The sequence below is a fragment of the Saccostrea cucullata genome, unplaced genomic scaffold, assembly GCF_032062105.1.
Source record: "Saccostrea cucullata isolate Sc308-1 unplaced genomic scaffold, CSIRO_AGI_Scuc_v1 ctg1387, whole genome shotgun sequence".
Classification (NCBI taxonomy): domain Eukaryota; kingdom Metazoa; phylum Mollusca; class Bivalvia; order Ostreida; family Ostreidae; genus Saccostrea; species Saccostrea cuccullata.
In genome coordinates, this window is record NW_026929355.1 from 138,160 (window position 1) to 210,248 (window position 72,089).

General features: G+C 33.0%; 1 protein-coding gene across 1 annotated transcript; it reads left to right on the plus strand.

Annotated features, from left to right (window-relative positions):
* Positions 1-7,462: 7,462 nt before the first annotated feature.
* Positions 7,463-34,340, plus strand: LOC134280588 (uncharacterized). Its single transcript, XM_062763037.1, has 4 exons — positions 7,463-7,673; positions 31,146-31,190; positions 31,476-32,306; positions 34,024-34,340. The coding sequence occupies exons 1-4, from the start codon at positions 7,463-7,465 to the stop codon at positions 34,338-34,340; spliced, it is 1,404 nt and encodes a 467-aa protein (XP_062619021.1).
* The last annotated feature ends 37,749 nt before the right edge of the window (positions 34,341-72,089 follow it).

A 72,089-nucleotide genomic window follows, 5' to 3' on the forward strand; every position in this document is an offset into this window, starting at 1 on the left:
ACTTATAAATCTCTTTTAATTACAACACATGTCCGTAACCTTTTTTATCCAATTTCTGATTGATTTTAGAACTCATTTTTGGGTATGACCCTTGGTATACTGGAAAATGGCAGATCCAATGATTTCCTGGACTTGTTTCTTCCTTATCAAAGGTGTTTTTTTTTTCAAGTTTGGAAATAGAAATAAGTCAAAAGGTCAATGATCTGGCGAATATTGTTAATGTGAAAAAATATCAACTATCTGTGTATCCCGAAAACCCCTTTACTCTTCAGGGCGTGCGGGTTTGGACGCTGTCATGAAGAAATTTAATGTAGTGGATTCCTGATTCTGGGTCCTTCCTCTAATAAACCTTTCGATTTTTTTGCAAAAAAATTGTTTTCTAGCCTCATCCAGAAATTAAACTGTCTCCCCGAATACGAATTTGAACAACAATACCACAATATTTAAGAACATTACATATAAATCTGTCTTTGTGCTCTTACAATTCTTTGCTCTCGCAAGACCTTCCCTGATTTTGTCAAGTACATCTTATGGTAAATTTTGTTCTGAGGATTTTAAGCAATATATTCAAGTTCCATTATCTGTTTGAATATAAAAAAAACGTGGATAACTCCAATTACTGATATTTTAAAATAATTGTTAAGACATTCATAAACGCTGTCCTTTTCACTCATTTTTCAAAATATAGGATGACCTTTGAGTACTAAGCTTTTTTACCGTCGAACGTTTCTTAAAAACAGTGTAAACTACTCCCGATGTGATGTCTCTCAAATTTGCTATTTGTCTTAAAATCAATCCTACATCATCAAGTATTTTTGTTGAAATTTGGCAAACAGTACATAAGTGTTATAATTTTTTGTTGGCAAGGACGGTACCCATTTTTGATGCCGATTATCTAATTTTTTATCATTGAGATCCACCTGCTCATTTGTCTGTAAAACAGGTATTGGTTGCTGTAAATGTCACATATTTCAGTGAATATGTCTTCGGGATTTTAACAAGTTTTACAGCAGCTTTGTTTAAGCTTTTATTTTCACTCTAGTTTACCGATTCTTGACCATTCATTTATAATGCAGTGTCTCGAAAAGCCCTTGTTTCCCAACTTCTCACAATGAAACTATGTGATGAAAAGTGGTCACATGAACTGTTATAAATTCATTAAAGATTCAATTATGAGAGAAAGCCAAATTTAATGATATGATATCTGTATTGTATGTCATACAGTTCAGGACATTTTTTATTGAAAAGCCCTCGTATTTCAGGTTTCTCATGGCAAAACATTGACACTACTTTTTAAAAATAATATTTAAGGGTACCCATCTCTTATCTGCAACTCCTCCTATATAAAGAATAAAACCTTAATGATACTTTTGTAACGTTTTCCGGTTAAAGGACTCGGTTGTTCTGCCTGAGCAATTAAAGGAATAAATCAAATATCTATTAAACTTCTCAATCAGGGATGTTAATAAGCAATATTAACAGTGTTCGATTCTGTTATTAAGCTGTTGTGACAGAAGAAGATACACTGTAATTGATTTTGATTCTGACCTTACACTTTACAAATTCTTTATTACATAATGCCATGGTGTATTTCCTATCTTACTCTTTGATCTGAACACCTATTTCAGGTTTCTTCTCTTTCCAGAATAATTATAAATACCCTCTATATTTTCTTTACATTTTTTTATTGTGGTATTCGATCTTTTTCTTAGAAATTAATTAACTCTCTCAATATAAAAATTACAAAAGATTAAAACATCATATTGCAAATATTATGCGTAACATTAACAGTGACGGGGTGTACGGAGGAATAGTTCTGGGGTTATTGTTACAGCGAGGGAAGATTTTGTGTTTGCTTCCAAAGACTCTGGTACTCCAGCAGCGTCCCCGAACTCGGATACAACACCTTTTTTCTTTCAACAACATTTGTCATTGTGGAAATACAGGCAGGTTCATATTTCTAGTCTCTGTTTAAAGGCAAACTCAATTTTTAAAGGAAATTCACCATGAGATGACTTGTTCATTATCAAGCTCATGAACTCCCATTTATAATAATATTTTAAAAAAAACATAAATTATGCAAATTAATGAGAGAGAGAGAGAGAGAGAGAGAGAGATTCCGCTTAGGAATCTGTATGGGTTCATTCGTTCAAATTAATTATATCAGTTACAAAATTACAATGTTTCCAAGATTAAAGCACTAATCAAGAACCCTTATTGACTTACAGTGGAAACCATGAAATGCATCAACACAACTATGTATAACTGTGAGTAGTTTTCTTATTTTCTTCAGAAGTAATTATGTAACTAAATTGAATACTTAACAGATAAAACTTTCTCCAATTAATAAAGGACATACCGTATATCCGTTTTTTTTTTTGCGTGTTGGAAACATTACTTGTATTTGTAGTCTTTATTTTGCGTAAGTAAATTTTACTTAGTACTGAAGTTTTTTTTTTTGTAATGGTTATGTTTTTCTGTCATATTATAGCTGGCATAATTTCTGCGTGTTTTATATTTTGCGAATTAAAAATGATCGCAGAAAAAGCAAAAAATAGATCATCGCGAAAAAAACGGATATACGGTACATAAAGTACCTTACATGTACTTATTGATAATTTTTTAAGATATTCTCAGTTTCGAGAATTACCTCCCTTGGTGCGCTCTTTTGTTGAGGAGGGGTGTTTCATTGCCGCGTAAACAGACAGATATTTATATATTGGATACATTGCATCACATCATCGATATACTAGTTTATCATAACTACATGATTGTCAGGATGCACTCTACGACTCAAGAATAATTCGTGTAAAGGCGTCATTTTAAAGCATATAAATCGTAACAAAAAAGAAAATTTCAATGGTTGTAAACTTTTCAGACGACGAATGAGATATATGGACCTCTCTTAAATACGGTACACATGCATTTCAGCATTGCACGTCGGCAATCTAAATGACACATTGATTCTTTTCCTTGATAAAACTTCAAAAAACCTAATATCTTTTAGAAAATGTTTGTATGATCAAGAAAATCGATTACTTTTTTAATATAAAGAATAAAATGTTTCTTTTGTTTTCAAGTACCAGTACTTCTGTCTAGCTGTTTGTTCCGCCCCGCACGTGATTTTTTTTTGGAACCGCGCCAATACATTGATGAGGAAATAAATTACATTTACATTTTGTTATTTTATCCCTGACAAAGACATTGGAAATGTAAATATAGTGCCATCAAGTTCGTAGACAAAAAGTCAGCATGCATTACCAGGGGAAGATATTAGTTGATGAAAATTCTTGGATGATTCAAAGAAAATTATATGAAAATTACAGCGGTTGAGACTGTATAGACCGAGGTCCCGTGTCCCAGTAGGTGCTAGCACGAAAAAGATCCCTCATTGCTCAATGGCCCTCAGTGCCGAGTATAGGACAAAATTATCAGCTCTCCACCGGCAAGTGGTGGCGTCTCCATATGAGTGAACAATTCTCGAGAGAGATGTTATAATTAAATAACATGCAATCAATCAATCTCTCCAAACTTGTTTTAAAAGTGTACAACACGATATAAAGGCATTAAAATATAGCACACGGTTCCAGGAAGTATTGAATTTTTCGAACTCCATGGGAAAATACAAAAAGAGATCAAACTACTCTGCGTATTTCCTAAATTTTTATTCCTGGGTAAGGTAAATGTGTTTGATAAATTGCTGGTTTTCCAAAGTTATTCTTTCTACGTAGGTCGAGTTACTCGGTACAATCGTGTCATCTTGCATATTCCAAACATGTACATAGTTATTTAAATGTTGAATATTCATGATTTAGGAACGAAATTAAAAAATGATCGACACACAAATCATGTCGTTCCTACTTCGTTCTCAAACACCTCTCTGTATGAAGCGCCGTTTTGGTATTTACTGCCAAAAAGTGATATCACCTATTCAAATTGAAATGGTGATATCACCCATTCGAACAGGTGATATCACTCATTCGAATACGGTAAACCAACTTTTATTCACGTGCGAGGAATTTTTGCGAGGTTTTCGAGAGTCCCGTCATCGCGAATATTTCTCGCCGCGAACCGGTGTTCTAAGTCTATGTTCCTATGAACAACAGATCCAAAATAGGCTTGGTCGCGAAATTTAATCGTTGCAAACTAGTTTTTCCCCGGTAAATCGCGAAATAAATCGCCGCGAATAAAAGTTGGTTTACAGTAGTTGATATCACAATTCAAAACTGTATCTCAATAATTACAGCTGTCTTCTGTGCTCGATAAATGGTATTGATCAAGATACATTTATCCAAGAATTGTTTAAGTCCATTTTTGGGTAAATGTATATATGTACCCACAATGTTCTAATCATGTATTTTTTTTTTCAATGACAGATATAATAGATCATGTACCGAACAGTGGGTTACACCAGGCAGGTAAATATCTCCTATCATTTCTTTCAAATTTAACGAGACCCGATCTAGTTGATCTGCGCATACGTTTTAACGCAGCGTCGACTCAGGCACGTCACAGTACCCTGGACTGCCGTCACAATTGAATACAATAACGTCACAATTAAAATGACGTCAAATTTCGCTAAAATATTTCGCGGATCTTGCTCTATAGACTGCTTGTTGAAAGCTGGCTCATTCTGGCTTTTTATTACTTTTAAATTAATAACAACTTTGAAATATAATTTATTTTGAGGTATCAATTTCTTGGAACAGATTCATTAATTTTATCTTGTTTTATTTCAATTTGTGAGTTAGAAAAAATTCCAACTGCAACCAAAAGTAAACGATTTTAGTCTTTCTCCTCGAACATTGAAGTGTTTATACTCACCATTTTTATTGAGCATAAAGGAAAAATTATGCCATAATGTAAGAATGATTTAATTTTTAGAAACTTATGCAGTATTACAATCGTTTGTTGATGTTATATAAAGTTGGCCTATTGCAACTTATAAAAAACTAGCTATAGTTGGATAAAATAAGTCCTATTTTTGTGTTTTGATATGCCCCCTTTTCACTGCAATAAAGGCTACCTCCGATTTTCTTTTCATTTTTTAAAAGAGGGATGTGAATTGCATAATATATATGAAAATTAAAACATTTCATCATTTATTTTTTTTTTATTTGTCAATTCCGTTGTTTATTGAGTAGTATGTAATTGTGTATAAAAACACGAAAATGGTCCATATCTTGAGAGTGCCCCCATTTGACTACAATAAAGGCAAGGTAACAAAATTTCATTCTAATTTTTCTTAGCATAATACATACAAATTTATTTCCAAGAATCAAATTTTTTTATCATTCCGTTTTCGTAATTTCCAACTAGATTGGGCCTCGTTAAATGAACAAAACAAAGAAATCTGTAAATAAATAAGCAGAAGAATTTGCTTGAAACAAATTTTGCTAGATATGTCAGTCAGCAGTTGTATCTGCAAAGAAGCATTTGATATAGATTAAAAAAAAGTAATTAAAAAGAAGAGAAGAACAAACATTGGACTTAAACCTTTCTCACTCTAATTGGTTAAGAGGGTTTGTATTAAAGTCATAGTAATTAGCTGAGGCGTAATATGTATACTCAAATTTAATTTGAAATAGTTTAAGAATATTGAATGCTCTAGAGTCGCGAAGTAAGTTGATCCTTACATGTACGTCGCGTGATCGAATCCCACATTGGGAAGTGGGCACATGTCCTTCGGATGATACCGTATATACCGAGGTCCCGTGTCGCAGTAGATGCTGTGTTACAAGGCACTTTGAAAAATTACGCACTTTGACAAAATTTTTTAAAGTGCGTTAAATTTGGGACCAAATCAACGCACTTTGAAAAAATAAAATTTCTTTTCAAAGTGCGTTAAATTTGGGACCAAATCAACGCACTTTGAAAAAAAAATGTGTATGGTCGATATTCTTCAAATCTTAGGAATGATAAATAATTGAACATGTTGGATAAATTTTGGGTGATAATTTTAAGGTCGCTTCATGATGTGAAAGTGAGCGATTTTGTTTTTCTTAATTTGAAAATTCTTCCTCTCGTAAATGTTTTACTGTACATAATTTTTTCCAGTTTGCATGCATTTTATGTAAGCTAAAATTTATTGAAAGTTTTCAACCAGTTATGCAAATACATATATTTGGGTGTGGCATATATAGGCATCGGTACCTGGAGTGGGGCTTAAACAAACAAATGTTTTGCAAAGATATACATAATATAGGCACTGAAAATTGGGCTTGCCTTGGGATGGAGAGGCGTTCAATTTGCTACCGATGGCTATATGTACCTGAAAAAAAAATAGTTGGGCTTAGAGATATTTTACTCGTCTTCTCCTTGTTCTCAATGAGGTTAAATCAATACACGTATATTAAAAAGTTATTCGAAAAAATGATTAATTACAAATTGATTCTCTCAATTACTAAATCTAAGTGAAGAATTTTTGTTGTATACATATTTTTTTTCAAAGTGCATTAATTTTCTCCATGGCAAAAATGTTAATGTACACTCTTAACGCACTTTGAAAAATTTTTACAAAGTGCGTTGAGTGTGTCCCAAATTTAACGCACTTTGAAAAATTTTTTCAAAATGCGTTAATTGATTTTGTCCCAATTTCAACGCACTTTGAAAATTTTTTTCAAAGTGCGTAATTTTTTCAAAGTGCGTTGCCACAGTGTTGGCACAAAAAAAGATCCCTCACTATTCAAAGGCCCTGAAAAAATTTGCAGATCTTTACCGGCAAGTGGTATCATCTAGTCTATTCTATATGAGTGAGCTTTCAGTTGAGAGACGTTAGAATAACAATAATGCACAAAGGACATACTGCGGTTTCATCAATTTTCGTTGGCATCAGTTTTCGTGTATTTTTAAAATAGACGTTTTCGAGGATACGTAATTTCGTGAACAAAAGCATTGCCTATGCAAATGAATATCATATTTCTTAATTCAATAAACATTTGAATTTGCGGATCTGCTCAACAACGAAATCGTCGAAAATTAATGCTCAACGAATATTTATAAAACCACAGTACTTTATAATTGTATGAATTATATGAAATTGTGATGCATTATAGCAAGCACTGTTAACAAGTCTTTATTTATTTATTTAAGGAGAGTCCCTCTGCCAGGAAATACTTCTTGAAGATTTAGGATCGAGTAAGTAAATGTAACTAGCAGGTTTACCAAAAGAAAGTTAATTTTGTATTTAACATATAGACATAAAATGCATGAACATTTATATGTGATTTTGTCTTGGATGAAAACTATTACATATAACTTTATTTTATGACGACTGTGACTGAAAAATTTTAAAATGTGTAGATATGATTACAAGTTAACATTTTTAAAGAATAGTTTTGAATACAGTACATCTATTTTCGTATAAATTGCTGTCTCAGTCAGTTCATTACAATCAACAAGTACACCTGGAGTCTCTGCAATCACAGAAATAACATCAGCAGGAATATCAAATGACACAACTATGCAAGCAGCAGACACATCAGAGGCCACAACTATAAAAGTAACAGAATTGCCCAATGGCACAGTCATAGAAACAACAAAAACACCCAATGCTACAGTCATAGAAACAACAGAAGCACCCAATGGTAAAACCATAGAAACAACAGGAACATTCAATGGTAGTCATAGAAACAACAAAAACAACCAATGGTACTACCTTAGAAACAACCAAGGTGACATCAACAGTTTCAACAGAAACACCAAAAGCTATAAGTACATTGGTATCATCAGATGCTTCAACAACTGGAACCTTTTTGAACAGCGGTATGGATACTTTCTTTAAAAAGCCTTAAAAATAGAAATAGATGTTGTTTATATTTTGATCTTTATCCTTGAAAGACGTATCCCTTGATTGGTTTTAGATTATTAACGTTGATCCATTATAGGTGTTGGAGATGTGGGGTGTTTGGGATTGCTCGATGTAAGCAAGCTATCATGCAATTATTTTAAAGCTACTTGAATGACTTATTTTTATCCCGTTGTTAAGATATATCCGTACGAACAAGAAACAAGAATGTCAGGAGTCTCATCATTTAAAATTATAATTTTGTAAGTTGTATGGTCGATGCAATAATCTTGTAAGGAAATACACTTTATCGTCATGTCAAATGCTACCTAAATTCTTTTATACTAATTCTTAGGCCATGTTTACAATTAATCAACGATTTTTTTCGTTATTTACCAATAAAGACATGGCGCACACAACGAGTGTGACCGTTAGGCAAAGGATACTCACTCCTACATGGCACCTGATTCGACCTCTGATATTTTAGAGCTTTGCTCTGTTCTCGATTAGTTTGTTGGTGAATGTAACTATAAGAATTGCCTACTGTATTACTGTCGGCCTCATTAGTAATGCCTTGACGATTACAGAGGTGGCATGAAGGAAAAGCCTGTCTCCATGTAATGTTATTACGCGCAAACATCACTGTCAGTGTTGGTTGGAAATTTTTCACGCTACTCTCTGAGAACTGAAAAATGTTCTTTGCTGGAATAGGAAGTGCACGTGACTTTTTACCACTTTCTTACATGACGTCATATATTTCACGTTTTGGTAGTTTTGAAAACCTATTTTCGTGCAGATTAACAAAGATTCACCCTTGCTTGATCAGTGTCATAATTTTTGGCCACGCTGTCAAAAATGTTTCCCTTATTATGTTTCCATGTGTTTCATTTTCCTTTCAGTATATTTCATTGTGGAACGATTCCTCATATCACGCCCCCTTATCCAACAGCTTTTATAACTGGTCACAATTTTACTTACTGCCATTGTTTATATGTTTAAATAATTCATTTTTTAACATAAACCCCATAATATAAGAGAAACAATAAAACTAAATTTCTTTGAAATTTTTTAGGAGAATCCTGTCTTTGTTCCTGCGATTACTTCGACAAGGTGAAATTTTGGAGTAATGAAAGCAACCTTCTGAAACAGTTCAAAGGTCTGGGGATAAAGCTCACAGAAATGAGAAACCAGTTGGTTTTAAACGTCAGAAATTTATCTTCCAGTGTCAGGCTTCGCGTTAGTGCCCCGGATGAGCGGCAATCCTCTGCGGTCATGGGAACTCTTGGAATCATTTTTATGTCCCTTGTGTTTGGAGTAATTATAATATCTGACTTTCCAATTTTCTTTCAGCACATCAGAACAATTTTACGCAAGTTAAAAAAAACATGAACGCTTTCCTGGATCTAAAAATTAACAAGTTTTGGGGTATATATAGTTTAATGATATTTAATTGCATTGTTTAGATCAGAGTATGCCTTTTTTTTAACAAAATATTGAAAAATATCTTAAAATTGGCCATTTTTGCAGAATTTTCAAAATGATGCCAATCATGACGTCATAATGTATTGACTTGCAAGAAAATTACGTCATTTTATCTATATAGAGGAAATAAAAACAATAAATATATTTTTAAACATTTATTGTTTGGCGTTGTTGGTCGTGGCATAATATATAAACAGCAAAGGGTCGCCAAGCAGGGCAGACCCAACATTCAAGCAACAACACAATACAAAGCAAATCAATAATTTGGCTGTTCCAGGTTTATCACAAACAGTCATTTACCTTTAAGCTTATTAAAGTTTTTACTTATAAAAAGTTTGAATTAATTCAAATATTGCAACAAGCACAAAATGAGCAGCACAAATTCAAGCAGCATTTGTTTGTTCCGGGTTGACCGCGAACAAATGAATAAAATGTTAATGTATTTACATTATAAAATATCAAGCCAATGTTCACAGTTCAATGTCTTCAAAATATCATACAGTCAAATGCACAAACTTGACACATCAGTTGAACGGATGGGCGCAAATGCCTCCGTGTGCGATACTCTAGACCATTTCTTCCATCATAGATGCCACGACAATATCATAATTGTGGATAGCCAGTTGTTCTGAAACACACAAACAAAAAACCAAGAGCAGTACCTACTTGCCTACCAATTGAGCATTGTATGATTGGGGAGGGAGGGAGGGGTTTTTGAAGAAAAGAAATCAGGACAGTGATTATTTTTAAAATTTTTTAAGAGCTAAAAATGTCTGCTACCTTTCTCTTTGAAGCGCATGTAAAGAAGGACGAGTATACCGAACCCGACTGTGTACGCCGATCTCGAGCACAATATTTCCTCATAAAATAAAGGCATCTATATAATATTTATATAGATGCTGTTGTATATTGTCAGTAAGAGGCTTAAGCTTTTAAAACAATATAATCTCATTCCTTGTTAATTAACTAGTTCTAAAACTAGGCGCACAAGGCCAAAAAAGCCAAAAATGAACCATGTTCTCTAAATGGTTTAATCTTTATCGACTTTGAATTTAAAAACTTCATAAAGGTGTCTACTTAACAGTATGATTCTGTATTTAAATACAAAGCAACTACACAAAAGAATTTCTGAAAGATTTATTCCTAAAAATAAACTTGAAAAAAAAAATGTTAAAATACGACAATTTTGAAAGTTTTTGCCAGGAAATCGATGTTACACTACCAAATTATTACATGTTGAGATAGGGTACCCCTTTTTTATATAGATTTTTTTTTATAAATGAAATTAATTAACCTTTGTCAGTTTCTTCTTCTGCCATTTATATATGGAGGTCTAATATCTTGTCTTTTTAATCTGAACACATGTATCTTTTTTTCTTATTTCATAGTCTTTGTAGTTTATCACATATTATAAATAAAGTTCATGTAAACCTGCTATAGTCCACGCCAATTTTCTTCGAGACTTCTCGCTTGGAATCCACCCGCAGCTGCTATTTTATTTTAGCAACTGAAGCATCATTTTCCAAGAATGCCAGAGAGCCCAAATGTAGGTGAAAAAATTGTTCGCAGCGAAATAAAAATGCGAGTCAAAAAAGTTTGTGAAACTCGCTAACTTTTTTTGTCACTGCAAATGAAAGTTGCAGAATTTAACATTAGACCATTATAATATTTATATAAATCCAGGGCACGGTTGAATTATGAAAATTAACGCGGTTTTAAAAAGTTCTATATGAGTATTACAATGCGACTTATCATCAAAAATATAATGACATTCAACACTATTTCATACTTATCTATTTAAAAGGTAGCATAAAGCATCACTGTATTCTGTTAGGCTTCCCTTGAGGTCTTCTTCATCTTTAATGTACTGAGTTTAGGGCCTCTATCTCGCACCGTTTAAGCGCTATCGCCCGGAAAAAGAACTTAGCGTGGAACGCAATTTTACCTCGTCTCCGAGCATAACCGTCTTTTGGGACACTTGAGCAGCTTCTGCTGAGACCTCCTCGGCAACGTGCAGGTTGTCGAGACCTGACCACTTTAACTTGTCCAATCCCTGTTTCAAAGTTTTTAAGACTTTTGAACATTTTCCGCATGTTTACTCATTTATATCTTCAGAGGTAGACCGCAGTTTTTCCAACTCTTTGCAGGTACAAAGAGTCCCTTTTGTCGTGTCTCACTGACATAAGTGGGGTGAGTCAATTGCAGGCCATTCTCGAGATCTGGGAGGTTGAAAATGGTCAATAATTCTCAAATTGTCAATTTCTAAGCACAATCTGCTGTTTAAAAAAGAAGCCATTTTTCTCCCGTTTCCTGACACCTAGGTTTTATGACTCTGACTTAATCGTGTTGCTCGTTTTCTAAGCTTTCCAACGACACCAAACTCGTCTCCATTCGATAATAAATAAGAAAGTTATGAGCTTTGGAAAATTTCAGTTTTTCCTTTACTTTTGCATGTATCCGTGACTTTCACTTTCCACTTTCATTTCATTTGACCTAGATTGGGCATGACCTAGATTGGGCATCTTCGTTTTTAGCCCTATTCCTACTCCAAACCCTAACCCTAACCCTAACCCTAACCCCTAACCCAAACCCTAACCCAAACCCTAACCCCAAACCCTAACCCAAACCCTAACCCCCATTAACCCTAACCCCCACTAACTCTAACCCTGACCCTAACCCTGACCTTGACCCTAACCCTAACCCTAACCCTAACCCTGACCCTGACCCTGACCCTAACACTGACCCTGACCCTAACCCTGACCCTAACCCTAACCCTAACCCTGACCCTAACCCTGATCCTAACCCTAACCCTAACCCCCATTAACCCTAACCCCCACTAACCCTAACCCCCGTTAACCCTGACTTTAACCCCTGCAAACACTTACTTTTCTTTTTTTGCTCATATCTTCTGACTGACTGCTCTGATGTCAACGTTCTTGGTGTCGTTGGAAAGGTCTTGAAGAGTTCTTTACGCTGGCGTCATGGTATTGTCGTTTCAGTGAGCAGAAAGTCGAATAACAAGCAAAATGCTCAAAAGGCATGCAAACGGCAGAAAATCCTTATTTCTGGACCGATTTTCAATGAACGATTAATTTAACTATCAATACCGAAGAAATAAAAGCAATACGCTGTTTTCTGATTGTCGAACTCAGCACATCTCCAGTATTCCACCATTGATGTAAGGGAAACCTTTTGAATGTGTTAATCAAGGTTTAAAAATAATGACAAAGAAGTGAATGTTGCTTTCACATTTGATGAAGTTATAAGAAATGTTTTCAATATATTGATCTCTGGCATATTATATTAGTTTTCCATTACGATATATCCAGGAGAGCTTGAGATTAAAGACACGACAGAGTCTGACACATCTGTTTCATTCTTGGATATTTTACTTGAAAAAGACGTTAATGGTAACCTAACAACCAAGCTGTATGATAAACGTGACGACTTTAACTTTTCTATCGTCAACTTCCAGCATGCAGCAATATATACCTTCATCACCTGCATACGGTGTATGCATCTCAGTTGATTCGATGCACAAAAGCATGCCCTACGTATGAAAAATTTCTAAAACGAGGTAAATTATTGACAAGCAAGTTGATGAAACAAGAATATCAACAGTCTCGTTTAAAGTCATCATTTCGTAAGTTCTATTGACCTTGTCAGCAAATACAATTTATCATTGGGTCAAATGCTGACTGACGTTTTCCATGGCACCTGATTCCACCTCTACTGATGTTTCGGAGTTCCGTGTTTGCTCTGCTCTTACTTTGTATTGTTTTATGGACTTTGAGATTGAATACTGTTCGTTATCTCCATATCCTTCTTTGTTTAATTCCAAAGATGGATTTCTTACTATATTGAATAAATGTATGAAATATTTTGCATGTAATTAATAATTTATATTAAGACATATTCTTTTTTACTCTGTTATGGGAAGAAATTTGAAAAATGACTCCGTTGCGAAGGATTGTTGTTACCTTGCAAAGGTAACAAATACAATTAAGAATATTAACGAAATTTGAAAAGAAATAAAAGGTCATTGTGTGACAACTTTGCAATACAATTTGTTGTTAAATGAAATGCTGACTGACGACTTTCATTCCCATTCTGAAGCCATCCTTTACACATGCAGTTGTCTCATTTGGAAATGTGCATCGAATCACCATCTTTTTTTCATGTTGAATGAAATAAAGTTTTAAATTTTTTAAAATGAAACTTGTGCATTCATAAGTAATGAACTTCCCAAACAAATACAAGCTATCACTAAGTAAAATGTTGACTGGTGTTTTTCATACATATACTGTTACTATTGCTCACACACTGCTATGTTTACGGATTTTCTCTTTTATCTATATAGCGAGGATCACACGACGGGTGTGCCCAGTTGACATGGGATGTTTACTCTTCCATGGCACTTGATCCCACCTGACGCTGCAAAGGCTCCGCATTTCTTCTGCTCCAGATTTGAATGTTTAAATAGATATTTGAGCTTGATTGCTATTAATTATACTTATATTTCATTTGATTAACGCTAGAGAAACGAAACATTCATTACAAAGATCTCCTCATTTTTTTTTTAAAAATACAATGCGTAACTGACGCAGTTTAAGTAGTTTGTAGCACGGTGTAATTGACACAGTTTTAGTAGTTTGTAGCACAGTGTAACAGACACAGTTTTAGTAGTTTGTAGCACAGTGTAACTGACACAGTTTTGATAGTCTGTAGCACAGTGTAATTGACACAGTTTTAGTAGTTTGTAGCACAGTGTAACTGACACAGTATATATAGTCTGTAGCACAGTGTAACTGACTCAGTTTTAGTAGTTTGTAGCGCGGTGTAATTGACACAGTTTTAATAGTCTGTAGCACGGTGTAACTGACGCAGTTTTAGTAATCTGTAGCACGGTGTAACTGACACAGTTTTCGTAATCTGTAGCACGGTGTAACTGACACAGTTTTAGTAGTCTGTAGCACAGTGTAACTGACACAGTTTTAGTAGTCTGTAGCACAGTGTAATTGACACAGTTTTAGTAGTTTGTAGCGCGGTGTAATTGACACAGTTTTAGTAGTTTGTAGCAGTGTAATTGACACAGTTTTAGTAGTTTGTAGCACAGTGTAATTGACACAGTTTTAGTAGTCTGTAGCACAGTGTAACTGACACAGGTTTAGTAGTCTGTAGCACAGTGTAATTGACACAGTTTTAGTAGTTTGTTGCACGGTGTAATTGACACAGTTTTAATAGTCTGTAGCACGGTGTAATTGACACAGTTTTAGTAGTTTGTAGCAGTGTAATTGACACAGTTTTAGTAGTTTGTAGCACAGTGTAACTGACACAGTTTTAGTAGTCTGTAGCACAGTGTAACTGACACAGTTTTAGTAGTCTGTAGCACAGTGTAATTGACACAGTTTTAGTAGTTTGTTGCACGGTGTAATTGACACAGTTTTAATAGTCTGTAGCACGGTGTAATTGACACAGTCTTAGTAGTTTGTAGCAGTGTAATTGACACAGTTTTAGTAGTTTGTAGCACACTGTAACTGACACAGTTTTGATAGTTTGTAGCACAGTGTAACTGACACAGTTTTAACAGTCTGTAGCACGGTATAATTGACACAGTTTTAATAGTTTGTAGCACAGTGTAACTGACACAGTTTTGATAGTTTGTAGCACAGTGTAACTGACACAGTTTTAACAGTCTGTAGCACGGTATAATTGACACAGTTTTAGTAGTTTGTAGCACAGTGTAATTGACACAGTTTTAATAGTCTGTAGCACGGTGTAATTGACACAGTTTTAGTAGTTTGTAGCAGTGTAACTGACACAGTTTTAGTAGTCTGTAGCACAGTGTAACTGACACAGTTTTAGTAGTCTGTAGCACAGTGTTATTGACACAGTTTTAGTAGTTTGTTGCACGGTGTAATTGACACAGTTTTAATAGTCTGTAGCACGGTGTAATTGACACAGTTTTAGTAGTTTGTAGCAGTGTAATTGACACAGTTTTAGTAGTTTGTAGCACAGTGTAACTGACACAGTTTTAGTAGTCTGTAGCACAGTGTAACTGACACAGTTTTAACAGTCTGTAGCACGGTATAATTGACACAGTTTTAGTAGTTTGTAGCACGGTGTAATTGACACAATTTTAATAGTCTGTAGCACGGTGTAATTGACGCAGTTTTAGTAGTTTGTAGCAGTGTAATTGACACAGTTTTTGTAGTTTGTAGCACAGTGTAACTGACACAGTTTTGATAGTTTGTAGCACAGGGTGAAATTCCACCATAAAAATGACTGTAAGTTCATTGAGAGGTGACTGAATGATCGATCTCTGACGCCCTATGACATTGAAGATCTTTATTGACCATTCTGTTTACTAAAAGGTCAGGTTCATCCTGTGTTGCCTCAAATCAAAAACTAAACGTTTGTGGAACATGTACATAATAAATAAGCTAGAAAACATGTATAGGTGATAAGTTTAAATCCTGACTGATGAGCTTCACAAGGAGCATACGGTAGTTTTGACCGATCGACAAGGGATGCTTACTCCTCTTTAGCGCCCGATCCCGATCCCGTTTCTAATGTTTTGGAGGTCCGCGTTTGCTCTGTTCCAGATTTGTATTGTTTAAATGGACTTAAATCTTAAAAAGTCTGAGAGTTCCAAGTTAAGTATAAACGATACATCCTCGTTTAACCTTTATATTTTGGATGAAGTAAAGAAAGGACACGTGTTTTCATGTTAAATATAGATTTTTGCTAATTTTCTTATTTTATTTTTTCCATAAATTACTTTGAAATTTTTTAGGAACCTACTTCATAATTTTATCATTTCTGGAAAGTACTGTAGCACAGGTTGAATCGAAAAAGCTTTTTTGACACAAATGATGTATGATGGGCTTGTGATGGGCATTTTTCATAATTAATATTTAAACTTGCATTTTTACCTTAGATCTGATATCAAACTTGCGATCTTGCGTTTTTGAAAGCAAGGATAATATTTTCAAGTTGTTGTAAATCAAGTAGATTTATGTTAGTATATGAAACACTTGAATACTTTTTTTTAATTACTTGATGGATTTTTGTTATTTTTACATACATAATTCAAAACGTAGAAGGTTGTTATTGCCAGCTTGATGAATTTTTACAGACTGTACGTTTTATGTGAAGTAGTCCGATATAATCAAAAGAATTAAGAATAAGGAAGACACAGTGTAATTGATTATTATTTTTTTTTTAAAAAGAGCCATTACACCTTTGCATGTTATTTTTCTGTCTGTATGATCAAAGATATATCGTAAAAAATTGCTGTTCAAAACCATGAATAAGAAATGCTTTACATTAACAGTATCGACCTGAATCAAAAGGTTTGCTTCAAAGAAGGATAAATGAACAGAAAAATGTACTTAGGATGGATTTATTTATGATGTAGTGGGGCAGTTTGAGAAGGAATCGCGGTTAAAGATGAGGATAGATTCATCTTTATTTCTAATTTTCAGTCTCTTGTTTAATTTACCTTCAATATGCTTTTCGTTTTTCCCTGGTAAGTATAACTATGTTTAAAACGAATTTCTTGAAAAAAAAATTAACGCCTGTTTGCTTTTATAATGCGTTAATATTTATTTAATGGATTTATAAACTTTAATAGCTTTATTTATTTCTGCTTCTTTTTATTTTGATTTTGCCTTTTGTTTTTAAATCTTTTAGATAGAAGAGGTTGGTTCTTTGGCATTTGTTTTAATTTTTTAATTGACGACGTCCTATTGTTTATTGTACATGTATAATAATGGCTCTTATTTTTTTATTTTCCCTTTTGAAACATGAGAGGGTATTTAGTGACTGGGAAGTCCGTTCGTCTGTTACGCTTTGGGGTACCCACCTCTTATCCGCAACTCTTCTTATACCACTGAGTGAAACATATGGCAAGATAAAAACTCCATTAAAGAATACAAAACAGGAGCATAGCAAACACAGACTTCCGAAACATCAGAGGTGGGATCAGGTTCCGTGGAGGAAGCATCCCCTGCCGACTGGTCATACCCACCGTGTGCTCCTTGTCATGATAGGGAAAAAACGGAAAAATCCGTCGTCAATTCATCTAAATAAGTTCTATAATGGACTAACAGTTAGTATGAGAAACGTCATTCAGCATATTGAATGAAATTAAATGAGAATTTCACGGATTCTTTGTAACAAATATAGTGCTATTGTCCGCCTCCTATTTAACTTAATGATCGGAAACATAGTAAGGTTTCCCACGGCAAAACATTGACACTACTTTTTAATAATGATATTGAAGGGTACCCATCTCGTATCTGCAACTCCTTAGTGATACTTTTGTAATGTTTATGGGTTCGAGGACTCGGTTGCTCTGCCTGAGCAATTAAAGGAATAAATCAAATAACTATTAAACTTCTCAATCATGGATATTAATAAGCAATATTAACAATGTCCGATTCTGTTATTAAGCTGTTGTGACAGAAGAGGATATACTGTAATTGATTTTGATTCTGAATTTCGTTTCATTTTTAAAAATTATTTCTTACATAATGCCATGGTGTATTTCCTATCTTACGTTTTGGTCTGACACCTATTTCCGTTTTTTTCTCTTTCCAGAACAAAGTGTGTAAATACCCTCTATATTTTCTTTACATTTTCTCATTGTGACATTAGGTTTCTTTCTTAGATATTGATTAATTCTCTCAATATACAAAATTACTTTAAAACCTTAAATGATATGGAGATAACGAACGGTATTCAATATCAAAGTCAATAAAACAATACAAAATAGGAGCACAGCAAACACAGACCTCCGAAACAACAGAGGTGGGATCAGGTGCCATGGAGGAGGAGTTGGCATCCCCTGCTGACCGGTCACACCCACCGTGTTCTCCTTGTCATGATCGGGAAAAACAGGAAAATCCGTCGTCAATTCAGTGTATAAATAATGGACTAACAATTAATATGAAAAACGTCAGTCAGTATTTGTCTCAATGATAAATTTTATTTGCTGACAAGGTCTTGTATCGACCATAGAATTTAGGATTGATGACTGTTGAATAAGGTATATATAATGATGCTTTATCATAGTATGCGTAACATTAACAGGTACCGTGACGGAATGTACGGATGCAGAGTTCTGGGGTAATTGCTATAGTGAGGGGAACTTTTGTCTTTGCCACCAAGGACTCTGGTACTCCAGCAGCGTCCCCGAACTCGGATACAACACCAATTTTTCTTTCAACAACATCTGTCATTGTGGAAATACAGGCAGGTTCATATTTCCATTCTCTGTTTAAAGGCAAACTCAATATTCGAAGGAAATTCACTATATGATGACCTGTTCATTATAAAGCTCATTAACACCCGTTCATAATAATCTTTTACATAAATTATGCAAAGAACTTTATTCGGTAATAACCAATATTTGCCCTCCAAATCAAACTTTGATGGAGATATATTTAATTAAGTTCTTAAACAGGGGAGTATATGCTGACTTCAAAGCACTGAATATTTTCATAAGTACTGACGTCATATGTATGTAATGACGTCACAAACTTGACGTAAATTTCAGTTTTTTTATGAATTTTACAGAAAAATGTACATATTTCGTCGATATTTTGAGTAAAAGTCACCGAGCGCATGTGTGTTCAGGATCAATATTTTGATATAATGTGTAGAATGATAATATCAATGAAATATGTCAATACCACAGTTCCTGAACAAACTTGCGCTCTATAAATTTCAAAGCTACAGTTGTTGAAATTTTGTCCATTTTGTCCTCTTTCTGAAAAAAGATATAAAATCGGACTAGTTTGTGACGTCATAAACACAAAAATTGTGAATATTATATTTCTCATACAATTTATTGCATTCAGCACATTTCAGGAAGTTTTCAAAATTTGACTTTTGTGGGGGCAAATATATGCAATATACCGCATATAGTTCTTTTGAGAGAGAGATTCTGCTTAGGAATCGGCATATTTATGGGTTCATTATCAGATGTATCAAGGTACTTAATTTCAGAAAAATCACCTTTGTTTTTTTATTACGACAGAGAAATTTATAAGATAAATAGTACCAGTTAACAAAATACGGAAGCCCATTCAGGACCTATCGAAAAATATTTTTGAATCCGATATAACGAATCGTCGAATTTGTTATAACGAATTTAATTCGTTATAACAATTTCTTTGAATTCGTTATAATGAATTTAATCTGTTATAACAAATTTATTGATTTCTTTATAACGAATTCAAAAATTTGTTAATAGTATACGAAGTTCGTTTTAACAGATTTTACAACTTGTTATAACGAATTGAGTTCGTTTAAACGAATTCCATAATTTGTTATAAGGAATTGAATTCGTTAAAACGAATTCGACAAATCGTTATATCGAATTCATATATATTTTTCTATAGGCCCTGATTATTGAATTTGATTAAACGAATTTAATTCGTTATAACAAACTTTGGAATTTGTTTAAACGAATTTAATTTGATATAACAAATTTTTGAATTCGTTTGAACGAATTTAGTTTGTTATAACAATTTTTTGATTTCGTTATAATGAATTCAACAAATTTGTTATAACAGATTAAAATCGTTATTCAGATTCACATTCAAAGAAATTGTTATAATGAATTAAATTCGTTATAACAAATTCAACAATTCGTTATACATGTATCAAATTTCAAAAATAATTTTATAGGTCCTAAATGGGCTTCCATACAAAACATTGTTTACAAGATTGAATCAATAACCAAGAATCCTTATTGTCTTACAGTGGAAACCATGAAATGTATCAACACAACTATGTATAACTGTGAGTAATTTTCTTATTTTCTTCAGAATTTGCTATATAATTTAATTGCCAAATATTTAAACAGATTAAGTACATACTCACAGTACCTTACCTCCTCATAATTTTTATGCGCCCGGATCGATAGATCGAGGGCGCATATTGCTTTTGTCCTGTCTATTTGTCTGCAAACATTAACCTTCGCTATAACTTTTGAACCATGAAAGATAGATACTTCATATTTGGTATGCATACGCCTCTAATTAAGTTCTTTCAAATAACATCAAGGTCTATGACCTTTTTACCTTGACTGTGACCTACATGTATATGCTAAAAATAGGTTTTCCAAACGTTCGCCATAATTTTTGAATCATGTAAGATGGAGACTTCATATTTGGTGTGCATACTTCACTAATATTAAGCTCATTCAAATGTTACTAAAGTCAATGACCTTGTGACCTTGACTCTGACCTATATACTGTAAGTCGATTTAATTCCACGGTGTTAAAATTTCACGATTTCTCAAAAAGTTCCAATCGCGATGGTTTTAATTTCACGCTGTAAGAAAATTTCTCACAATCATTTAAACGTTTTAATAGCTAATAATAGCTTTCACGATGGGTTTATTTTCGCGGAAAAACTATGAATCGCGAACATAGCAAAATTAAAATCATCGCGATTATTTGCCAATTTACAGTATTAAAAACATCTTTTCGGTACCTTTGCAATAACTTTTGAACAATAAGAGACACAGACTTCATATTTTGTATGCATACTCCAATAATTCATTTCTTTCAGGTGACACCAAGGTAAATGACTTTGTGACCTTGATTGTGACCTATATGCTAAAAATAGCTTTTTCGAAATTTGTTTGCATTTGGGTGCATTGTGTTTCACAAATACATATTGTTCAATTCTCATTCTGAGAATATAGTGCCAACAAAAGTTCGTAGACAAAAAATCAGCTTGCATTATCAGGGGTTCTTGACAGATATCAGCAGGTCCAATCCCAAGACTATTTCCACCTTCGTATCTATTAATAGTTACGTAGGTATTTAAACCTACACAAAGTAGTTATTTTTACCTACTTTTTCTATTATCTACATTTTGTGGCCAAAAGACTTAACGGCACGACATGGTGCATACTATATTTTTGATACAGTCACAATAATGATGAATACGACAAAATTTTGGTCGAAAAATAATTACTTCCTGCATCGGCAATTTTACATTAGTTTCTATGCAAAATTGATAATATTGGAAGTAATCATTTCTTGGCCAAATTTTTGTTATATCCATCATCAGTGTGACTGCATCAAGAAATTCCGTGCTCACCATGTTGCGCCGTTCCTGGTTTTGCCACAAAATGCAAGTAAAGCAGAAAGTAGGTAAAAATGGCTACTTTGGGTAGGTTTAAATACCTACGTAGCTATTAATAGCTATGTAGGTAGAAATAGTCTTTGGAATGAACCTGATCAGTTGTTAAAAATTCATGGATGATTAAAAGAAAATTATATAAAATTACTGAACATTTAAATTCAGATGTTTTTTTCTGTAATGATCACCATATCAAGAAAAACAGCTGGAGAAAAATGTTAATGAGACGTTTTAATAACAAGCAAGGTGTAGAGGAGCATGCTCTGAATTGTTAAATTCCACTCCATTCTAAGATTAAATGTATATTATCCAAACGGCTCTAATCGTGTTTTTTTTCAATGACAGATATAATAGCCAAAGTTTTACCAAACGGTAGGATACACCCGGCAGGTAAATATCTCCAATCATTTATTTCCAATTTGAGGTATCAGATCTATAATAGCCTCAGATTCAATGAATTGGAATGCATAAAAAATATACAGTGGATAAACAGAACTGGACGATTTCCAAATATGGAAGTCAAGAACGATAACTGAAAGTTGCTATAAATATACATCATGTACTTGTGGGTTTTTTTTCTGTCCAATCAGGCAACAGCATTTTTACACACTCCAAAACATAACTCAAAAGGACAAAAAGAAAACACGTGCTTTTGTTTTTTTTTTTTCCTCAAAAAGATTTTTTTTAACAAAAAATTTTTAGAAGTACCAGTAAGTTGAAAACTTTTGAAGAATAAGGTATTCCCTACATATTTACCGTGAACAACCTTGACATTTTTATCTCCGTAAAGAAAAAAATAATGCATGATACAATGTAATCGTTTATGGAGGAATAAATCACACTAGCAAGTTCTTATCAAGTTTAGTTATAACATTTACCAGAATATACTATATGTTAGTAAATATAAAATTGCTTAGCCATCCGATTTTCACCGATGATGCTTAAATTTCATGTGTATATATCCACCTCACACAAGTGTTTATTGTATGGACTACATAAAATTATACTTTTAAAATATCCCCGATTTCATGAGCACCGAATACTAAGCCATGCAGACTTTAAATGGGCATAAGGAAAGGCGTGAAACGAGGAGAAAAGACAATAATTATTCATGAACGCGTTTTTTATCAATATCTTACATGTACCTGGTATACCAGAAACTGCATCTAAAAACTGAAAATTTTTCGTATTTATATCAATTTTTTAACGCAAATGCAAGTTAAACTTTTGGGATTGCTACCTCCTAGTCGTGTTTGTTCATGGTAGAATTGTCCTACATATTATAATTATTATTACTAAATTTGCATAAAGTTTACAAAAACATTGTTCCAAAAAAATCTTTTGAGCAAAAAAAAAAAAACTGTAAAACCACGTGTTTTAATTATTTTCTAATGCTAACACCTTGTTTATTCTGTGTATTTATAGACATTCACGGTTATCGCTCTTGACTTCCTTATTTGGAAACCGTCCAGACTTGATAAATACTCAGTATTTGTAGACATAACCTTCATGTTTTAGTATCATTATGTAAGAGCGGAATGTGTCCTAATTTTTTACCTTGACTCGTTCTTTAAGTGTTATCCACTTATGCTTTTAATCAATGAAATTCATTTCAAAAAAAAAATTCCGGTGAAAAATTGTTTTTAAATTTTTTTTCTATTCTTAATAGTTTACTTGTTTACTTCTTCCCAGCAATTTTTGATATTCATGTTATTTAAAATTTTATTTTCAAAAAATTGCTTGTTCCCCTAGACTTTAATTCATTCTTTATTTAATTCAATTAATTACTGCTCGAATTTAATTAATTACTGTTCGGGTAGTTATATATTTTTGATATTTTTGGTAAATCATTTTCTACTCTAAACTGCTTTGAAATAGTTTCAGAGTATTTAATACAGGATGGATATTATTTTAAGGTTGGAAAATCATGTCCCTATATAGGTTGGATACCTTAAACGAAGTAAACGGGAAAACCAAGAAATCAGCATCGAGGTTATAAGTACAAAAATGAGATAAACCTAGTTTCACAATTGATAAACTGGGTTTATCAACTGTAAACTATAGTTTACAAACCGTAAACTATAGTTAACGATTCGTTAATATAGTTTTCATCTGTAAAACTATATTTAACGGTCGTTAACTATAGTTTACGAATGCTAATCTAAGTTTATCTGTCTGAATAAAGCGTTAACAATAGATTTTGTTGATAAACATAGATTCACGTTTGTAAACTATAGTTTACAATCGTAAACTATAGGTAAGAGTTGTTAATCATAGTTTCACAAATCGTGAAACTATATTTATCAGATCGTTAACTATAGTTAACGGTTTGTAAACTATAGTTTACAAATCGTGAAACTTTATTTATCAGATAATCTATGTTTTGCAATCGCAAATGATTGTTTTCGGTGTTAAGTATAGTTTACTGTTGTGAAACATAGATTATAGCGTTAATTATGGTTTACAGATGTGAAATATAGATTAACATTGTTAACTCTAGTTTACAGTTCGTAAACTATAGTTTACAACCGATAAACCTAGTTTATCGATTGTGAAACTATGATTATCTCATTTTTGTGAATTTGGCGTGCCATATATAAGCTATGTCAGAAGTAATGAACTGACGAAAAATTGGACTTAAACCCTGCATGCTCTTATTGGGTTATAGGGTTTTGTATTGAAGTCATAATAATAAGCAGATGCGTAATATATATAATCAAATTTAATTTGAATTAGTTTACATGTATGTACGAGGGTTGTCCCAAAAAGTCGTAGACAGGTAAAACAGTTTTGTTTCTCTTTGCTTTATAAAAATTTTTTCCTTGTCATAGCAAAGAGTAACATTTTATGATCATGCACTTCAAGTTTCATGATGATATCACATCTTATAAGAAAATTATGAAAAAATAAATTAATAAAGAAAGAATATAAGTGTACACCGGCGCACGAAAGCAAGCGTAAATTACGTCTCTTATAACGTCATGATCTCTTTGTCTGCTTTGCTAGCGGGTATTAACATTCAATTTTTTTTAAGTGATTAGACCACTCTTGATTAACGGACATATTTAAATTCACTACTGTCCGTTTGTTTTTTTACTTGTTCTTTTTTAAAGCAGATTCAAATTTCAGTCGAAATTTAGTCGAAAGATCGCCTTACATTGTAGGCAGCAGAGAATACAAATTGTTTGACGTACTTCGCGGTCCAGATTTTTCCAAATTGTCTGCGTGTGTCAAACAGTACTCTACTTCTTACATGCCGTAATTAACTATTTTCGGTACAGAAGGAAAACTCTTATTGAATATCATGCAATTAAAAAATAACTTCTTTATTGAAAACTGGTGTGTAATGTCACTTCTGTATTCTTTTTTCCCGTCTCCGATGTATGTTAACCATACTCAACACAATTTATTACATCTTCGTGCGGCGACTACGCGTTTGACGACGTCATTTTCATCAAACTCAATTTCAACGATACTATGGAAATCATGACACCAATCGTCTGTTTCTTATGACATTTATATGAAATTTTGGCATAATATTAATTTTTTTATTCTGGTTTCAGTGATTTAAATTTGAATTCAATGTATTATAAAGTACTAAAGAAATAAAAGCAAATGTAATAGTTATATGCGTAAATTATTCAGAATTTTGTCCGTGCGCCGACAGGCCTTATCGGCTTTCATATAAATAGTCCTAATATTATTAATATGAAAGCTATGTATTTAAAAATTCAAAATTTTAAAGAACATTGACTATATTATGTCTTTGCAAAATTTGGTAAGTATTGGTTGCATGATTAAAAAATTATAAACATTGTCTACGACTTTTTGGGGCAACCCTCGTATATTGAATGCTCAAGATTTGCGAAGTAAGTTGGAACTTACCTCGCGGGATCGATCGGATCCCACTTTGGGACGTGGAGACTGGTCCTTGGGATGAGACGGCATATTCCGAGGTCCCGTGTCGCAGTAGGTGCTGGCACGAAATAGATCTCTCCCTGCTTGATGGCCCTGAGTGCCGAGTATAGGACAAAATTTGCAGCTCTCCAACGGAAAGTGATGGCGTCTCCATGTCTCGAGAGGGACGTTAAATACACAAACATTCTATACTAGATTTCTGAACTTCATTCAAGGTATAAATAAGTAAAGCGAGTTCCAGTAAAGTCGATCTCTTTCCTTTACTGAAAGGGATAGCTGCTAAAAGCAGAAACCTCACAGGTATTGTGCTGAAGTTAATCTAAAAGTGGTATAAATCAGAGGAGGATCCGCAAAAATTCCAAAAATCTTTTCTTAAATTGCTTCTTAAACAAAACATTGGAACTCAGAAACATTTACGTCTTCTAAGACGTCATCAACAAAATTATTTGGTTAGAATTACTCTGAATCTGTTTATAATTTTTTTCTGAATTTGTTATAAAATGATGGTGAAGTTACTCATTGACACATATTATGTGTTTGTCAATTTTAAAGGCTTCAATAGGTATGAAATACTTGGAGATAACGAACAGTATTCAAGATCAAAAGTCAATAAAACAATACAAAATAGGAGCAAAGCAAACAGGACCTCCAAAACATCAGAGGTGTGATCAGGTGCCATGAAGAAGTGATCATCCCCTGCCGACTGGTCACACCCGCCGTGTGCTCTATGTTATGATCGGGAATTGAAGAATCCATTGTCAATTCAGTGTATAAAATAATGGACTAACAATAATTATGAAAAGCGTCCGTCAGCATTTGACTCAATGATAAATTGTATTTGCTGACAAGGTAAATGTATGGACCATAAAACTTACGCAATGAAGACCTTAAACTTCTTCTTCCATCAACTCGTTTGTCAATAATTAACCTCGTATTAGGAATTCTTCATACGTAGAGTATGCTCTTGCAAATCGAATCAGCTGAGAGATATAAACTCCGTATGCAGGTGAGGAAGGTACACTGCTGCATAAGTAAGGAATGTTGACGATAGAAAAGTTAAAGTCATCACGTTTATCATACTTGTTTGTTATTTGTAATTACCATTAACATCTTTTTCAAGTAAAATGTCCAAATATGAAACACATGTATCAGACTTTGTGGGATCTTTTATATCACACTCATTAGGATATATCGTATGGAATAATGGAAATTACCATTTCAGGAATATTTTTAGGGGTTTTTTTGTAAATTATTGGTGTGTAAATTACACAGACTTGCCACTTAGGCATACTTCATTTAGCGTGTTAGCGCTTCGTGCAAGATATGCCTACGTGCAAGTCTATGTAATTTATACACAACTAATTCACATTGAACTGAAATACATTCCTTATATTTACATTTTACATCTTTGCAAGCACGAAAAATATACCCAATAATTGAATTTTCGCTGCCCTATATCGTTTCCTTTGTACAAACGTCGCGTAGCTTGATTGTAAAGTCACCTACGCGCGAGTTTCTCCGTGTATATATACAAAAATGGTTTTCAAATCAATTTCACAGTTGGATTAGTAGAAAAACACAGCAAATGTAAACATTGTTAATTCATAATACGTCGTCGATATATCTAAATGCGAAAGCCACAACAAGTGTTTCCTTCTTTTCACGCATAAGATTTTGCACAAATTCTGCTAAATATGAATAAAAAGTAAGGTCTGCACGGGGCGACGTGTTATCAATTTTCAATTTTAGTGTTTTCTATAATTCAATGTCGACTTGATATACCCGACTGAACTTGACATATAGACACCAAAGAGTCTGGCATGTTTAATAATTAGACAGTTACCAGAAAAAGACATGAATCATTACCTAGACAGAAATTTTACTAGCATGATGATTCCACTTTTTCTTTTGTCCACTTTACCTACTGATGCATAGCTATGGCACGCCAAATTCACAAAAATGAGCTAAACATAGTTTCACAGTTGATAAACTAGGTTTATCGGTTGTAAACTATAGTTTACGGACTGTAAACTATAGTTAACAACGTTAATCTATATTTTACATCCGTAAACCATAGTTAACGCGATAATCTATGTTTCACAACCGTAAACTATACTTAACACCGAAAACAATCATTTGCGATTGCAGAACATAGATTATCTGATAAATACAGATTCACGATTTGTAAACTATAGTTTACAAACCGTTAACTATAGTTAACGATCTGATAAATATAGTTTCACGATTTGTGAAACTATGATTAACAACTCTTAACTATAGTTTAGGATTGTAAACTATAGTTTACAAACGTGAATCTATGTTTATCAACAAAATCTATTGTTAACGCTTATTACAGACAGATAAACTTAGATTAGCATTCGTAAACTATAGTTAACAACCGTTAAATATAGTTTTACAGATGAAAACTATACTTAACGAATCGTTAACTATAGTTTAAGGTTTGTAAACTATAGTTTACAGTCGATAAACCTAATTTATCAATTGTGAAACAAGTTTATCTCATTTTTGTGAATTTGGCGTGCCATACATAGCAGTATACCCTTTCATCGCATGTACGAGTATGGGATTAACGTCTACCAGTTCATTCTATACATGCAAAAGATTTCTTAAACAAAGTAAGCTATTGACAAAGAAATGAAGTAAGAATATCAACAGCATCGTTTAAAGTAATCTTTTTCCAAGTTGTTATCAATAGATACATTGACCTGTCAACAAATAGCAACCATCATTATGTCAAATCCTGTGTGATATTTTAAGAGGTAGTCCGCCGAAAAACCAGGCAGGGTTGTATTATTAGGCGGCACATCGAATGTGACGAATATTTGATATTTTATTGAAAACAATATCAATGTAGTCCAAATGGAATAATGTAATCGAAGATTTGTTTTAAAATTGCTTATTTAGTAAAATATCCTTTTGTTTCGTGTTTTTGAATTCCCCTATATAAACCATTGAATTTAGGTCAGAAACAACGAACTGTTATTTCCAATACTTATTTAACAGGACTATAATTCATGCTGAACTAAATCTAGAAATATTTCGTCTTTCAGTTTCAAAAATAAAATTGGTGGGCAAAACACTTTGATAGTAGTTTTCTGTCAAAATACAGAGACGTTTTTATGAAATTTTGCGATGTAAGAGTTATCTCCCGTGGCATCGGTAAATCTGCTAAACACCTTACTATCGAAATCCTAGTGAAATATTTAGAATATATACACAAAATAAAATTATTTAACAAAAAATTACTACTTTATTTTCAAAATAGAATTCATTTTCGCCTCCAAACGTAATATTTAGATTAAGATTGGCAGTATTATTCAGGTTGAATCCACGTTTCCATTGATGTATCAGTGACGTCATATACCTGACTAATATTGCGTCACAATTAAATAGTTACAAGTTTTCCAAAGAAGTTTGTAAATTCTTTGCATAAAAGCGCAAATAAAACGATTAAACATAAATAATTTCTCTTTTTCTGTTCAAGTACTTTTCAGAGTGCATTATCCTACATGTTAAATAATCATATATTTTTATATAAAATGTATTTTTTTTCACGGGCGACGTCTCCTAAAAGTAATTTTGTACATGTCCGAGAACTAATTTTTTAAACTGATTTACTAGGCTATGCGTACAAATAATTAATTGTTTATATTGAATATTTCTTATAAAATTGGGATGTGAAAAGATTTTAATTATTTTCTTCTGATTATCAAGGAAAGATGAATATTTTAGATTTACACAACATTTAATTCAAGTCAACGGAGTTGAGATACTTATTTCATGATATTTGTAAACACATACACACACACACACACACACACACAAAATAACACTTGATTATATTTATCTATGCAGTCAAACCAAAGTAAACGATCCGCGGTACGATTAAAAATATTTTATTAAAAGAGTGAAAAATAAGATTAAAAGAATATTTATTGAGGAAAATTACTGTTGAACTCCCCACTTCAATTTGCCACTAAAACGGAAGATTTCGTGGGCGTATTTTTTGTTTTGTATTGTTTTTGTTTGGGTTTTTTTGTTGGTTAAATTTGGTGATTGAAACAATCACATACTATAAAATTAAATTTTATAAGATGAAAATATAGGGGAAACGGCTTTTATAGATGAAAGGTTTAAAAAATTTGGATAAAGCCGAGACTGTGCACATTTAAATATTTTCTGCATTTAGGTAGTGCAAGTATATTTTCGCCAATGATAGAATTGAACTCTTTAATTCACGAGAGAATTTAAAAAAAACTTTAGTTGGAAATAAGATATTTAATAAAGATAAGCTGTTTACTCTCAGTTGTTGCATAATGCATGTACAAATACTTGTTTTTTTAATACCGAGTATCAAGAAATTGTACAGATGTTATATATGATTGTAATCTTCATGTACGTAAAAGACATTAGTATTTTAAATAAATTGTATAAACATTTGAATCCATGGATAAAATAATTTTAAAACAGTTGACTAACTGAACAGAAATAAAAGACAAGCATATTTTTTTCAGATACATTAAATGCAGAATATTTCCAGTTTTACGGTAAAAACCGATCCCGATTGAAATAAAACCGATCCCGATTGAAAATAATGCAAAATGTGTAAAGTTATAAAACTAAAGACAACTGCCACCCATAAGACATGTACAAAAATAAATCAAGTAATTTTTTGGCCATATTACAACAAAAGAGCCAAATTTAACATTACAATTATAGTATTTCCTTCTTTATATAATTCCGGTCGGGATCGGTTTAATTGTGAAAAATTGTAAAACACAGGTAAATTTGACTCCTTTTATTTCTCTCAATATAAGGGTGCCCACTGATTTTATTGCGTGACTCAAAAGTTTGTACTTTGTATTCATAATAACATGAGAAAAAAATCTGTCATTGAAATGTATTGGGTTTTATAACGTAATGAAAATTGGATAATGAATTCAAAAAGTTACTTGCTAAACTCAGTTTTGGACCACATATTTTTTTCTAAAGAAATATAAATTGGAGTCTTATTCATTACTAAAATTAAAGATAAGAGTCTATGGTATAAATAATATTGATAGACACATCCAGGTTTTGCGTATCTGGTACATATAAAACAAAATAAAAACGTAGTAATTTTTTTTACCCCCATGTTGACCTTTTTGCACTTAAAATTGAGCAATTACCAAAAATAGGACTAGTGGAGCACTAAATTTTTTTTTGATGTTGTCATGTGTAAACACTTGCTTAAATAAGTCTATATGCAAAAAATAAAAATCCATGACATGCCATGTGCCACCCATTGCCTGATTTTCAGTGGACTGCCTCTTAAATTCATATAATCTGGTCTTTATTTACACACTGAATTATCTACATTTCTTATTAACACTTTCCCGATAATGATAAGATGCACACAGAGGTTGTGACTTGTCGCCAGATGATGCTTACTCCTCCATGACACTGGAACCAACCCAACTCTGATGTTTGTAGAGTTCCGTGTTTTGTCTGCCATCAATTTGTGTTGTTTATATGGAGTTTGAGTTTGATAACTTTTAGCTATCCCCATACTTGTTAATATAAGAAATTTAGACAATCGTGTTTTTTAAGTAGCAGGACTCAAAATATGCTTTGAAACAAAGAAACTCAGAAAGCTTTTACTGGAGATGTTAGAATAACAATACTAGTAATGCACAAAAGACATACTTTATAATTGTATGAATTATATAAACTTGTGACTTGTTGCATTATAACAAGCGCTATTAACAAGTCTTTAATTATTAATTTATTTAAGGAGAGTCCCAGTGCCAGGAATTGCTTCTCGAAGATTTGGGAACAGGTAAGTAAATGTAATTAGCAGGTAAACCAAAAGAAAGTTGAATGTGTATTTAACATATACGCATAAAATGCGTGTACATTTATATGTGATTTTGCTTTGGATGAAAACAATTGCATTTAACTCTGTGACGACTGTGACTATGTAAATTAAAAATTGGGTAATATCGATTACAAGTTAACATTTTTAAGAAATGGTTTCGAACACAGTACATCTATTTCCGTATTAACTACTTCTTAGTCAGTTCATTAAAATAAACTTGTAAAACTGGGATTTCTAAAATTACAGAGGTAACATCAACAGAAATATCAAACGACACAGCAATAGAACATTCGGAACCACCAACAGCGACAACAATACAAACAACTGACACATCAGAGGTCACAACCGTAAAAGCAACAGAAACAGCCAATATTACAATCATAGAAACAAAAGAAACATTCAATGTCACAGTTATAGAAACAACAGAAACATTCAATAGTACAGCCATAGAAACAACTGAAAAATTCAATGGTACAGTCATAGAATCAACAGGTACAGCCATAGAAACAACAGAAACACCCAATACTACTGTCATAGAAACAACAGAGGCATCCAATGGAACAGCCATAGAAACAACAGAAACATTCAATGCCACAGTCATAGAAACAACAGAAACATCCAATGACACACTTATAGAAACAACAGAAACATCCAATACTACAGACATAGAAACAACAGAAACATTCAATGCCACAGTCATAGAAACAACAAAAACATCCAATGGCACAATTATAGAAACAACAGAAACATTCAATGCCACAGTTATAGAAACAACAGAAACATCCAATGGCACAGCCATAGAAACAACAGAAACATTCAATGCCACAGTTATAGAAACAACAGAAACACCCAATACTACTATCATAAAAACAACAGAGGCATCCAATGGAACAGCCATAGAAACAACAGAAACATTCAATGCCACAGTTATAGAAACAACAGAAACATCCAATACTACAGTCATAGAAACAACAGAAACATCCAATGGCACAGCCATAGAAACAACAGAAACATCAATTGGTGCAACCCTAGAAACAACCAAGGTGACATCGATAGTTTCAACAGATTCATCAAAAGGTATAAGTACATTGGTAACAACAGATACCGAAACAACTGGAACCTTTTTAAACAGCTGTATGAGTAGGCCACATTTACATACTGAATTATCAAAGATGTTTTGTATTTACCAATAAAGATGAGGTGCACACCGCGAGTGTGACCGGTAGACAAAGGATGCTCAGTCCTCAATGGCACCTGATTCGACTTCTGATATTTTAGAGGACTGTGTTGCTCTCTTTCCGATTAGTATTGTTTAATGAAACATTAATATTCGTTCTCTCAATATATACTGAAATGAAAAAGAAATGCTTAGTAGTAAATAAGAGCTTTGATTTCGAACGTATTTTCCAATATTCTTATCAATCATTGCAATTCATCTTTAATCAGTATGTTACCAAAAGCTTATTTGATTTTGACTGATTAATGAGTATTTGAGTCGGCAGGGGATGCTCTCTCCTCCATAGCACCTAATTCCATCTCTGATTTTTGGAGGTACGTGTTTACTCTGCTCCTATTTTGTATTGTTTATGGACTTTTGATCTTGGGTGCAGTTCATTATCTCCATATGTTTCATTCATATGACGGTACGCCCCCTACATTGAAAATAAAAATCTCATCATCTCCCTTAAAAGGTTTCTCATCAATAACAGCAGAGTTCTTCAAAGCATTTACCTTCTGATAAGTATACTATTCAACCCTTCTTACCAGGAAGTCCAACGGTGGTCGTGAGATGCTAGTGCATTCTAAAGCCCGCAAACTTGAATGTTCAATTAATCCCCCAGATTTTAGATTGAGGATAAAAGATGAAATTAACAGAATTCAGTTGATTTGATAAAAAGTATAGACAGACACTGACTCCTTTTTCCCAGGTAGAACATGCTTGAAGAAGGACACATAAGTGCGCGAGTAAGGGTGATACCGAAGTAAAGTTGCCAAGCTCATGGGTCAAAAAGTTTTTGTTTTCCGTCAGTTAGCGAATGTTACGATTTTTATTGCCTACATTTATTACTCTCGCTCTCATTGTTAAGGTCTTGACGATTACAGAGGTGGCATGATGGTCTCAATGTGAAGTTATCTGGCACCAACGTCACCGTCATGGTTGGTTGGAAACTTTTCACGTTACTCTTTAGCAACTGAAAAATGTTCTTTGCTGGAAAAGCTAAAACCAAACTGCAGAGCAACGTGGTGCTGCCTTTTTATTCACTTATGCAATTCAATTACTAGACCCACTGAAACATCAGCCGTATATTGAATGCAAAAAATCATCCTGACTTCAAATATGCAAAAACAATGTCAATATCTCCACTGCATCAGTTTGGTACAACAAATTGTGTTTACAAAACTCTCATCATCAATATGCACGTGTTTTGACTTTTTACCATGCAATTTCCTACATGTTATGACGTCATACATTTCACGTTTGGGTAGTTTTGAACACCTATTCCCGTGCAAATTTACGAAGATACATCCCTGACCAGTGTTCATAATTTTTGGCCACGCAGAAAAAATATTTTGCGCATTTTGTTCCTTTGCGTTTCTTTTTCCTTTCAGTATATTCCATTGTGGAACTGTTGCTCAAATCACGCGTCCTTATCCAAAAGCAAAAATTGGTCATAATTTTACTTACCGGCATTGTTTATAATAACACCAGCATCACGTTAAAATAATTTATTTATGTAACATAAACCGCATAATATGAGAAACAATAAAATTAAGATTCTATTATTTTTTTTAGGAGAATCCTGCCCTTGTGCTTGCGATTATTTCGACAAGGTAAACTTTTGGAGTAATGAAAGCAACCTTCTGCAACAGTTCAAAGACCTGGAGATAAAGCTCACAGAAATCAGAAACCAGTTGGTTGTAAACGTCAGAAATTTATCTTCCAGTGTCAGGCTTCGGGTCAGTGCTCCGGATGAGCGGCAAACGTCTGCGGTCATGGGAACTCTTGGACTCATTATTATGTCCCTTGTCTTTGGAGCAATTATAATATCAGACTTTCCTATTTTCTTTCAGCACATCAGAAGAATTTTGCGCAAGTTAAAAAAAACATAAGCGCTTTTCTAGATCTAAAATTTTAAAAGTTTTGTCACATAGGTTGGATCAAAGTATGCAATTTTTTCATTTTACAAAATATTGAAAAATAGATAGACCATAACGTCATAATGCAATATTATATAAGAAGATTATTTTCGTAATTTTCATGGGCTGAAAGAATGTCACCTTTTGTGATATCAACGCGAAAGCGCGTCCGCGTAAAATGATATCGCACGACACACCGTTGGGTTGCACCAAAGTTATGTAGAACGTGACGTCATAAAATAAGAAGCTTGTTTTAACCACTGTGACGTAATGACAGCCGAGTCTGTTCAGTTAGGACTGTGTCAGTGCATTCACTTTGAGTGATTATATAATATAACTATTATGGACTTCAGTGCACGGTCAGTATGTGCTTTTATTATATAGTCTATTTATATTCCCTACATAATCTATACAAGCGCAAACAGTTCATAACACTACATATTCACTGGATTTGAGGCCGTATTCACCGGAGGGTCAATGCACGTGCAGCGGCATTGTGACGTCACAATCAACACCTCAAACAACGTTGTAAACAACAGTTGCAACGGCCACAGTGAGCTACGTATCGGAGCAGGAAAAAATATATTAAAACTAAGCAATTTTACTTCCTCAAAAATTCACAGGGCAAAAATAGCCCTATATGAACGGTGTTCTAAAAGACACCGTTCAATTTTTATCAGCTTGGAATTTTAAAAGTCCGTAAAGCTGTTTAATAATTTTTGTTTTTGCTATTAAATTCACAAGAATCCCACAAAATAGTTTCTTAAGATTTATTTCCAAACAATAAACTTGAAAAAAACTTGAAAAAAAAAATGCTTTTACAACATGATAATTTTGAAAGTTTTTGCCAGAAAAACGATGTGATACTTCAAAATTATTTTAGTGTTCAATTGTTCATAAATATTCTTAATAAATTAGATTAATTGAACTTTAGATCAGTCTAATTTCCTTTTTCTTTTAAATTTGTTTTAGTAATTCAAAGACATTAAGCACCCTCACAATTTATACGGAGGACGAATACCTGGGTTTTTATTTTACTACAGAACATATGTATATTTCTCTTTACTTTATAGTCTTTTTACTTTATCGCATCTAACAAATAAGGTTCACCGGAATTTTGAACGCATCCGCATTAACAGACAGAATTAGCAGAACATTTAAACTGCTGTAAACCTCTATCATTCGCGATATCTCGCTAGAAATCCATCTGCAGCAACTATTTTTTTTCGCAAATAAAGCAACATTTGACCGATTCTAGTTTATGAACAATTTTTTTTACCTACTTTTTAGGGACTGGAGGGGGGGGGGCTTTTATTTTTTCGCAACTGAAGCAACATTCTCCAAAATTGCCCCCTACCCCCATTATAGGTTAGAATATTTCTTCGCAGCATAAACAAACTCGAGTACAAGAAGTTTGCGAAACACGGTTGCAAATAAAAGTTGGTTTACAATATTTAATAGCCATTCTCTGTAACCACTTAAACTTTGTTGCCACGCATGGTCACCGATTTTGATGAAACTTCACCCATGCTTAGTACTTGACACCAGAAACAAATATCAAACAAAATTTCGTTGCTATGCATCTCGGTTGCTATGGCAACAGCCGGTAAAGTTTGAAAAATCGAGATTTTCAGCCACTTTAAATCTTGACTATGGCTTAATAAAAACTAGAAAAAGCAAACAAACCATTCTCACAAAAACATGACACCTTGATGTCACTTATACTGTAAAGAAACTGTTTAGAATATATCTCTAAGTAAGTGGTAACCAAGGGTACATTTGGAATACATTAAAAAATGCTGAAATATGCTGAAAAACACTCCGTATTCACTAATGGTAGGTGTTACATGCTCAAACTCAATCAACAAACTAAGAAAAACAATGAAAATGTTTGACCTTAAGTATATAAGTAAAAGCCATATTATTCTATAAATAACTTTTATGGTTGCCATGGTAACACAGTGTAACCATGCAAAACCAGTAACGAAGATTGGGTTGATGCTACTGTCTTGAGGAAAATCATGAAAATTCAAGACTGGCAAATATGCATCCTTAGGACCTTGCAACACCAAAACCATAAGAAAAATTGGGTATAATTGTTACTGTGCAGTGTTACCATGGAAACAAAGTACCAGTGCTTAAAAGTGAAATATTTTTCGCTGCATTAAGAATTAAATTGCCAATTAATCAAGAAACAAATTTAAGGACTCAGCTTGAATAGTACTTATCTGTTAGAACTGAAGTTGAAATCATATATTGATAAAATTTGATGAAGAAAACAACACTGTTGCTATGGTTACCAAGAAGGGAAAATGTTCGATTTTGTGAACTTTATATAAATATTAAACCCTGTGAGCTAACTTCTTGCATCCACTTGGAGATTGGATGATAGTGAAAATTAAAAGTCAAGTTAGCTGTTAATAAATATCAATCATAAAAGTTTTGGGAATCTACATTTAAGGGTACGTATCCAAGGAAAGAAAATATTTTTCAGGTTTTTAAGCATATATTTTCTGCTTATTTCCATAACAACGCTCTATTTAAAGAATCTAATCTGAATTTTATCAAATGGGAAAACTTGGAGCACACCAACATCTTATAAAATTGATCACTAGTTATGAGGAAAATTTGTCACATTTCATCCTATAATTGCTTTATATTTTTACGTGTATAAACTATATAAAATTCAATGAATTTTTTTTTTACTTTTGAATACTTTGTTACCATAGTAACGTATGTAATAGTTGATTTACCAAACATGTTTATCATGCATTTGAGACATCTGACCTTCAACTTTCACAAGATGAAATGCTCCCATTAAGCTTGACTTAATGGTAGCTTATAGGTGCTTAATGGTGGCTTAAAGGCCGCCTTTAAACCACCATTAAGCCACCATTAAGCACCTATAAGCCACCAGTAAGCTTCCATTAAGTAACCATTAAGCCACCATTAAGCCAAATTTCTAACTTAATGGTAGCTTAATGGTTACTTAATGGTGCCTTACAGGTTCTTAATGGTTACTTTTAGACCACCATTAAGTCACCATTAAGCCACCATTAAGGTAGACTTACAGGTACTTAATGTCCAAACTCCATTAAGCTACCATTAAGCCACCATTAAGTCACATTACGCAGTCGATTATATTGTTTATATGGGTGAAAAATTATTTTTATAGTGATTTGTTATCATTATTATAAATGTAGAGTTCGTTTTATCTTGATTTGGTAAAAATAATGAAAAAGACCGAAATTCAAAATCAAAAAAAAAAAAAAAAAAAAAATCGCCGCAGTGGGGGCGCGAACCCATGACCTTAGGTTTCGAATGCAAACGCCCTATCCATTACGCTATCGCCGCTCCTGATTAAATATGGAAAATATTAAATATTTAACCTTTATTTTTTTTCAAAATTTGATTGGACTTGTTAAGGTTTTTACTAGAATTTTGTTGAACATTTCCAAACGTCTTGAATTGGTTTATTAATCAAAATATAAACAATTTTATTTTTGGATCTTAACACATTAATATATATATTTCTACACAGAGTTCGGATTTTAGTTTGATGTAGTGTGATTGAGTTCTTCGCTCTGTTAGTGTTATTCGAAAATTTTCGAAATGTAAGCATTAAATCATGATTGAAGATAAATTAATTATAGATAAAACACAAAAGTCTATCATCGAAAAAGAAAGAGGAAAAAAACAGATTCTACTATTATTTTTAATATACTGCGGATATTAACGGTTTCTGTGTCAACAATTTAGTAACAATCCTCGAGTAAGAGTTACCTGGTTAATTACGTTTACAAAAACTTTTTTTAGAATATCATATTCAGTTTCAATTCCTTTTGTATCATAATGGGTATCAAAATAATTGACTTTTTACGATGAATCATAATTTTTGATTTGTTATATGCTTGCGTTAAATTTAATCTTTTTTTTAAATAATTGATCATTAAAATCTGTCAGTGTACGTTGTGTATGTATAGTTTCCTGTTAGTTAACCGGGGACGGGGGACACCTAATTAAGGTCTATTGTCTGACCAGCCGGTTTACTGTACACGGATTATCTGTTAATCCTACCCCGTTTCTTAATGTGTATACATCTGCAGGCATGTTCACGAAGCTATCTTAGGACTACGGTGTGTCCTACATCCTAGTCTTAAGTCAGTTTCTCGAAGCTTTCCTAAATTTAGGAACTTGCTTAAGTTTTTCTTAACTTTAGGACAACATAAAGCTTGTCCTAAGAACTTCTTAAGTTTGTTGTGATGCTTTTGATTTTGAACATTGCAAGTATTAGCGACAATTTCTTGTTTCTCAGCAGTCCGTATATGAGCTGTTAATTTACACAATGTTACCAAAAGACCTCTTCTTTGCAACATATGTTACAATTTTCGATAGTTTTAATTGAGAGATAATATTGATATTTTCCCCCTTATCAAGAAGCCAAAAGCTAAAATTTTCGGGGAAAAAACTTGACATAATTTTTTTTTTCTATTCACAAAAACATATTTAATACACATATGTGTGTTGGGGCATTGGGGAGGGGGGGGGGTCGGAGTTATTCGTTAATTAAAAGGGAAGGTGGGGATAGACCGACCATTTATCATAACTTCTATCATAGATTAATGGTAATAAACCTACCTTCGGAAAAAAACGAGGGACCACCCAACCTTCGCGATTCTCTAGCAATTACGTGGAATTAGGAGACAATGTAATTATTGACATGTTCTAATTTCTGAATTAACCGGTTGGGAGTAAAAAAGAAATGTTACCAAAAGGCCTATATTATGTATATCTTTGCAAAAAAGTGTTGGGGGTGGGGTGGTGTAACCTCCCCTAGACCCCCCCCCCCCCCCCGCGGTTTCGACGCCTATGCTTTATATCATAATGATCATCTTGGTAGATCAGTGAAAGGTTAATAATATTTTTAAACTATAAATCTTAACTGTAATTTGTTTGTTTCAATACGATTTACAAGCGGTACTAAATATCTTATAATTCAAAAAATGCAAACTTCAAAATATACTGAGGTTACATGTACATGTAAATGGATTTTCTTTTTAATGTTATGTATCTTTTTTCTTTGCTGTAAATGTCTCCAAAATTTTATATTTATCGATAAATGTATAGGAAACAAGTGTTCACTGTAAGTTAGGATGTCCTAACTTAAGATCTTCCTAAGTTAACGTCGAGATGCATCTTATGATATGTCTAAAGTTGAACTTAGGATGTTCCTAACTTTCTTCCTAAGTCATATCTTAGAATTAATCTTAGGACAAATCTTAGGAAAGTTTCATGAACATGCCTGCTGGTCGGATGTCATGTTTAATCTGATCGGCCGTTCCTCTGAAAATCGATTTTGAAATAACAATCATTGAAGACCGACTAGATTTTGACAGATACTTACCGCTGCAGTATTAAACAAAATAATGAATTAATTAAAATTATTCATGATGTAAAAGCCATTAAAAATTTTTTCATGGTAAAAGTCAATTTTTGAAAACTAAACATTTGTATACCAGTAGCCCCCCCCCCCCAAAAAAAAGGACAAAGGTTTTTTCATGAGATCATATAGTTATATTCCTGTGAATTCTGTAGCGAAATGTTTCTTTTTACATATGAAATAAAATGACCATTTTAATAAAGTAATATATGTTTTGTGTTCGGAATATAGATAATTCTAAAAACAAATTGATTTTGGGTATTGTACATTTAAGATATTTCACAAGGACTTGCTCACGGTGTGTAATAATTATTTATTTTTAAAATCATATACACTAAAAATAAAAACAACGCATGTAATAATGGTTAATTTAAAAAATAAAAATAATATACAGTTCTGATACATGATGTCTTGTTTTATTATCACTGTAAATGATTTTAAGAAAAAATTAGACACCTCGAGCAAGCCCCTGTGGCTATTAGCTAACTTCGTTCCCGGTGATCAAGTTTATGCATGTTGACAAAAAACTCGTAGAAATTATGATCGAGACAGAATTATGAGATGGAATAGATTTTGCGTAAATGATATTAAAATAACTAAAAGCAAGTTAAAAGATTCTATATAAGATGCGTAAAAGTTTAATGAGGGTTGACCATTAAGTCACCATTAAGCTCAGCTTAATGGTGGCTTAATGGTAGCTTAATGAAGTTTGGACATTAAGCACCTGTAAGTCTAGCTTAATGGTGACTTAATGGTGGCTTAAAGGAATTAATTTCTTTAAGCCACCATTAAGTCACCATTAAGCTACCATTAAGCGATTGCTTAAAGGTAGTCTTTCGTCTTGTGTTTTGGAAACAGTCATTGCCAATTGTTTGCTTTGCTGCAAATGTTAACTATGGGGCTCTAAACATGTTAAAAAATACCATTTTTCGAACTTTAAGACATGTTGCCATGGTAACTATAAAACATAGCAACCAATTTTTGCCTGATTTCAGTTTAGGGTATCAATGACTTTTATCATAGAGAGTTTGGAGAAATTCTGAGACTATGCGTGCCACAGCTCCTATATAAAATTTCAAATCATTACAGAGAATGGCTCTTAACATATAACTATTATCAACTCATATAGAAATCTTAATATATAAATCCAGGGTACGGTTAAATAAATTAACACGGTTTTAAAGTATTTCACATGAGTAGTTTATTGCTACAGATTATAAAAAAGATAATGACATTAAAAACAATTTTATACTAATCTACTACTATTGAAAAGATTTTAAAATACAGCATGAATATACACCTATTCTGTAAGACCCCTATTTACATTTACAAAGACTTCACCTGTTTAAAATAATCATTTTTTTCTCCAAATCGATATTGAAACGTCGTTATTGTATAATAATATCTCAATCAAAGTGTATGATTTTATATATTTAAAACCTCTACGTTATTTGAAAAAAAATCTAGATAATTAAAAGACATTCATATACCAGGTATATTTCATTACTTAAAATCACTTAATGTCAAAAATATAATGAAAAAAACGACTTTTCATATTTTAGATTAGATATGACATGCTTGAGTATACATCACATAAACATTAGAAGTGTTGTTACCACATGGTTAACCATTATTTTTTAAACAAAGGATAAAACATTAGAAGGTAATCTTTAAATTTCTAATCACTTACAAAGTCATCAAAACGTATTTTCTATATAAGAAGGCAACCAACATTTAGAAATGACACAATATCTAAACAACAAACAACATCACTACTGACTATGAAAATATTCAAAATTCAGCTTTAATTGAGTACAATTCTCTGTTATCCTTATACTTTCAGTAAGGTGTCGCATTCTCGACGCTACGTAATAAGCGTCTCTCAAATGGCGACATAAATTCTAATCGGTTAAGAAATAACATCGGAAACTTTTTTTGTTGAAAACTATGTGACGACTTAAGCACCACCTCTTCGCCGTACTCTCCCATGGGGATCCGGGTTAGAATAGGTCCTCAGTACCCCTTGCTTGTCGTAGAACGCGACTAAATGGGGCAGTCCTTCGGATGAGACCGTATAAACCGAGGCCCCGTGTCACAGCAGGTGTGGCACGATAAAGATCCCTCCCTGCTCAAAGGCCGTAAGTGCCGAGCATAGGCCTAAATTTGCAGCCCTTCACCGGCAATGGTGACGTCTCTATATCAGTGAAATATTCTGGAGAGGAACGTTAAACAGTATACAATCAATCATCTTTGCCGTACTAAACGCTGTTAGTGAATCATTGCTACATTTGTTGACATTCGCCCGAATTTCTATCCCATGTACATTATATTTCAAAGTGAATGAGAGGTTGTGTAAATTTCAGATGCTAATTACATGTATATAACTTTGAGAACACCACGCCTTACTGAAAGTCCAAGGATACCGGAGAATTGAACTAAATACCACAATATGCTAATTCCAGTAAGATTTCGTCGAAATACTGACGTCGTAAGCGACAATTGGGTGTAAGAGAGTTGAGAAGTTGCACACGATTTAGGGGCTTATCAAACGACAAAAGCAGCTAAATTAAGAAAAATTTTGATACAAATATTTTTTCAGGTGCTTTTCGATAACTATAAGAACATTAAATAATTCCAAGGTATAAGGCTTTTGATCTAATCATGGTTTTGTTCCAAGCAATTTCGAATCTGTAGCTCTGATAAGGGCAATGTTTCGTGATCGAAAAATATAATTTCAATATTTTAAATTTACAAAATACATGCATTTATTACATTTTTAACAGTGAAGTACTGTAATTTATTCATTGAATAAAAACGATATCCTTTCACAGTGTGACAAATATCAGAAGTGCGGTAAAACTCTCGAAAATTCCTTCCAATAAGAAAGAATGAAAAAATACTCATTGCTTCATTAGAAATTAAATATTTACCATTCCGACAGAATAATCTCACAACACTTGGCTATAACGTCTCAACCGCTCAACTATGACGTCATGTAGCCTATGACTGCATTAGAAAAAACATTAGAAAATCAAAGAAAATATAATAAATAGAAAATTCAACTCGTGAGACAGAATTTTTTATTGATATTTTCACTCGTGCTTCGCACTCGTAAAAATAAAAAAAAAATCCCGTCCCACTCGTGAAATAAATTCCATATTCAACGACAAAACATTGAATATTCTCTATAAATTAAATTAATGTTAGAAACGAAAAAGAACACATTTATATAGTGTTAAATTTGTAAATAATGGGCTAGTACAAATAATATGATGACAAATCAAATTGAAACCGGTCGGCAGAGAGTTCTCATTCCTTCATGGCACCTGATCCCTCTCTGGAGCCCCGTGTTCGCTCTGCTCCAAATTTGTGATTTTTTATGCACTTTTGAGCTTGAATGCTGTTTGTTACTTCCACATAGTTCATTGTAAGGGAATTTCTGAATTTCTTCGCTTTCCATGGGCCCCTTGCTATCGTCTCTGTTTACAGATTTTCATATTTTTTCTTGCCGACAGTTCATATATAAAAACAAGAGGCCCAGGGGCCACAGCGCTCACCTGAGCACATCGGGCTTGAATTTATCCCCCCTCCAGGCGTTCATCATTTGAACAAATTAGAATCTACACTACCTGAGGATGATTGCATATAAATATCACTAATAGCTTTGAAGTACTTGAAAAGAAGATTTTAAAAAGTTTCCCTATATATCCCTATGTAAAACTTGGGTCGGCCATTTTGGCCCCACCCTAGCCCCGGGGGTCATGATTTGAACAAACTTGAATCTACACTACCTGAGGATGATTCCACATGAGGTTCATCTTTCCTGGCCCAGTGGTTCTCGAGAAGAAGATTTTTAAAGATTTTTCTAATATATTCCTATGTAAAACAAGGGTCGGCCATTTTGGTCCCACCCTTGCCCCGGGGGTCATGATTTGAACAAACTTGAATCTACACTACCTGAGGATGAATCCACATGAGTTTCATCTTTCCTGGCCTAGTGGTTCTGGAGAAGAAGATTTTCAAAGATTTTTCCTATATATTCCTATGTAAAACTTGGGTCGGCCATTTTGGCCCCACCCTTGCCCCGGGGGTCATGATATGAACAAACTTGAATCTACACTACCTGAGGATGCTTCCATATGAGTTTCATCTTTCCTGGCCCAGCGGTTCAGGGGCCCGTTTTACAAAAGAACTTACGACTAAGACCAAAAACTTCAGATTATTGTAAATTTGGCAAAATAAATAATTCTCTTTGAAATTGTTTGTGTGAAAATGTCTTACCACATTCTTTTTAAAAAGTATAAAATAATTTTAGATATAATGTTAATTTAAAAGTCATATGAATAATTGAACTTGGTCTTAAGTCGTAAGTCCTTTTGTAAAATGGGCCCCTGGAGAAGAAGATTTTTTAAAAATGCCATTAATTTTTAACAAATTCATGATTATCTCCCCTTGGAAAAGGGCGCGGCCCTTCATTTGAACAAACTTGAATCCCCTTCACCCAAGGATACTCTGTGCCAAGTTTGGTTGAAATTGGCCCAGTGGTTCTTGAGAAGAAGATGAAAATGTGAAAAGTTTACAACGATGACAACAACGACGACAGACGACGGACAAATTTTGATCAGAAAAGCTCACTTAAGCCTTCGGCTCAGGTGAGCTAAAAATGGATATCCAATTTCATTTTGTAAAATTCAATGACTTAGTTGTCCATAACACAGAAAATTCAGCTTGTATTGAATTCGCATATATTTCAGTAAGATAAACGTGAACAGCTGATCAGCTATTGTCATCTTTGACGTAACAGCGTCACAATCATGATGGTTATATAATCTAATTGGATATTTAAATTAGGGGTTTAAATGGCTATATAATCTAATTTAGATGGCTATATAATCTAATTGGATATTTAAATTAGGGGTTTTCATTTGTGTCAATTTTTGGTTAATTTCCTCGGTAGATCCACAGTAAAATCATAACATTTATAAACTTTGTGTATAACAGATCAAGAAATCAATGAATATTGTTGTCACTGCGCACAGCAGTGCTCACAGCAAATAATGTTTCAAAAGAAGAAAAAGCATGATGATCTGCTATGATATGTTTGTAATTTACTATAAACACATGTGGGTCAGGCAAATTTAGGAGCGATTTCAAATGGAAAAGCCAACTAATAATTATTTTCAATATATTTGTAAAAAAAAAAAATACGGAGAATAGATGCTAATTAAGATTTCCCATGCTCAAATTAACTAAAGAAGTTAATTTTCCGTGTTTTAAAATTATAGTGCGTTGAAATACTGCTCACAAAGTCTTCCCAAGTAAAGGAGAAGAGCTGCCAGGCAATTATCAACAAACGGACTTGTAGAATGGAGTGCGTGTAGAAAGCCCAAATTTTACCGTTGTAAAACACTTGTAAGTAAATGTGAGCATGGACTCGAATTACTAAATAATGATGTACATATTGCATTAAATGTCTAAAATGCTTGGCATTATGTCTTTCCGAGGGGGATTTAAAAAGCTGGCCTTTTCCAAATGTACATGTACTATTGTTTGTAGTTACCCATAATGCAACTCATTTAGCTGATTGTTCAGTTTGACACATACGTTGGTGCGTCATTTAGCACGTAAATTTATTCTGACGTCACAGAAAATCTAATAGTTTCCTCGACCTGTTATAAGAGGCGTAAGAGACTTTTGCGATTACTCCATTAATTTAATTTTAAAGGTTAATCATTAATGTAAACTTATGAAAATCAGACAGCAAATCACTGTGACTTATTTCAAGGTCAATCAATTTATTGTGATGTTACAAAGACATCAATTGACAGTTTGAATTCTGTAATTGATTTTTGATCTGGGGAGTTTTCGTTGTTTTGCATTTTTAAAACACTATTCAGTATATAGTTAAAATTTCATGTGGAATTCAATTATGTAGAAAAGTGTTAACAACTAACAAACGAAACTCAATCCAAAGAATATGTTATATCGTTCTCGTAAAAAAAGTGGAGCATGCAAGGAGAAAGATATAAATAGATTATCTTTTTCGAATACAGTATTTAATCTTTTTTATCTACGACTTGCCACTTCTTAGAGCATGACCTATGGTAACATTTGAACAGTTCTGCGGACCTGTACAATGTAGATGCGGGTGTTTCAATATGTTCGTCTTTGGTCGGACAAAAATTATTTTTTTTCTAGATAAATAGATTTTTTAAGGTTTGAATGTGTTATTTTATAAATTTGAATATGTTGAAGAATTGGTCAAAACTTTGCGAGATCACTAGGTCATTTTCTCGATGTAGATATCTAATGATTAAAAGTTCCAGAAATATTTTAAGTTTCAGAGAGAGAAAAAAAGACTTAATGGCATTTCCTTGACTTCATACACAGCCGATTGCAGTCCAACATCAGAAAAAGGCCCACGACAAGAGATATAAATAGAGCTCCAACGTACCCCGCCACAGCAGCTGAGGTACGAGAGTCGGCGGCGCTTATACGTTTGTTAATCGAAGATCGCAAATGATTTCTGTCAATCGTTAGATTTTTCTTAATTTCTTTGATGGTTTTGTTTAAAGTCTCAAGCTGTCGTTTCTGATTTGCAGGATTACTCCAGTATTCCACTTTATCAAGATAGGATTTAAAGGGGGGATCTGAAATGAAAGATTTTTAGATTACTAATTAATGTTTAAATTTTTAAGAAGGATACTCTAAAATTATTTTACGTTTCAAATACCGTACAATAATAGAAGCTATAAAGAACCCTTTAATTTTTCAACAGAGCTCCTTATAAAATGAACTATTGCATATATGCAAGTATATGAGCCTTCAGTATTTATACAGATTGTGGAATCGTTGTAGAATTTTGTAAAAATTTATTTATATCTGGAAAAAATTCACAAAACATATGAAAGCGCCATATCTAGTTTCTCATACAGTATTAAAGTTCTAAATTAATTATAAATAATGTTTTCTACATACGATACTCTATATATCAAAGTAATTTATATTTCATTTGAGTGAAAAAGAAAGTTAAAGTTCATATGACTGAAAACATTTTCGCATGAGATACATCACTACAAACAATAAAAAATAATGGTTGAGATCATTTAATAAGAATTAACATAAAAGTTCCTTGTTTTTAGTTTCTAGTTCCATCTTATATGTGATATCTATTTGACACCGAAAAATATAATAAAGCACCTTCGAATTCGGTGCACCGTGATCCATTCCAACCATTTTTGCACGCACAGAAGAAAGATCCAACAGTATTATTACAAGTTCCACCATGAAGACATAGAGTATCCAATGTCGTATCACATTCATCTATATCTGTAAAACGACTCGGGTTAAAATGTCGTCAATTTATTCAAAACGAAACCGAAAATAGGACGTCAAAGACGGCAGTTAATGCAAATAATTCTCCAAAGCATGTACTTCCAAAACATTCTCCTCCCCCTAAAAATATTGACCACGAATAGCTACTTCGTTATCACTGTGTGACACAGATGATCTGACAAAACTAAGTATATGTTGTTAAACTTTTCCCGAGTACCATGAGATTTGGTGCCGAGCGAAGCGAGGCACCAAATCGAATGGCGATGGAAAAGTTTAACAACATACTTGGTACATGCTTCACACGAGAAATTAAGCCCTTTGTGTCTCTATCTATTAAATTACAAATCTTTGTGTGTGTTCTTATTATTCAATCAAGATAAGGATAGTTTGACCCTGACTGTTGCCATTTAGTACAGGCCCAGATGTGATAATTATACCCTTGGGGTAATATCTACCTGTCAGGTGACAGTCTTCAGTGAGTAGTTTTCAAACACAATAAAGGTTCATTTCTATAGATTCAAAAACCTCTGTATGAAGATAGTCATGTCATTTTAATGGATTTAAGTCAGGAGCATATTAGTTTTATGGACATTATTAAACATTTGTTTTCGGTGGTAAAATTGATAAATTTCTCATGAAAAGCAAAGAATTCCACAGAAAACGAAAAGCAGGAAAAGAAAGGTTTACGGTTGGATACCCATGTACACTACTTGAGCAATATAGGACGGTTCCTGCATATTTGAAACTCTTTTAAAAAACATATTTAAACTTTTTGCTGTGTCCCAATCAGCCCGTATCTGTTTAATTGGAATCGAAGAATTAATTAGAAATAAGTAAATTTTTTTGCTCTCACTTCTCGATGCGATCATTCTGATTAAAGTACCAATGTAAATGATAAATCCTAAATATTCAATCAATTACTAGACATTTCTAAAATTTCTCTTTTACTTGTGATTTTAATTTCAATTTTTTTTTTATCTTTTTATTTTGGCTAAAGTTGAATAATTAAGGAAGAAAGACAAAGGAAAAGAAAGAGATCTTTCTTCCTGTACTAATTTATGTAACTATGTAGATTTTTTTTGACTATGTATCACATCAAGTCCATTATTCATTGTCTGGTGACCTTGCCCCGTGTCCATGATTGTAACCTATCATTGGTAATGATTTGCTATAATTATAATTGCTATCAATAATTATGCACACAATGGCAGAGTCACCCAACCATGAAGCTTTGGCTTGGGGTGTACCAAGTGACTTGGTAGCAGCAAAAACCCTTTGTTCGAGGTGTGAAACATGTACTAAGGATAGTTTGACCCTGACTGTTGCAATTTTGTACAGGCCCAGATGTGATAATTATACCCTCGGGGTAATATCTACCTGTCAGGTGACGGTCTACAGTGAGTAGTTTTCAAACACAATGCAGGTTCATTTCTGTATATTCAAAAATCTCTGTATGAAGGTAGTCATGTTATTTTGATGGATTTAAGTCAGGAGCATTTTATTTTTGTGGACATTATTAAACATTTGTTTTTGGTGGTAAAATTGATCAATTTCTCCTGAAAGCAAAGATTTCCACTTAAAATGAAAAGCAGGAAAAGAAAGGTTTACGGTTGGATATACATGTACACGACTTGAGCAATATAGGACGGTTCCAACGTATTTGAACTTCTTAAAAAAGATCATATTTAGACTTTTTGTTGTTTCACAATCAGTCTATATCTGTTTAATTGGAATCAAAGAATAAATCAAATAGTAAGTAAAATTTTATTGTTCTCACTTCTCAATGCGATAATTCTGATTAAAGTACCAATGTAAATGGTAAATCCTAAATATTCAATCAAAATTAACTAGACATATCTTAACTTTCTCTTTTACTTTTGATTTTAATTAAATTTTTTCATGTTATTTTTTTATTTTGGCTAAAGTTGAATAATTCAGGAAGAAAGACAGGGGAAGAGAAAGAGATCTTTCTTCCTGTACTAATTTATGTAGATTTTTTTGGACTATGTATCACATCAGGTCCATTATTCATTGTCTGGTGACCTTGCCCTGTGTCCATGATTGTAATTACCTATCATTGGTAATGATTTGCTCAATAATTATGCACACAATAGCAGAGTCGCCCAACCATGAAGCTTGGGCTTTGGGTGTACCAAGTGATTTGGTAGCAGCAAAAATCCTTTGTTCGAGGTGTGAAACATGTACTAATTGATATTTGAATATTTAACTAGAAATTATGTTAATGACTCCAACTTTTCAATTTTCAACTTCCTTTTTTTATGAGGCAATATACCCTTCTCATCTGCATCTGGGGGGTTTTAATCTCATTCGATTTGATTTGCACGAGCATGCTTGTCGTAAGAACAAGTTCTAAAAAACAAGGAAATTTCCTAGTATTGACAAACAAGTTCCTGAAACGAGAAAATAAAGGGTGTCATTTAAAGTCATTTTGCAAGTTTTGATGCCGATACAGTGACAAGAACCTTGTCAGCAAAACTAGATATGTAATCTGTAATTGATTTATTGTATGTTGTCTTTACATCAGTTTGAGAATTTTTTTATTTACATAAAGACGTCACTATATATATCGGCGAAAGGCTTCAAATTTAGACCTTAACTCTCAGAACTATTGAGCTGTCAGGGATCTTTATCATGCCAACGCCTACCTTAACATTGACCGGGCCTTGCATTTTAAAGACTCATCCGAACGACCCGCAACTTTCACTTCAAGTGCTGAACACTTGTGTAATATTAGTGTCCTACTGACCATCGTCTGCTTCGAGAAAATTATCAAATATAGATTCTGATATCGTTTATATTGAATTCCTCAATAAATTTCTTACCAACACTGCAGTTATATCCAGTCCATCCTTCTTCACAAAGACACCGGGAAGTTCCGTTGGTGTTGATGCATTCGATGCTGTGTAGACACGGACTATTCTGGCACAGGTCTTCAGCTTTAAAAATGTATTTTTTTATTATCCAAAAATATAAAGAAAATTAAGATTTTAAAGAAATAAAGAATATTCCTCTACTTTGACATTTTTTTCATTATAGTGCACTATGGACTTAACAATTTTGAAATAATGATCTTTACTTCGATGCAGTTTTCAAAGAAAAACTCTAACGTACATCAATATGTTGTTATTACAACCATTTTACGATAAATTTTAAACTAGACTATTGAAATCATTGAATTTTTTCAGTTCCTCATTTCAGAACTCGGATACTCTGGAGTTTCAAATACCTTAACTTAAAATGAATGAAGTTAAAAAGAAAGGATACCTTTTACACAGGGCTCTTGACAGAGCGAACTATTGCTTATGCAAGTATATGAGCCATAAGTATTTATACAAATTGTGGAATCGTTGCTTGGGTTTTGAAAACATTCATTCATATCTGAAAAAATACACAAGATATATAAAAAAAAAACGCCATTTCTATTTTGTCACACAATATTAAGGTTATGAATTAATCATAAATCGTGGTTGTCATCATTTCATAAAAATTTATGACACAACTTTAAATTTCTCGTTCCATTTTATATATGAAATCACTTTGACACCAAAAACATAATAAAGCACCTTCACTGCATTGTGATCCATGCCAACCATCTTGGCACTCACAGAAAAAAGATCCAACAGTATTATTACAGGTTCCACCATGAAGACATGGAGTATAGTCTGTCGTATTGCATTCATCTACATCTGTAAAACAACTCGGTTTAGAATGTCCATTCAAAATGCAATTGTAAATAAGAGGTCAGTTATGACAATTACGAGGACTGTTTGTAAATGAGCGAGTCATCTACTCCTAATACAAATAATTTTATATCAAAGCAATATGAGCTGCTACTTTGATGTCCGAATTTTTTGTTTAAATTGTAAATAACTATTTCAATGACGGAAGAAAATAACGTTGATAAACTTCTGTTGTTCATATTTGCGATGGAATATAACTATTTAAAAGCTTCGATTGAATCAAAATTACATTAATGTCATCCTGTACAATAATGATTTCTTTTATAAAACTGTATTTTGGATTGTAAATAGAGGTTTTTTCTGATTTATTTTAGTCTAGTTGATCATAAAGGTTGAAGTTACATACAAATTTATTCATTACACATTTTAACCGCAAATTTAAATTTTCAAAAATGCAGCTCATATTGCTCTAATCCTGCATTTTCAAAAACTTTCTTACCCCCCTCCCTTTCAAAAGAATTTGTCCACGAATAGATACTTAGATATCGCTGTGCTCTGAATTCCTATTTATTCTGACACAGATGAGCCTGGCACAACTGCTTGATATTTGGATATTAATTCAACTAGAAAAAGATGTTAATCGTAACAACAACAAAGCTTTATGATAAACGTGATGACTTTAACTTTTCAATTGTCAAATCTTCTTACTAATGAAGCATTATACACATCATCTGCATCTGGGGTTTATATATCTCGGTTGAATTGAAACGCAAGAGTATGATCTCTTTAAAATGAGGTAAGTTGTTTTAAAAAAAGGTTGAATATTAACACTCTCGTTTAAAATGATTTCTCAGCAAGTTCCATGGTCGCTTCAATGACCTTCTCAGCAGATACAATCTATACATGTGTATTTGATTTATTGTATGTTGTTTTACGTCCCGTCAAGAATTTTTTCACTAATATAGAGACGTCTCCATAAAGAGGTGAAGGGCTTCAATTTTATAGACTTTTACTCTGCATTCAGAACCATTATGCAGTAGGAGGCTGTAATCGTGTCAATGCCTGCTTGACAAGAGGCCTCTGTTTTTCGGTCCCATTCGACGGATCCGTAACTTTGACTTCAAAGGGATGAGCGTTTGTATTATATATCATGTTAGTGTCCTTACTTTTAAATCGACTGTGGCACTTACCATCGTTTTCTTCGAGAAAATTATCAAATCTAGATTCGAATATTGTTTATATTGAATTCCACAATAAATTTCTTACCAACACTGCAGTTATATCCAGTCCATCCTTCTTCACACAGACACCGGTAAGTTCCATTGGTGTTGATGCATTCAATGCTGTGTAGACACGGACTACTCTGGCATAGGTCATCAGCTTTAAAAATGTATTTTTTATCAACCAAAAATATAAAGAAAAAAATATTTAAGGAAATATAGATTATTCCTCCACTTTGACATTTTGCCATTTTTTTCTTTCTTTCATAGTACACTATGGACATAACAATTTTGAAGTAATTATCTTAACTTCAATGCAGTTTTTTTTAACTTTAACATACATCAATATGTTATTATTACAATCATTTTACGATAAATTTTAAACTAGACTATTGATATCACTGATTTTATTTCAGCTAAATCAGAACTCGGATATACTCTGGAGTTTCAAATACCTTAAAATGAATGAGGTTGAAAAGAAAGGATACCTTTTACACAGGGCTCCTGATAAAGCGAACTATTGCTTATGCAAGTATATGAGCCATAAGTATTTATACAAATTGCGGAATCGCTGCATGGGTTTCCTAAACATTCATTTATATCTGAAATAAAACACAAGATATTTGAATAAAAACGTCATGTCTAGTTTCTCACTCAATATTAAGGTTCTGAATTAATTATAAATCAATATGTTTTCTAGATACGATATTCTATACATCAAAGGAAGTTACATTTCAATAGGGTAAAAAGGAAAGTATAAGCTCATATGAGTGAAAACATTTCGTATGAGATGCATCACTACGGACAAGCAATCAGAAATGATTGTGATCATTTAAGAAAAATTCATATGACACAACTTTATGTTTCTCGTTCCATCTTGTATGTGATATCACTTTGACACCAGAAAAATATAATAAAGCACCTTCACTGCATCGTGATCCTTTCCAACCATCTTGGCACTCGCAGAAGAAAGATCCAACAGTATTATTACAGGTTCCACCATGAAGACATGGAGTATCCTTTGTTGTATTGCATTCATCTATATCTGTAAAACGACTCGGGTTAGAATGTCGTCCATTCAAAATGCAATTGTAAATAAGAAGTCGGTTATGACAATTACGAGGACTGTTTGGAAATGACTGAGTCATTTACTCCAAATACAAATAATTGTGTATTAAAGCAATGTGAGCTGCAACTTTGATGTCAGAAGTTTTTGTTGATATTGTGAATAACTATTTCAAAAACAGAAAAAATTACGTTAATAAACTTCAGTTGTTCATATTTGCGATGAAAGAACTATTTAAAAGTTTCGATAAAATCAAAATTACATTATTGTCATACTGTACAACAATAATTTCTTATATAAAACTTATTTTGGATTGTATATAGAAGTCTTTTTTTTCTGCTTTATTATAGTCTAATTGATCATAAAGGCTCAAGTTACATACAAATTTATCATAAAAATACATTTTAACACCAAAACAAAATTTTCAAAAATGCAGCTCATATTGGTTTAATTCTGCATTTTCCAAAACTTTCTTAGCCCCCCCCCCCCCCCATTTTAAAAGAAAATTTGTCCACGAATAGATACTTAGTTATCGCTGTGCTCTGAATTCCTGTTTGTTCTGACACAGATGAGCCTGGCACAACTGCTTGATATTTTTGGATATTAATTCAGCTAGGAAAATACGTTAATCGTAACAACAAAGCAAAGCTTTATGATAAACGTGATGTCTTTAACTTTTCAATTGTCAAATCTTCTTACCAATGAAGCATTGTACACATCACCTGCATCTGAGGTTTATATATCTCGGCTGAATTGAAACGCAAGAGTATGATCTCAATTGTTTGAAAAAGTTTAATATTAACACTCTCGTTTAAAATGATTTTTCAGCAAGTTCCATGGTCGCTACAATGACCTTGTCAGCAAATAAAATCTATACATGTGTATTTGATTTATTGTATGTTGTTTTACGTCCCGTTCGAGAGTTTTTCACCAATATAGAGACGTCTCCATAAACCGGTGAAGGGCTTCAATTTTATAGACCTTTACTCTGCATTCAAAACCATTATGCAGTAGGAGGCCGTAATCGTGTCAATACCAGCTTGACAAGAGGCCTCTGTTTTAGGTCCCATTCGAAGGATCCGTAACTTTGACTTCAAAGTGACGAGCGTTTGTATTATATATTATGTTAGTGTCCTTACTTTGAAATCGACTCCGGCACTTACCATCGTTTTCTTCGAGAAAATTATCAAATCTAGATTCGAATATTGTTTATATTGAATTCCACAATAAATTTCTTACCAACACTGCAGTTATATCCAGTCCATCCTTCTTCACACAGACACCGGTAAGTTCCATTGGTGTTGATGCATTCAATGCTGTGTAGACACGGACTACTCTGGCATAGGTCATCAGCTTTAAAAATGTATTTTTTATCAACCAAAATTATAAAGAAAAAAATATTTAAGGAAATATAGATTATTCCTCCACTTTGACATTTTGCCATTTTTTTCTTTCTTTCATAGTACACTATGGACATAACAATTTTGAAGATATTTTCTTAACTTCAATGCAGTTTTTTTTTTAAATTTAACATACATCAATATATAATTATAACAATCATTTTACGATAAATTTTAAACTAGACTATTGATATCACTGATTTTATTTCAGCTAAATCAGAAATACTCTGGAGTTTCAAATACCTTAAAATGAATGAGGTTGAAAAGAAAGGATACCTTTTACACAGGGCTCCTGATAAAGCGAACTATTGCTTATGCAAGTATATGAGCCATAAGTATTTATACAAATTGCGGAATCGTTGCATGGGTTTCCTAAACATTCATTTATATCTGAAATAAAACACAAGATATTTGAATAAAAACGTCATGTCTAGTTTCTCACTCAATATTAAGGTTCTGAATTAATTATAAATCGATATGTTTTCTAGATACGATATTCTATACATCAAAGGAAGTTACATTTCAATAGAGTAAAAAGGAAAGTATAAGCTCATATGAGTGAAAACATTTCGTATGAGATGCATCACTACGGACAAGCAATCAGAAATGATTGTGATCATTTAAGAAAAATTCATATGACACAACTTTATGTTTCTCGTTCCATCTTGTATGTGATATCACTTTGACACCAGAAAAATATCATAAGGCACCTTCACTGCATCGTGATCCTTTCCAACCATCTTGGCACTCGCAGAAGAAAGATCCAACAGTATTATTACAGGTTCCACCATGAAGACATGGAGCATCCTTTGTTGTATTGCATTCATCTATATCTGTAAAACGACTCGGGTTAGAATGTCGTCCATTCAAAATGCAATTGTAAATAAGAAGTCGGTTATGACAATTACGAGGATTGTTTGGAAATGATTGAGTCATTTACTCCAAATACAAGTAATTGTGTATTAAAGCAATATGAGCTGCAACTTTGATGTCGGAATTTTTTGTTGATATTGTGAATAACTATTTCAAAGACAGAAAAAATAACCTTAATAAACTTCAGTTGTTCATATTTGCGATGAAAGAACTATTTAAAAGTTTCGATTGAATCAAAATTACATTATTGTCATTTTGAACAATAATAATTTCTTATATAAAACTGTATTTTGGATTGTATAAAGAAGTCTTTTTTTCTGCTTTATTATAGTCTAATTGATCATAAAGGCTCAAGTTACATACAAGTTTATCATAACAATACATTTTAACACCAAAACAAAATTTTCAAAAATGCAGCTCATATTTCCAAAACTTTCTTAGCCCCCCACCCCATTTTAAAAGAAAATTTGTCCACGAATAGATACTAAGTTATCGCTGTGCTCTGAATTCCTGTGTGTTCTGACACAGATGAGCCTGGCACAAAAGCTTGATATTTTTGGACATTAATTCAACTAGGAAAATACGTTAATCGTAACAACAAAGCAAAGCTTTATCATAAACGTGATGTCTTCAACTTTTCAATTGTCAAATCCTCTTACTAATGAAGCTATATACACATCACCTGCTTCTGGGGTTTATATATCTCGGTTGAATTGAATTGAATTGAATCACAGGAGTATGATCTCTTTAAAATGAGGTAAGTTGTTTTAAAAAAAAAGGTTGAATATTAACTCTCTCGTTTAAAATGATTTCTCAGCAAGTTCCATGTTCGCTACAATGACCTTCTCAGCAAATACAATCTATAATCTATTGTATGTTGTTTTACGTCCAATTTGAGAGTTTTTCACCAATATAGAGACGTCTCCATAAAAGGGATTCAATTTTATAGACCTTTACTCTGCATTCAGAACCATTAAACAGTAAAAGGCCCTAATCGTGTCAATGCGAGCTTGACATGGGACCTCGGTTTTTAGGTCCCATTCGAAGGATTCATAACTTTGACTTCAAAGTGACGAGCGTTTGTATTAGTATGTGTAATAATAATAATAATAGTAATATATGATTTTATAAAGCGCTAAATACTCATAAATTATCTCTAAAGCGCTATACAGTAAAACGCAAGTAAACATACATGTAATTTAAGAGCTATGATTACATAAAAACATACTCATATATGAGTTAGAAATTATAACATTAAAATACTAAAATTACAAAATACAATTACTCCATTAATAAAATTGTCAATAAAGGAACGTCGTTTGGGATTTGCTGCTAAAAGTTGCGCACCAGATAATTAAAAAGCTATTTTATAAAAAAAAAAAAAATTAAAAATGCATCTTTAAATGTCTTTTGAAAATGTCCAGGGACTGTTTTATGTAAGTGTACTTTTAAATCGACTCTGGCACTTACCTTCGTTTGCTCCGGGAAAATTAGCAAAAATATATTCGGATATTGTATACATTGAATACCAATCAATAAATTTCTTACCAACTCTGCAGTTATATCCAGTCCAACCTTCTTCACAAAGACACCGGTAAGTTCCGTTGGTGTTGATGCATTCGGTGCTGTGTTGACACGGACTATTCTGGCACAGGTCTTCAGCTTTAAAAATGTATCTTATTAAGAAAAACTAAAATTTGAAAGAAATAAAGAATATTTCTCACTACAACATATTTTTCTTACGTTCATAGTGCACTGTGGTCACAACAATTTTTAAACAATGCTTTTTACCCGTCTTCAGTTCTAAGAACCTCTAATGTGCTGTGCTACGGCATATTCTAAACAATGTGTAAAACAATTGTGGATTCCAGAAGTCTTAAAAGAATTTGAAGGTGCATGGACACAGATTTGTAGTTAATATTTTTTGTATAATATCACGACTTATATATTTTAATAGCATTTCACACAAAAATATATTAAAAATTTTATTTCATCTTAAAGTTATTGAAACTTCAAATTTTTGGATGGGTTTAATTGACACATCCTTGTACTCTCACAAATTTTACTTTTATTCTTAATACTAAGGAAAAATGGCAATCTTGCTGTGTAAATTTCTAAAAAATTTTGTGTGTTCTATGATAGGTAAAGTGAAATATATGGATTTATTCGTCGGTAAATTCGATTTTCTGACTTCAAGTCTTAATTACCTATATATGTAACACTTTTAATGAGAATTTACCTTCACCACAGTAGTGCCCTGTCCAGCCTGGTAGACACTCACATTCATATGCACCATTAGTGTTATGACATAATCCGCCATTATAGCAAGGTCCGCTCTCCTCACATTCATTGATATCTGTTGTGAACAGAAAGACGATACTTTGCGAAGCATTGAGGTCTAATTTACAATGTCATTTCAAATATTTAAAACCATATTCTTAGTACATAAGCTACTTAATATTCAATTTTGTTGCAATAAAATTGAAATAATGTTTCTATGATTTTCGTCAATTGATATGATGCTAATTAAAAGGTTTTAAAAAAGCTTGTCCAGATATATTTTAACTCACAAGACCACGTTTTCTAACTTCTGATTGCCAAGTACAAGTTAGATTCTTTGCACACTGATCCTTTGTTCAGTAACCCAATCAACAATTTACTAAATATGTCTTCCTATCGATGTTACAGTCTTGGCCAGTCCAAATTCCCATGTCAACATCATTATCGCTGTGTGACATAGATGACTCGCACAAAACAACTTGATATTTGGATATTTAACTAGAAAATTATGTTAGTGACTTCAACTTTTCAATTATCAACTTCCTTTTTTACGAGGAGGCAATATATCCGCTCGAACAAGTTTTTAAACGAGGTAAGTTACTAGTATTGACAAACAAGTTGATGAAACGAGAATATAAACAGTCTCCTTTAAAGTCATTATTTTGCAAGTTCTATGGTCGATACAATGATCTTGTCAGCAAAATGAAATTAAGCAAATCTATAATTGATTTATTGTATGTTGTTTTACATCCGCTCGAGAATTTTACACTTATATAAAGACGTCACAATGTAACCGGTGAAGTGCTTCAAATTTAGACCTTTACTCTACCTTCAAAACTATTGAGCACTCAGGGATCTTTATCGCTCCAACGCCTTTCTTGACACTGACCGGGCCTTGCCGAACACTTGTATAATATTAGCGTCCTACTGACCATCGTTTGCTCCGGGAAAATTAGCAAAAATACATTCGGATATTGTTTACATTGAATATCAGTCAATAAATTTCTTACCAACACTGCAGTTATATCCAGTCCACCCTTCTTCACACAGACACCGGTAAGTTCCGTTGGTGTTGATGCATTCGGTGCTGTGTAGACACGGACTATTCTGGCAAATGTCTTCAGCTTAAATGGGTATCTTATATAAACCAAAATGTTAATAAAAACTAAAATTTTAAGGAAATAAAAGAATATTCCCCCACTTAAACATATTATTTCTTACTTTCATAGTGTACAATGGACGTAACAATTTTGAAGCAATGTCTTTTACTCCTCTGTAGTTTTGATTGAATACCTCTAATTGTGTGATATTCAAGAAAATGTGTTAATCAATTGTGGATTCTAGAAATTTCATAAGAATTAAAGAAAATTTCGAATCCCAAACTCATTCAAAAGCCTGCAACATCAATATGTTCTCCTTGACGCTTTATACAACCATTTCTACGATGAAGGATAAGGAGATAACAAACAGCATTCAATATCAAAGTCCATAAAACAGTACAAAATAGGAGCATAATTAACAAATGAAGGTAGTATCATACAAGGGTGCTTTCCAATTCAATAAAATCGCAAATAATCAATAATAATGCACATAGAAGTATTTTGAAAATGTTGAAATTTAAATGCTGGTGTTTATGATTTTCAGTTGATTCCATTTGCACCATGCATATATCCAAGAGCTTACTCTACGTAGGAACAATTTCTTAAGCGAGACAAGATATAGACAAACAATGTGATGAAACAAGAATATCAAAAGTCTCGTTTGAAGTCATCATTTCGTATGTTTTATTGTCGATACAATGATAATATCATCAAATACAACTTATATTGTATATTTCTTATTTTTCGCGAGTAATGAGTACTTATTATCGCGAATTGGCTCTTCAACGTCAAATCGCGAGAATAATGAATCGCAAATGGACGGTTGGTTTAGAGATTTTACATAGATTTCAGCACCATAAAAATAATGGCGAGTAATTTTATTTTGCGTGTGGTGCTTCTCGCGAAATTACGCGATAATTAATTCCACGTGTAAATAGATGAGTCGAATGAACTTCATTTGAAAGTTAAGAATGCTTAAGCGAAAATATGTGTGTGAAAAGACAAAGGGGACATTTTATAGATATGTGATAGAATTTGGGATATTATTTATCCTTCAATATCGTTTTAGATTTTTCTAACTATTATAAAAAAGAATAAGATTTTTTATATGAAGATATAATATTTCAGTTATAACTTATCGATATTTTTGTGTTTAAACATGTATTAATAGATTTTTTATTTGAAACTTTGTGTACAAATAGTTTCATACATACATGATCCTGATCCTATGATACTTGTCACATAAGTGATATACTCAATCCTTAATTCTGTTATGATCTCTTCGTAGACTGTAATAAATTGATAAACAAATCCAATAAGTATTCCTTCCTTTTTAATACTAGTACATGCATTTTCTTTCTATAATTTCTCTTCTAGTATTTTTTTTCTAAAATTATCTTTAAAATCTTAAAGGAAGTAGTTTTTTTTCTACTGCTTCTTTAAGTACCTCTAGCCCCCACCCCGATCCGCGCATTCTTTCCCTTTTTTTCTTAAGCTCGGAACAAAAATACTACGAATTAGCTTTAAAAAAATATTTCAGTGACGTAAAATGCCTTTGAAATTTCCTTTGTTATAGAATCTGTTCTTACAGATTTTGTAGTCACGGAATGCATAGTAGATCCCTCAAAATTATAAATATTTGAAGAGAAAAACCTTTGCAAAGTTTTTTTGTCAAAAAAGTTAGGTTATTGGGACCTACGTATTTAAGGTCATATCTAAAGACCCGTGACTTTCACTTCCTGTGCCGAGTGCTTGGCGAAGGAACGGTCACTACCTGTGTTTGCGTCTTAGAGATGACACTGCGCCGCGAACGAGAATCGAACCTGGGCCCCCTGATCACAAAGCGAACGCTCTATAACTAGGCTACCGTGACCAGTATACTGTTCTTGAAAGTTTATTGTTTGAAAATAATGAGAACAAAATATTAGTGAAGTAACTGTCTTTGCAATGAAAAAATAGATGATTATAATTTTAGATTTAATTAAAGAGAACCACTTACTTCACTGGTGACTGTATCTTGAGAGGAATGAACATGTCGTGAACACTTACCAGACTTAATATTCCCTGCACTGCATGTAAATCCATCTGCTTTAAAAATGAATATTTATTTTCATTTCACGTGAATTATGTAGTCTATTTTTCCAACAAGTTTATCTTTTGAAAACGATAGGTGAGCTAGCGCAGTAGCAAATTTTTAAACATAGAAAGGAAGGTCCGTGATCAAGTGATTTATTTTGCTGAATTTTTTAATGTTTTTCGAGGCTGGGTGTTATAAATTTTATGAAGTGTATTTTAAAGACACATAGGTAAAGAAACGATGGGGGTGGGCGGGAGGGGGGGTGAAGTTTTTGTGTTGACCCATTGGAGTATCCAGAAAGTTTCGAGTGTGAAAATGTGAAGTAGCTTGGAACTTAGGTCATCTTTGTCAAGAACTGTGAGGTTGAAAGCCATACACAAATATTTTTAAAATAAATAATGGATTTGTGCGTAATTTTTAGTGTAAATCCTTCTTTATGGAATTTTTTCTTCCCCTACATTGCCATGATTGCGAGCATATAGAATATATTTTTACTGTGGTGAGGTCTTGAAAATAGAGTCTATCTTGTGCTTAGACGTAAAAAACCTCCTTGTCTTCGTTAAGAACAATCAGATAATGACTCTGGCTTTTTCCGTCAGAAAAAAAGAAAATTTGAAGTATTACAATTATGTAGTTATCTTAAAAGTGTAAGCTACACAATAAAAAAAGTTATTGAATGATACAACGAAATTGTTATCGTACGGTCTATCCATAGTAGTGTTCACAGTTTTCCCAGAATGCACGACCGTGAAGCCGAGCATGCGTATTCCAGGAATTTGGACTAACGTAGTTGCTAGCGCTCGAGAGCGCTAGCAATAATCAAGGAAAAATACTTTGAATAATCTGCATTGATACTTTGTTCATTAGATATAAAGATTTTGAATAAAAATTGATTAATACATTGATTAGATTATCATAATAATGTATTAAATTATTAGAAATTATCCATCCTTTCTGTGTAATGTTAATTATTTTCGAACACATAAAAAATGCATATTCGTAGAATCTGTACAAGAGCATATTCTTACGTTTATTACAGATGTCTGCAAACTTTGTTTCATGTAACTTGAACGAGCATATCCATTTACTCCAAGCGCAAATACAAAACAAATAGTCGTCAGATGTGGAAAATTTCCTCAAGTCTTCTTCCGCACATTCTTAAATATAATATGACAAATTCAGTTTTATTTGATTTTCATATCTCTCACATTCGTTTACTTTTGAATACGATTTTTATTTTGGCTATACTAAAGATATAAGATGTATGTGGGAATATGCCTCATCACTTTAACTAAGCAGAATCACCCAAATGACATTACAAGGGAAAATTGTGTGTCATTTAAGGAGTTAGAAAGGAGATGGGTGAAATTAGCGTGCAGAAAGCCCACTAACTTCACATATATGAAAATCATATTCAAATTGTGAATTTAGTATTCAGAGTAAAGTTCTCATCATTGTTTTTTATGAAATCATGATAAACAAGAAGTTTTGAGGGGAAAAAAATCGTTAAAATTTATTATTTTATTAAAAAAATAATGTGGTATAAATTGGGTTCGAATCCTGGCAATACAAATCCCGAGTTGCTTACTCTATTGAGACTAGCACGCTAACCACTACGCTACACAAGTCCTGACGAAGAGTGGTATTTAAATCATGTTTGTGATGTGACCATTGACTTCAGGGACTTCAAGTATTTCTCGAAAAGATACGAAATTTATGTCATAAAATTATATTTTTAAGGTATAGTGGGTCTTTGTTCTATAATTTTGGAACCTAAAATAAGTATATTTATACGCAAACTCTGAGGATTATCTTTCAAAAAAATGGAGAGAAGACAACTCATATCGAAAAATAGTGTAATAGTGTGAAAAAATGACTCGTTTTGTCCTCTTTCGTGTGTGTATAATATTTCATAGGCAAATAACTTCAATCTTCATCAGATTTGTGCAAGTTTTCAAAATTTTACATAAAGTATACTTTAATGTTAGATGAAATATTATGGAAAATTTTGATGTAATAAAGATTTAATTTTTCACCTTCATGTTTGTTGCTGTATGGGCTAATCTCTCGTCATGTTCACCCATCTCCTTTCAAAAGGTAAGTGGCTATACACAGTTATCTTGAGTCTTGATTTTTTTTCTTTTTAGAAAATGTAGTTATTAAAAATAGGTTACTGATTAGCTTCCTAAATGAAGAAAAACATTGGAGTTTTTTTTTTATTCTTCTAAGACATTTCCAAACAAAAAGCAAATAATTTCATTAAAATAATTATCAAAAAGAAACTTTCCGAGATAACATCCTCTCTTCGAATACCTAGTCTTGACTTGTACCAGCCACATGATTAACATCGTTGTGTAATGAGAGTTAAAGTTTGATAATAAGAAAGATTTAGTCATTGATTCAGGACAGCTGTTTTGCTCGTAAATCAAATACGTATTTACTATTTACAATAAAAGATCACTATCGTATTTTTCCGTGTTTCATGACGTTCAGTCAGTACATACAAAACCTCCCTCTCTCAATTCTGAATATGATTTTGCTCTTTTTTTTTTTAAATTTTTTATAGTATTTTCTTTTTGCAGACTTTTAGAGGGTCGGAAAATCATTTGCGTTAGTGAAGAAATACGTGTAAAATCCATTAACATGTGCAATTATGGGAAAATAAAACAAAACGATAAAATTAATAAACTGGATTAAATTTTCTTTTTCCTTACTTTCAATAGAATACGTTAAATAAATACATACCTCCGAACACCCCATGAGTCTCCAAATCAAACAGAATTAAAGAAAAAATTATTAATGCTAGAAGTTGACGCCACCGCCTCATTGTGTCCAGCAATGTTTAGAACGAACCAAGGTGTTGTGTGAGGTTTTACTTTTCTTTTTCCTGATAAGATAGAATGGATAATCATCGCATCAATCGATGGTGTTTTTTTTTTCTTTACATGTTGATACAAACTTAAGTGTAATAGCAATTTTAGTCTTGATTGCAATATTAATGAGTAGGCCTATATGTTTATAAAAAAAAATAATGAAAGTTTGTTGATTCAGCATACTAAATGCTATAATTATACGAAACTGTAATTTCTAATCATCAGATTTTAAAATTTTTTTGTTGACAAATGCTTTGTAATGATATAAATAATAGGGCATTAAAAATAAAATGTCTTGAACGCTAATTTATATTCTGTTTGATAACAGCGTGGGTTGTTCTTTTCCACTATTGAATTTATTCGAGTGCATGCACGAATCTCCTTCCATAATTACATTCAAAACAGGGACAAGGAAAATCATATTGACATACTTCACAAATTATGTTACTTTGCTTTTTTTAAGGACTCTACTCTGTAAGGGATTTTTCATTTTTGTGAAATAAAGGTTACATTTATGTTAAAATAGTCATTGATTATTTTAGAGTTGATAAATTCTCAGCCATTGTAAATATTAGAAAACTCAAATTCTTAACCAGAACAAGTTTAATCACCGGTGTCACGTTGCATTTTAACAGCTAGATATATGTTCGTCCTTTAACAAGTGTTGAAAGAAAAACGGCAATTTGAAATACTTCAATGATTTAATAAGTGAAAATTGCTAAGTTTAAGGAAAATATTATGTCTTATTTTCTCATAAACATTTTATAGAATTCATCACTCCGCACTCAGCACGAAAGAAAAGTTGCATTCTTTTTCTTCATGAAATGCTTATCTAAATATCAATATTTTTCAAAGTAAACTGAGGTATCTTTTTCTTAGATATTTACCATCTACAATTTTCTTTTAAATACACAGGCAGGTTTTTCTTTAAATGACCAGTCGAATTAATGTTATCCTTGTTTCTTCAACTTATTGGCTAATAGTTTGCGTTTAATATTAATGTCTTTCTCAGGTAAAATATCCCAATATGAAACAGATTAGTAAGACTTTTTGTTTTATAATACTAGACTGCAACTTCACTGAGATACATTGTATATAGAAGGGACATATGAATAGAAGTATCAATTGCTAATTCATAATACATGTACTCTTCGGTATATCTAAATTCTTCATATGCAGACAATTAGCAGACTTATACAATCAGTACCCAGTAGAATTCCATCAGAATATAATAGCACTGTCTCTAAAAACTACTCTAAGAAATTCAAAGATATTTTCAATGAAACTCAAGCATCCTTTAAATATCATTTTAGAGTATTTGTACGATCAAAATGATTTTAGCAGATTTTGCAAATAACCAATGATATAAAAAAGTATATTTATATTTTTTTTTAACGCAGGTATCTATGATGGACCTTAATACATTATAGGGATTTATGGCATGGAATGTTGAATACTCGTTCGTTTTGGTGTTTTGGAGTGTCGTTAAATTTTGTGATTTTAAGGGGTTTTATTTCTGCTTCGTTGGAGATTTCTTTTTAAGTATGTACATGAAATATATAGCGATTACGAGCAGCATTCAAGTTCAAACGTCCATTCAAACTAAGGATGTCAACGAATAATCGAGTACTCGACTATCGTTCGATCATACCGACTATCGACTAAAATTTCTTTAGTCGATTATTCATTAAAAATGTGTTTCATCAAGGTAATTTTTGAATTCAAGGCAATAAACTTATATTTGCCCATTTGATTTATTTACAGATCAATATTTTCATATGTAAAATGAAGGATATGGTATAATTGTTCAAAGGAAATTATTTGTACGTCGATGTATGTTCGGCAAACATGTCTTCAAAATCTACAGTATTGGTATAGCTTAAAAAGGTAAACAGTGTTATCAAATATATGTTAAACAGGACTGTATTCATGCATGATGTATCATATATCAGTCAAACATATATAAACAGTCTTCAAGTGAAACTTTCCTGTAGTAAATTCTCCGCATAAATGACAAAAAGGCAGAATGGGAAAGAAAATCAAACATGCTTATTAATAATTGTCTATCTCTGACTGTTTTAAATGGAGAGGGCAATTGTTTAGTTTTTGTAGATTCAACTAAGATCTGACGTGATACAACTATTAAGAAAGAATATTAATTACTAGTAAACAGCTTTAATATTACAAAATTGTAAATACGGAGTCAGTTAATATGAGAGTAATTAAACCGTGTTTTCTCTTTTTGATATTAATTTCATACAATCGTTGATTGTTTGCACAAAATTTCCTAATTTAAATTTATCTCAAGCCCTCGCTCTCTCTTTGTTTTTATAAGAGACACGCTTTAATTTTTTTCCTGTGAAAGATCTTTGACGGACACGTAATAATTGGCTTCAATTATGGGGTACATGTAATACCGTTATGTAAAGAAAGCCAGGACAAATACGAGCGTTTGATATCCTGCATTTAGATAAAACGTGCAGCTAACATATTAATCTTGAAATTAAATACATTGGATACAATATTGATGTACAATTTTTATTGCACTACGTACATGTTTACAATTCAGAAATTCATTATATAATGGTGATAGCGTAGGTTCAATATTGTAAACCAGTCTGTAAAAAACAAACAGTGAAACTGGTACGAAAAAATAATTAAAATTAAACGAATATTCGACATATCGTTCGACTAAAGCATCCGACTATTCGACTAAGCTGTCCGAGTAAAATTGATATCCCTAATTCAAACAATACTAATCAGAAGCAGAGCAAAAACATACCTTTAAAACATCAGAGGCGGGATCAGGTGCCATGGAGAAGTGATCACCCCCTGCTGACCGGTGACACCCGCTGTGTTCTCCTTGTTATGATCAAACAAACTGTGTATATTTCATTGTGAGTATTATTCCAATAATTAGTAAGAAAAACATCATTCAGCATGTGACTTAATCATTTTATCGACCACAGAATTTGCGAAATGATGCTTTTTAGCGAGACTTGATCCTGATTTTCTTGTTTCATCAACTTGTTTGTCAAGAACATACCACGTTTTAAAAACCCTTCAAAATACATTCTCTTAATTGCGTTTCGAATTAACTGAGCGAAACAAACCCCTTATACAGGTGATAAGTGTATAGGTATTGTTGTATAAGGGAAATCGAGGTTCATATATGTTAAAGTTATCACGTTTATGATAAAGGTTTGCTGTTAAAATTACCATAAACGTCTTTTTCTAGTAAAATATAATTATGAAACAGATGTGGCACTCTATTGAGACTCATATACATATGTTTAAGGGTAACTGATATCTTTTGTGTTTACATATGAATTGAAGGAAATATTATTATTAAGTTACCCCGATCCTTAGGTTCTGAAAATCAGGCATGGACGAATTGAAAATGCTCACAAAAATGTATCTCAATTCTCAAAGTAATGTCCTTTTACCCCTGATAATTCTTCAAACTTCATCTTTGAAGTTAATATTAAAACATAGGGAAAACTAGTAGATCTCAAATAATTTAATGTGAATAAAACACCTACTTTACATTTTCCAATTCAAATTTGATCAACAAACTCATTTTAGAAAGAAACTTGATAAACGCAGCTTGCTCTGCTCCTATTTTGTATTGTTTTATGAACTTTTGAGCTTGAATACTATTCGTCATCTCCATGAAGGATATGAAAATAACGAACAGTATTCAATATCAAAGTCCATAAAACAATACAAAATAGGAGCAGAGCACACACGGACTTCAAAAACATCATATCTAATCATCAAAAATAAATTTGTGACTTTATAAGATAATTATCTTTATGTAATCTTTAAAGATACATGTTCACTATATGTTGCTTGGTGAAGCTCTATCAAACATTTGCATAATTCTAAGTTTCTTCAACAAAATTTAAATTACTGGCTACAATTAAGAGAAAAGTTTGATTTACATTATTTTACCCGAAATTTTGTAAAACAATTCGATTACTAAGATTTTTTAAACCAGAATTTCAAACTACTACTGAAAATACAATAAGATGTCAATGCATGGGAAAATGACACCTTGTTGCACTTTTGACGTACTCGTTTTGTATTTAATTATAAGCTTCTTAATAATTTGTCCTAGTCAAACATCTACTTAAAGATATAATTTATAAGAAACACATTGCTCTAACAGTACATACGCGAAGATATCTTAAGCTTAAAACGTTTTACCACTTAAAAAGGCACCGAATTAAGCACCTACTCAAACACAACGAATTGATCTTATTCAGCTACACTTTTCCTTCAACAGTAGTTGTCACTAGGGGATGTAACTCTGTTTTGTCATAAATGCAAAGTGTTATTAGGAGTGTTTAATTGAAATATCTGCAAAATGGTACCTAAAAGAATAAGCAGTAAGATAAAGAGAACAATTCTGAAGAGTATTGTGGTTTACGGGAGAGTGTTTTTGGTTTGAAAAGTAGCCGATTTCCTGGACAATATTGTTGCCAATGGTTTCAAAACCATAAATTAAATAGTTTTGTCTATAGGGTAAAAATTATTTGCCAAAAGCAAATCCAAGTTCTGGTGTGATAATTTAAGGGATGAAGCTTATTTCAACTTTTGTTAGCGATATAAGATAACTTAGGGCAGTTTACGCTTTGTAAACCGCGAAGAGGTTTATAAAAAAAGCATAAACTTCCCCAAGTTATGTTATTTAGCGTAACATAAGTTGAAATAAGCTTCATTCCTTATAATTTAATTTCAATGTAGACAATGAGACATTTTTTTCCATTTTTTTCCTTTGGAAAAGGGCTTCAAATATCTATTTTAAAAGTTTATGTCAAGCGGAGTAATATTTTTTTGACGTAACTCATTGTGACGTCGTTTTCAATGAGGACTACCTATCTTCTCAATTTGATTTCTTTTTAACGAGGTAAAGTATTAAGCCATAATTTGAAATACGAATCGATGTAACAATTCTTAATATGAATTTCTATGTTTAATGGATTAATATTATACAATTGATCTCTAAAGGTTTATTTTAATATATTTAGCCACTTATAAGGGGGTATATAATAAAATCATTATAACAGTAACTTGATCCGAAGAGCCGTATCACACGTCTCGTGGACAGGCGCGGATCGATCTGATCATCAGATCAAACTCGACGCTTCGCATCTCGTTAGATCTGATGATCAGAACCTGTCAACTCGACGTGATACGACCCTTCGGATCAAGTTACTGTTATAATAATATATATTTATCATATGAATTAAACCAATCATCATTTAAATGATTTTACGATCTGACATACATCTAGAACACAGAACACGGCATAATTGAACCAATCATTATACGATCTGACACACATCTAGCTAGTACACAGAACACGTCGCGATATGTTGGATAGGGGGAGGTCTCTGACATCCAGATTTCCGGTCTTTGTTAGTCCTGGCGACTCGCGTACCACTTTCCCATGCATTCTAGGCACAACATGGGGGGCAGTAGCACTGAACACACTGGCCAGCCTCGACACTGTCACATAACTTCACAAGCTTAATGTCGGACTCCTTCTACATACACCCGATGCAAGTACCCGCCTCCTGGAATATCATAAAAAAATAATAAATAAATCTGATTCTCATTTAAATCTTTTCAAGACTACTTTTCACCATAAATGAAGTGATATCCACATCAGCTTACTTTATCTCATACACTATTAAAAAAGTCATTCCTTGATGAAATAATCCAAAGTCAATTTATTCTCAGAAATAAAAGTCTTACTTAAAGTGGATGTATGGAACACACTGACTCCTTCAAAGTCCTTCTTGATATTACATTATATAACTGTTGGTATGATTTTACAAGTGCCTTATCATTCCTTCTGGCATGTTAAAGACTTGAATAAGGCTGACATGGTGTCTTACAACTTTTTCTGGCATGTTAAAGACTTGGTTGAGGCTGACTTGGTACCTTACCATTCCTTCTGGCATGTTAATGACTTGGTTTAGAACTTGGTGCCTTTCCATTTCTTTTGGCACATTAAAGACTTGGTTCATATTGACTTGGTGCTTTACCATTCCTTCTGGCATGTTAATGACTTGGTTTAGAATGACTTGGTGCCTTTCCATTCCTTTTGGCACATTAAAGACTTGGTTCATATTGACTTGGTGCTTTACCATTCCTTCTGGCATGTTAATGACTTGATTTAGAATGACTTGGTGCCTTACCATTCCTTCTGGCACGTTAAAGACTTGGTTCATATTGACTTGGTGCCTTACCATTCCTTCTGGCATGTTAAAGACTTGATTTAGAATGACTTGGTGCCTTACCATTCCTTCTGGCATGTTTAACACTTGGTTGAGGCTGAATTGGTGCCTGAACGCCTCTAGGAACTGGTCACTGAGGGACTGCTTTATCACTATGTTCCTGGCATTGACAATAGGAGTTGTCAACTTGTCTTTCAAATCTCTATACTCTAAAGCATTCAACCTGAAAAAGAATCAATAAATCAGTAGGGAAACTTCATAAAATCTTTAAAACGAAGGCACTTTATTTGCGGAAAATATTTTGTTATAGAATGTATTTCAGATGTGGCAGTCAGGAAAGTTTGGTTTCTGGTGACCATCAAAATCAACTGGTGGAACAACAGGCTAGTAAGGGTGGGGGAAGGGTCCTGGCCTTCTTCATCACTTTTCTCTACGACAAGTTACCCTTGATGCTGTTTGCCGTACCCTAAAGGTGAAATGTGGAAGATCTGGAAGGATCTGCCACAAAAGAGTTTGGAACAAACAGAAGTAAAGACCTTAAGGAGGGAATATGATAGTTAGGCACTGGGTTTGTCTACCAGTAGCATCTCTGTATCTGATGAGTGTCTGTTGTCTGTGTTTTTCTCAGTACTGATCCTATTATACTTCCTTGCTATGTGGGGGGGGGGGTATTATTTCAGTTACATATAGACTTTGTGTTAATATTCTTGTTATTCTGTTAATACAGTTAAACTTCGGTATCTCGAACTCCGATATCTTAAATACCATGGATATGTCGAAGTGATTTGAAAGTCCCAACCACATATTCTTTAAGTATTTAACCTTCAATATCTCGAATCCTCGGATATTTCGAAGTTTTTTCTCAGTCCTGTCAGGTTCGAGATAACGAAGTTTGACTGTAAATGTTCATTTTATCTTTATTTCTAATTATGTGTTCCAGGTTAAAATTAATGTAGAGGTTCGGGTTATAGTTAGGTCAATTTAAGCAAAACAAAACATGAAGTGCAAGCTTTATGAACACCAGACCTGCTTCTATTGAAAATATTTTATATTTATAAAATACATCAAACTGTTTTAGCAAACTAACTCACCTGATAATAAACAGCTTGAGTTTTGGATGGCTCAGCTAGGATATATGGATAAATGACCCGGTAAAAATATTTTCATACGCCAAATTTGAATTAATGCGCCTTGCTTTATGATCGGATTCATGCGCCAAATTCGAATTAATGCGCATTGTTGGATAATAAAAAGGAAATTAGAAGAAATTTTCCAGCAGAAGACCGGATGACAGGTAGACAGGTCGACGGGTTGACGGGTCGAATGGTTGACAGGTACACAGGTGGACAGGTAGACAGGTTGACAGGTCGACGGGTTGACAAGTCGACTGCTAGACTGGTTGACGGGTAGACAGGTCGACGGGTTGACAGGTCGACGGGTTGACAAGTCGACTGGTAGACTGGTTGACGGGTAGACAGGTCGACGGGTAGACAGGTTGACAGGTCGACTGGTTGACAGGTTGACGGGTAGACAGGTCGGCGGGTAGACTGGTCTACGGGTTGACAGGTTGACATGTCGACGGGTTGACATTTAGACAGATTGGCGGGTAGAGAGGTCGACGGGTAGACGGGTAGTGGGTTGACATGTCGACTGGTTGACAGGTAGACAGGTCGACGGGTTGACAGGTATACGGGTAGACAGGTCGAAGGGTTGACAGGTTGACAAGTCGACTGGTTGACAGGTAGACAGGTGGACGGGTTGACAGGTCGACGGGTTGACCCCAAGGTGGGATAGAGGAAGAGCCCTTATCTATCATGTTCGATAACTAACCCTAATCTCTCAGGTGGGTTTTAGAACTAACCCTAATCTCTCAGGTGGGTTTTAGAACTAACCCTAATCTCTCAGGTGGGTTCTGGAACTAACGCTAATCTCACAGGTGGATTCGAGAACTAACCCTAATCTCTCAGGTGGATTCGAGAACTAACCTTAATCTCTCAGGTGGATTCAAGAACTAACCTTAATCTCTCAAGTGGGTTCGAAACTAACCCTAATCTCTCAGGGGGTTCGAGTACTAAACCTAATCTTTCAGCCTGGTTTGAATACTAACCC

Coding starts and splice junctions, on each gene's coding strand:
- LOC134280588 (XM_062763037.1), top strand. CDS start 7,463: ATGCAAGCAGCAGACACATCAGAGGCCACAACTATAAAAGTAACAGAA. Junction 7,674..31,145: donor CTACCTTAGAAACAACCAAG/GTGACATCAACA, acceptor AATTTATTTAAG/GAGAGTCCCAGTGCCAGGAA. Junction 32,307..34,023: donor TTCAACAGATTCATCAAAAG/GTATAAGTACAT, acceptor TATTTTTTTTAG/GAGAATCCTGCCCTTGTGCT.